The following is a 72,089-nucleotide window of genomic DNA, read 5'->3' on the forward strand; positions in this document are numbered from 1 at the left end:
AAGGACTTTCCACAACTAAACTGATGGTGTGTGCTAAACAAGGCACATGTTGCATACCTAAGTTGCCACAGTGAATAAGTTTTACGGTTGCCGTCGTTTTACTGTCAGTTGTGATGCTTACAACTTTGTTTTCAATGTTCCATTTTGAAATCACGTTATCTAACGCCTCACTAATATTTAGCGCTGTATGCTTTTCCGGGAAACGGAATGTCTCGAGAGCTAAAACTTTCAGGCACTAATTAGTGTTAATGAAATGACCAGTTACAGCAATATATGCCTCACTATTGAGTGAGGTCCAAATATCGGTCGTTACAGAAACACAAGTAGAGTCTTCCACGGCCAAGTTTACAGTCTCTTTCTTTTTATGGTAATCGTCCTCAATCATGAAGCGCAACTTTTTTCGATTTGGTATCGAGTATTGTGGGTCCAACAGTGAAACAAAACGTTGAAAACCAGTGTCCTCGACGACTGAAAGCCGTTGAAAATCGTCTGTTATCATGGTCACTAGTGCTTCATCTAGCTGTTGTTGCCGTTTACTTCCCTCTATGAAGATAAATGTAAGATTTAGATCAGTGCTCCTGCAAGGGGATACGTTATACTCGACAACTACTCCAATAAAATTACATATCGTATCGTGCAAAACCTAGGATAGTATAGGTTCGATTTTGTGGTATGTTATCGGAGGACGATTAAAAATCAATGTTTTTTTAAGCGTGGCGGACCGCTTCGGACACTATCCGAACTTTAGCATGGACTTCACCTTTTGTACCACATGTACCTGGATATTTTGTCTGCCTCGCACTATTGGAAGGATGAGCCTCTGTATCCACGGACGTCGCTGTTTTATTGCTCGATAAATTGTGCAGTTTAATATGTCTAATGATGCCCGTTGTATTTTTTGACACATTACGGAGATTTTTACGACAAATGTTGCAAGTAACGTCATCTCCAACCTCCATAAAGTATTGCCAGCACCATGATGTTGGTTTTAGAGTGTCCATATTGATTTGAATAACAACTTTCCTCGAATTAAACCTGAGACACACTAGTTACGAGCACAACGAGCCACTAGCGTGTTTGTCTAGTGGCAGCATTCAATTCATAAAACAAGAGCGACGCGGCGTACGTTGTCGCAGATACTGGCGCACAGCGGCACACGCCGCCGAGCCGTTTCTCGTGAGCTTCTTGAGAATTGATTGAGAACTAGAGGCTCGAGGAATTCTTGGTGCGCTCGAGTCGCCGCGCCTCTTCATCCCATCACTGGTTCTGGCATATGAGACATAAATGTTATTGCCATTTCTTGTTGTGTAATTGTGCACAGAGCTGTTCAGCTGATAGGCATTGGAGGTTCTTAAATATTCTTCTATGACGACTATTGTTTCAAATATATGTAGGCATGGAAGGTTCAGTATCTTTAGAGTAGGAAAAAGGGAGCGACATGAACCTTGCCTCTTCATGTTGCAGATGATTCTGATAGCTCGTTTCTGGGTTTTGAAAGCAGATTCACTACAGGGTGCATTCCCCCAAAATATTATTCCATATCGGATTGCTGACTGGAAATGTGTGTGATATGCCTGCATTACTATTTTTCTATTACAGCTTGTGCTTACAAGGGAACCTCCCCATCGCACCCCCCTCAGATTTAGTTATAAGTTGGCACAGTGGATAGGCCTTGACAAACTGAACACAGATCAATTGAGAAAACAGGAAGAAGTTGTGTGGAACTGTCAAAAAATAAGCAAAATATACAAACTGAGTATTCCATGGGCCACATAGGCAACATCATGGACAATATCAGCTCAGAAGTGCCGTGGTCCCGTGGTAGCGTGAGCAGCTGCGGAACAAGAAGTCCTTGGTTCAAGTCTTCCCTCGAGTGAATATTTTACTTTCTTTATTTTTGCATATTTATTATCTGTACGTTCGTTCATTGACGTCTCTGTTCACTGTAATAAGTTTAGTGTCTGTGTTTTGCGACCACATTGCAAAACTGTGCGATTAGTAGACGAAAGGACGTGCCTCTCCAATGGGAACCGAAAACATTTGATCGCAAGGTCATAGGTCAACCGATTCCTCCACAGGAAAATACATCTGATATATTCTATGCAACACTGGTGACGGCATGTGCGTCACATGACAGGAATATATTGTTGACCCACCTAACTTGCACACTTGGCGAATGGGTAAAAAGATTCTTCTACCTTGCCCGATTTAGGTTTTCTTGTGGATGTGATAATCACTCCCAAAAAAGTAATGAAAACATAAGAGTTTGTCACATAAACTAAAAATAAAAAATTAAACTTTTCCCTCGATGGAAGATTTGAACCAAGGACCTTTCGTTCCGCAGCTGCTCACGTTAAAACGAGACCACGGCGCTCCTCTGTTGCCACTGTCCTTGATGTTGCCTATCTTCCCATGAAGTACTCAGTTTGTATATTTTGCTTATTTTTTTCACAGTTCCACCCAATTTCTTCCTGTTTTCTCAAAATATCTGTGTTCAGTTTCTCAAGGCCTATCCACTGTGCCAACCTATAACTAAATCTGAGGGGGGTGCGATGGGGAGGTTCCCTTGTTAGTATCTGTAGCATGTAACAGATTGATGATAGCTTGGTTTTAAGAGCTTTAATGTGTGTATTCCACTTGAGATCACTCTGCAAAGGTAATCCTAAGAACTTAATATCATCAACTAATTTTTCAATTTTGTTGTTTATTTTCAGTGCGTGTTCATTTTGTTGTTTAAAGTGGGATGTATGAAAGTTCATGGCCACCATTTTCCCAGTGTTAATTATAAGTTTATTTTTTTCAAACCAGTGTGTTAGCTCCAGCAACAATGCATCTGTAGTTAACTGAAGCTTTTTTTGGTCTGACCCTGTAATCAAAATACTGGTATCATCTGCAAAGTTTTCTGTTTGGCATGGACAGTGTCATTCAGGTCATCAATATACAAAAGAAAGAGGATAGGACCTAATGTTGATCCTTGTGGCACACCATATTTTATGGTAGTTTTTTCTGCTGTGTATGTTGTTCTTCTTGAAATGTTTTCAGTTATTGTCTCTCGTTTGAGAACAACTTTTTGTTGCTGGCTAGTAAGCTATGATTCGGCACTCATCTTGGCACTGTTTGCTGCTTTGCATTGGTGATAATGTGAGGTTTGTCCAAAGATGCGGCAAACAATGAAGACATCATCGCTATGTCATTCAGCACTGTAGTATCGTTCAAGACTCGGTGGATTTTCAGTGATTTTGCACATAGGATGTTTGTGGAATTCACAAGCACTTGTTGAGAGATGTTGTCAACATTGCTTACTAAGAGTGACGTTGTATCATTGTAATGCAGCATTCTTGATGGCATGGCCAGCACGGCCAGTTTTCGATTCAACAGCAAAATTTCAGAGTGATATGGAAATTCGGGGTCACCACTTTGGTACAAGGGGTACTGGATGTATGACAGCAGAAGAATGCCACAGCATAGAGATACGATTTCCACACTGTTTGTTAGTAAGTACCTGTACATAACACATGTAATTGTTATGAGTGTACAAGGGATAGTAACACCTACTGCCTCGCTGGACAGCAATCCTCATTTACAGAGATGTTATGCCACCACAAGTCCAATCAACATTGTCAAAAACTCTCTCTCTGTAACTACTACTATAAATTCAGATTCAGATTCTTTATTGGCTACTGAGCTCATGTAGCAGAACAAGGATTTGCATTGATATACAATAGCAATCACTATATTAATTACTGTTCACAGTGCAGGTACAAATAATTTATTCTATATGAACCTGTTGTAAAGAGTTGTAATCCTAATCCTGAAATTCAATTTCTATGCTACTAGTATCCAAGAATTCTCTTAAACTTTGGAATGGATTGTTTATTAATCATTTATACAACTTACTTTTTAAATTATTGAAAAGTGTATTCGTTACAGGATGTCCCTATTTATTAGAAAAATTCAAATAGTTCACCTTGTGAGGGTTGTCTGTTTTTGTTAGGGTATGTCTAGAAATGTCAATACTAGTCTTATTTGTGGTGTCAAACTCTGCTATGTTATTTTCTTGCGTGTATCAACGATTCATAGATATAAAGATTTGTCATTGTCATTATTTTGGTCTTTGTGAATAAAGGGCGGCATTGTTTCCTTGGAGCAGCCATACACAAGATTCTTAGCATTTTTTTTAAATTAATAATACTTCACTGATGTGACATGAGTGATCCCATAACTACGCCCATAGGGTGCATGAGATTGAAAAAGTCCATGATTTCTCATGATATCAGATAATTTCTATATGAGATAAGACAGCCTTGATATCTTTCTGCAGTTCAGTTTGGAATCAACATGTATTCCAAGCAGTATTATACATTTTTCTTCTATGTCTTTACATAGTCCCAACAGCAGGTTTTGAGTTTTCTCTGGATTGCAGAGTAGTTTATTAGATGTGAACCAACTTAGTGTTAAGGAGAGTGTGTCCTGTGATTTCTGGCATACCTTAACTTATCTCGGTCTGTGGTGATCAATGTTGTATTGTCTGCATAGCAGATAATTGACTGAAACTCAACATAATGTGGCAGATCTTTAACTGCAACAATGAAGAACAACAGTCCAAGGACAGAGCCCTGAGATGTGACTTTCTTCAAGGAAGAATGCTTATTTTCAATTAACACAAATTGCTTCCTTTTATTTAGATAAAAATTAATTATTTCTAATACTGTGTTATTTATTCTATAATAGTTGTTTGACTAGCTCAAGTAGATGCTTTTCCTCCTGAACTACTAGCTCAAGAGAGACTGTATTCTTATTTTCAAATGATGTAATAGACTGATTAACAATTTCAAGGACTTTTCTGTCTAAAACCGTGCTGTTTACTACAAAGAAGGTCATGTTTCTCAAAGTAGTTATTGAACTGTACGTAGAAAATTTGTCAAATATTTTGAAAAAGATTGTAACAATAGACACTGAATTTTGAGCTGGTCAGGGAAAACTCCAAATTCATGGCTTTTATCATAATAAAAGCAAGTGGTTTGCAAATAAGGTGTATTGTCCATTTTATTGTGTGTTTACTTTATCCATGGGTGTGACAATATCCCAATAGAATTAATATCCTCTATGAAGCTGACGAGCAAGTATGTCAGTTGCTGATGTATTTGAATGATTAATTTTAGATCTCAGTTCATTTACTATAGTAGTAAAGTATTTATTGAGCTGTTCTGGCACAAGCAAAATGTCTTTAGTTTGGTCAGAAGTGGTATCTTGTGTTATAATATACCAGGCATCTTTACATTTATTTGGAGCTCCTTATATGCTATTTTCATAGGCAACTTGTTTGGGAAACTTACATTCGGATTTATAATGTTTTTTTTTAATTTCAAGTAAGCTTTATAAAAAATGTCATACAGCTCTGTACAATGTTTGCAATTATTTTTATACATCCTGTACAGTGAAATCATTTTTTTCCTTGGTAATAGCAAGTTCATCAAAGTTCTCTATAAGCTTTTTACTTTTTTGTTTGGTTTAGAACTTTTTTGCAGTGGTGAGCAAGAGTATCATAAATCAATATATGTCTTCCCAAAATTATTAAAGAGAATTTCAGCAGTTGATTTATCTACATCATATTCATAAACAAAGTTCCAAGTCCCAAGTTGTGTTCCTAAGACTCTCTGTGAATAACTTAATATATTCCTCTACCTGACCTCTAACCCATGTTCTTCTTATTTGTATTTATTTGTATTTACATAGTCATTCTTTGGCTGTGCATAGTGGTGTGTGAGGAGAAGTGGATCATGAGCTGCAAAACATGTGCCATGCTAATAGTGTATAGGTGTCTTGAGAAATTAACTATAGTATTGTCTAAACAGGCATTCCGGTGTGTTGGGCTATTGCTATCACAAGATAAATTCAATGATGTGTGTAAGTTTAAAAATGGTTTTGAGTTGGTCTCATCTGAGCCAGACAACTCTACATTGAAATCACCACATACTGCAACATTAGTTTTGAGTTTTAAAATTTTTCTCATTGGTTATTCTAATTTCTCAAAAGATAAATTAACATCACCATTTAGAGATCTGTACAAACTCACAATTGTGATATTCTGCTTGATCAGTCTTATACAACTAAGTTCTCCATTCAATTCAGAGGAGTATGAGCTTCCATCTATTTTTGAAAAGTTCATGAGTCATCTGATAAATATTGCAACCCCCCCCCCCCCATTTTTTCTCCCATTTCTGCACATTATAGCTACCAGAATGTACTCATAATGTATGAAAGATTCTGTTTATTTTCTGTAAGTCAATGTTCTGAGACAATCAATATATCACTTTTTTAGCTTACACCAATGTTTTAACTCTAACAATTTATTCCTAATACAGTGACGTTGACTGTTTCCTTTAAACCATATCTTAAGATAAGTCGTAGGATCGGTATTGCCTCATGTGCTAATACTTTTATCCAGATCCCGAAGTAAGTCAGCCAGTACTTCCAGTTTTCTGTAACTAACTTGAGTCAATATTTTGCAACCATGATTTGGCAAACCGATATTTCTGTAATATTCACAGCTTTCATGATGACGGTGAAGACAGGTACACTAAAATCGAGTTCTCCGAAAAACGCGAAAAAGAATGAGTCATTATGTACTCAGTGCAATAAAACTATCGTGGTTCGACCTAGAAAATGTTACTGTTGCGAAGTTAAAGCGAAAAACGCAAACGAAATCATTACAAGATCAAAATTTAATGAAAACACAGTGGCAAATTTAAATTCAGTGACATCCCTGTATAAACATTGCGATGACTTTCGTATCATTTTAACTACAAAAAACTGTGAAATCAGTGAACTTAAAAGGACTGTAGCCTCACTGGAGAAACAGCTGCAACATCTTGGTTGTAAAACACAACAAACAGACCATCGACTGAACCTGGAAGAAATACCGGCTACCAGTGACATAATCAAAGAAAACACGACTGTGGAATACAGCACAAAACTTGGAAATAATAAAGTAAGTGCATCAAATAGTTATAATAACAAACGTGATTCTACAAACAATGTCACTCAGAAACATATGAGTCCAGATAATAATTACAAACAAGAGCCGTGCACAGTAAATGTGATTAAAAAATCAGTCGGCTGGCCTCAAGCGTGCAAAAAAAAAAAAAAAAAAACGATAAGTCTTAATTTTTGCCGATAATCATGGACGTCAGAAAGCAGAAAAAGTAGCAGATACACAAACTAAAGCAAGTATCCAAGCCTTTGTCAAACCAGGAGCAGGCATTTCAGAAGTGACAAAAACAGTGGTAAAATCATGAGAAAATATTAACCCATAAGACTGTATCGTAAATTGGCAGGTGTAAATGATATTGCCTGAGATAAAGGTAGTGAACTAATCATTGTTCTTGAAAGTGTGCTACCCAAATTAGGCAACACAAATGATGCTGTTGTAAATCAACCACACAGATACGACCTACCTCCTTGGTCATGTGTAAATAAATTAATGGGAAGAGAGAACAAAGAGATAGATTATGTGTGGTACGCAAAAAATTTCTGTATGCAAACTTAATAAATGGAAGCATGTTAGACAGGTCCATGCATACCAGCCCTGGCCATCATTAATTCACAGTGCAAAACAATTATTGGTTGAAGAAATCTGTCATTTAGCAAATTTGAGACACAACAGGCATAAAATAGAAACACTCCAAAGTACTTTGGACAAATGGGTCATAATGAAAGATGTGATGCCTTATAAAACGGGCGAAAGACATTTTTAGGGAAGTAGACTGTATCACAAAAAAATGTGATGCAGAATTAAATTGCAAATACACACTGAAGATTGTACACCATAATGTACAGTCATTAACAAACAAAGTTGATGAAATAAATATGCTCCTCAATAGTGAATGGAAAGATGTTTCAGTTATACTGTAGAACAAGTATTAAACATGGTGGTCTATCGGTATATGTTAAAAATAGTGTGAACCTGATCTATCTAGTTATAGATGTAAGTGAACTGTGCATAGAAGCAAAATTTTAAGCTGCAGCCATAATATTGCCAAACCAGGAAATTATAATAGCTTCGGTATACTGCCCGCCAAAACACAATGAAGACATGTTTGTGGAGCTTCTGGAGAAACGAAGAGATATGTTGATCACTTGGTAAATACATTAAGATCCCTTAACTTCAGTTGTGTAAATGACAAACCCACAAGACAGGAAGCATGTGTAGGTAACATAATTTATAATATTTATCTAAATAAAACAGAATTCAGCACAATCAAGCTATGAAGTTCAGATCATGAGGGACTACGGCTCAGGCAAACTTTTAACACTAAAACAACTGAAACTTCCACAGACTGTAGAAAAATTATAAGACCAATTAACGAATCAAAGCTAAACAAGTTGATAAGTAAACTGAATTTAATAAAATGGGATAAAATAATAACCACTGTAGGTGCAAATGAAAACCAACAAATTTCTAGAACTGTTAACTGAACATTTTGAAGCATGCTGTCCTAAACACTGCAATAAAATATCAAAGCAAAATCGTTACACCAAACCACAAAAATCTAAAAGGCTGGTACACCCCACATCTAAGTAGAATAAGAATCATAATGCTACTTTATCATGATAGGTCCAAGCACAATAATGCTGACAAGGAAATGTACATGAAAGTGGAAAAAAATTACAGGTCTGGAATCAAGGCAGCCAAGTGCAAAGCAAATGATAGTTATATACTGAACTCAGTAAATAAATTCAAAGCTGCATGGGGAATTATTAAAACAGAAATTAACTGTGATGATAAAGTATACCAGACACCAATTCCACTTGATATTCTAAATGCGCATTTTGTCAGTCCTCAATCAGATAACAGCATAATGGAGAAAGTGAGCAAGGCAGAGGCACTGCTGCCTGAAATGAACAGTAAGCTGACAGACAGCTTTCGCTGGACTTGTCTAACTGAGAAGATGGTCAATGAATCAACAGCTAAGCTCAGGACTTATAGAGCAGAGGATTACTATGGTCTCTCAAATTATGTTCTTAAATACATCAGAAATCAAATTGTAATGCCACAGACTAAAATAATCAACAAAATTTTAAATGAAGGTAATAATTCAGAATGTTTAAAAATATCTGTAGTTAAACCAGCACGTAAGAAAGGAGATACAGCGTCACCAGATCATCTTATACCCATTGTATCAAAAGTAATAGAATACTGCCTGCATAAACAGATGAGTCAATATTTTGAACATAATAATATACTCAATTCCTCACAGTATGGTTTCAGATCTAGCCTTTCTACAGTCAAAGCAGTTAAGAGTATGGTAGCAAAAATATACAGTTGTTTTGAAAATAAAGATATTATCTGTACAACATTGTTGAACCTCAGGAGAGCTTTTGATATTGTCTCCCACAATATTCTCATAAAAACCCTACCACTACAGAGAGAGAGAGAGAGAGAGAGAGAGAGAATAAAACAGTTAACTAAGGTAAATAATCAAATGTCAGAATGTTTCACAGTTGTAAAGGGTGTACCTCAAGGATCTGTTCTTGGACCTTTCCTTTTCATTATTTATATAAATGATTTACCTGCAGTTGTATCATGTCATGAAATGCTATATGCTGATGACACAACACTCATCACATGTGATACCAAACTTGATGTGTGACACAGCATGGCAGTGGTAATGGAGAGGTGCACTGCTTTGTTTGAGGCAAATGTACTGCAGAAGAATGATAGTACAATTAAAGCTACTGTATTCAATCCGAATGCTCTCAGTCATGGTAACAAAACAGTAAAATTATTAGGATTTCATATAGATCAAAAGTTCAGCTGGTATAGTCACACAGTGAAGATATATGGCAAACAGGCACATGCCATATATCTGCTCTACAAGCTGAGCAGCAGTGTCAGTAAAGAACTTCTCTTGTATGTTTATTTTGCATTCTTTCATTCGCGCCTGAGTTATGGAATATTGTTATGGGGCAATTCTATAGGCTCAAAATTAGTGTTTAAATGGCAAAAGAAAGCCATAAGGGGCTATAGCAGAACTTAGCCTACATGAATCATGTTGAGATTATTTTAAGAAACTAAATATAATGATAGTGCCTGGCTTGTATATTTACAACTGCCTTGTCTTCGTTAAAGAGAATCTGAGTAAATTTGACTTAAGGAGCACAATTCACGACCATAACATAAGCAGTGGACATACAATTGATATGCCATATGCTAGACTTGCAAAGACACAACAGATACAAATATCTTCGGCATTTCTACTTCAACAAATTACCTGTGAATGCCTACACAATGCCAGTAAACAAATTTAAAATTAGTCTTTCGAGGAGGATCAAAAGTAAAGTAATTTACTCTGCTCAAGAGTTCCTTGAGTATGTGACAAATGAGCCACTTTCCTTACGAGAATGAACTATAAATTAACTGCAAACTATAGATATGCCATAATGTGCAACTATTTTATTACTATTTCATGTACTTATTGTTAATTATCTGTTTCATTATTCATTTGTCATTCACTGAACTATGTAGTTTATTTATCTTGTAATTGATATATTAAGAAACTTCTTGTTGTTATTTACATTTGCACAAATATGTATTGCATCCATCCTGGATTATTATATTGTAGTTAATAACTTTTGTAATGTCAAAGTTTACATGATTATTGTTGTTATTATTATTATAATGTAAAAACTGATGACACCAATTGCATGTAAATATCCTCAATGGTGGAATAGAACATTTGTATTTGTATTTGTATGTTTTTGTGAGCATTGGTTACAAAACGAGTATTTTCAATCCTTAAAAATATTGCTTTTTAAACTTGCAAACTGCTTTTGTAGAATGAAATCAAAACATGGGGGAACTTGTATATATGTAAAAGAAAATGTAGATTATAAGAGTATAGCCTCTGTTTGCAAACTTGGTTGTGAAAGAGCCTTTGAAATCTCAGCTGTTGATTTAATATCTGAAAAAGCTATTATTTCATGTGTGTATAGATCTCCTGTTAGCAACATCAGTTTTTTTTCTTCAAAAGACTGGACCTTGGCTTAGGAAAACTTAAACATTCACACTCTTGCAGATAATGTAACTTTAAAATAAAGTCCCACTTCAGATCTCCAGCTTCACAGTTAATAATTTTCTTTTCAAATAATGTATTATGAACTAATTTCAGCATATGGAATGGATCAAGTATTGCATGAACATTATCGTTGTTGGTAGGATACTTGAGCTAAGGAGCAAAATTTTTCAGAATCAGTGAGCATCCAAAAGTATGTTGACAACAGCACCATCGCATATCACTGACCTTGCAAGAACACCTACAGAAAACAGTTCCAGTATTCTAACTCACACAATTTCAGTCATTATGTCTTTTACCCACAAAGAAATACGCAATTGGGCACTTAAATTTTCGATGTATGACACAATCTGAAAAACTAAAACTTTGGTGGACAGTTCTTCTGCATCTATATTCACAATGTTACCCAAATCAACGAAGCCTGCATACACGTTTTTGCCGTTGTTCCACACAAGGTGCTTCCTAATTTACATACAATCAAAAATTAGTGCACACTCTTTAAGATATCGTTTGTCACTCATGTTATGTTTTAGATAGTTGAAAACCTCTTGTAGATAGCAAGGTTCACAATTTACTGATGATACCCAATCATGAAGAATACTGAGACGGCTCAAAAGAAACATAGAGCATACAAATCTTTATGCCCTAGGATAACAGAAATACAGAGTGAGGGTAAATTGTTTGATTAGTATCGCTTGGATTGCTTCTCTGCACCACTATTTTTCAACTGGGTAACAATAAAATCCAAAGGAAAGCCACTAAAATGTTCCTGAAGAACACTTTCCAGGTTGCTATTTACACAGTTTCTTTTATTCATCATTGTAATCAATTCTGCCATTGTTTCCATCTTTTTACTCGTCGCTTAAATTTCACCTGCAATCGTCTCACTTTCTTCCTAAGCGCCAAAATTCAGTGAGAGACATCAGACCGAACACTTGCATCACACTTGCATGATTGCCATTGGATTCACACAACGTATTTGTCATTTGGATCTAATTCATTTCCTACAACAAAATTAAAAGACTCCATCGGCAACAATTACGAGCTACTAGAAATTCAGAAAGAGTTAACAACAATGTATATCCCTGTTGCTAATCAAATACTTGGTTTTACCTCACCAACTGATTGTTTATTCGATTGATTTACACTTGCAAATGGCCTGGAAAACTGAATAAACATGGTATTGCGTCATCCTTCAGCAGCTGTCTATCAGCTTCTGTTTGAAACATGTAGCTGTCTTTTTAAATTAAAATGAGAGCTACAAATTGAGTTCCATATTCCCTTCGCACTGCATGCACCCATTTCTTTAAATGTTCTGGATGTGAGAGAGGAAAACTGAAAATACACTAGATATCTTTTACAGTATTTGAATTTCTCGAACACTATTTCCTTTATGGAAGTTACATGTGGAATTGAATACTATTTCCTGTTGTCCATCAACTACTGCATACATATGCAGCACAACTCTTGACCAGTCACAAGCAGGAGAACGACAATAAGGCGTGCGAGTAAAGCTATCACCACCGATTGTAACCGTTTTCAAACTGTCTCTGTTGCGCATGCACGGCTTCATGATAGTTTTGACCACCAGAACCCTTTGGGTTCACTCGGATGCATATTTTGTGTGTTTCGTTGTCTGACCGCCTGTAGCGCTAGTTGACAACTCTGTTGCTCAAATGGTTCTGATTTAAATAGTGGCACAGTACACCAGATATGTATTCTTTTTTTCGTACTTAGCTCTATGCATTTCGAGAATCTATTTTCGTTGTCAATTGAAAATATTTATGTAAGTATTTTATATGCTGTTTGAATGTGTGTTGAGCCTCTCTTGGACTGTATTGTGTCGTCTTTTTGAGTTTAACGTACAGTACTGTGCCTATCACATTACGCAGAAAACTGACACAAAACTGACACACACACTTGAAATTTCAGAAACAGTGAAGGCCTGAAGGATGATTGTATAAAGAACTTAACTGTGTTTTATAAACGTTAATCCTAGATAATATTGCCATGAAGTCATACCATACTTGACTGACGAAAATTCTCTGTTCAAAGTCAGGTTCAGCTCTATTCATCAGGTTGTAGTGTTGTGGTATCATGATTAATCACTTTTGTTTTTTGCAGATACCAATTAAAATAATTAAAAAAATTACTATAAAAATATGGTAAGTAAATATGTGACTAAACTACTCCCACCCTGCTGATGCTCGAAATGCTTTTTTACGTCGTGGAAGGTTAGGTTAAGGGAACTACTGGCTACAATGTGTACATAATAATCAACCCTGTAACAGCTCTTGGGAGATGACTCGTAATTTATGCGATTAGTTCAGAGGCATTTTATAGACACTTAGCAGCAGAATAAGGAAGGAAAATTCGAAATGTTTGCAGTGAACAAGAGCATGTTCTCTCTTGGCTTGAGTAGCAGTAACGATGCAATTCGAATTAAACGTTTAACTACCAAACATGACCTAAACTGCTTTGACAATCCCATGCACGTTGATAAATAGAACATAAACAATTTTCTCGAAATACGGTAACTTCATGTCATTAATTCATATGAGTCAGAGGCTCAGAGTATGTGTTGTTGACTATTGTACAGGAGGTCACGTGTTTGAACCCACATCAAACTTCGGAATTTTTTTTTCCGTTTGTTACTACTTTCTCCACTTTATTGATGATAAAGATAATTATAACAACATTACCATGCCACATCATTCCATACCATACTCTCTGTTTTGAAAGTACTCTGGACCACTGTTGGGCAAAATTGTGTATGCATCAACCTTATGCGAAGTGAATTACATTGTTACATTTAATTTATAGTTTTGTGGACTGGCAAGACAGCCAATCCACGAGGACGGGAGGCCGAAGGGCACATGTTTAAGCTCACACAGGCTGGCGTGAGGTCTGGAACAGGTCAAGGTCTTATAATAGCAAAAATAGAACGTAGCTTCTGGAATACTTAACTTTAATCCATAATTGGTGAACATCGGTCTGACGGTACATGCATCACAAGATAAATAGCAAAAGATAATGGCGCCTTGCTAGGTCGTAGCAAATGACGTAGCTGAAGGCTATGCTAACTATCGTCTCGGAAAATGAGAGCGTAATTTGTCAGTGAACCATCGCTAGCAAAGTCGGCTGTACAACTGGGGCGAGTGCTAGGAAGTCTCTCTAGACCTGCCGTGTGGCGGCGCTCGGTCTGCAATCACTGATAGTGGCGACACGCGGGTCCGACGTATACTACCGGACCGCGGCCGATTTAAAGGCTACCACCTAGCAAGTGTGGTGTCTGGCGGTGACACGACATATAGGTATCAGATTATTCAGATGTGCCTACTGAGGACGACGAAGACGAGATACAGCGAGCTTCCTACATGTTCTGCGAAAGGATGAACCCACTCTTAAAGTTCAATAACAAGTCATTTAAGCTCAGATTTTATTTGGAAAAAAGTACTGTGGAGCAGCTGGAACTAAGTTTTAGAGACTATCTGACAAAACCAGCGAAAAGAAACCAGCTACTGACTGCAGTGTTCATCTTGCTATTAATCTTATGATTTTACACTACAGAAACCTTTCAATTAGCGACTGGCGATCTATTTAAAGCACACACAGCAGCAGCTTGCAGAGCTATCCATAAGGTGTCAGTCTGCATTATTTTAGAGCAGTACCATTCTTACCAGCCCAGTGTAAACATTATCTCCTTCGTTTTCATTTTCATTGTCATCAACAAGAGCAATATTTTCGTTTGAAGAATGAGATTTTCACTCTGCAGTGGAGTGTGCGCTGATATGAAACTTCCTGGAAGATTAAAGCTGTGTGCCCGACCGAGACTCGAACTCAGGACCTTTGCCTTTCGCGGGCAAGTGCTCTACCATCTGAGCTACTGAAGCACGACTCATCTCCCGAGTTCGAGTCTCGGTCAGGTACACAGTTTTAATCTGCCAGGAAGTTTCATATCAGCGCACACTCCGCTGCAGAGTGAAAATCTCATTCTGGAAACCTCCCCCAGGCTGTGGCTAAGCCATGTCTCCGCAATATCCTTTCTTTCAGGAGTGCTAGCTCTGCAAGGTTCGCAGGAGAGCTTCAGTAAAGTTTGGAAGGTAGGAGACGAGGTACTGGCAGAAGTAAAGCTGTGAGTACTGGGCGTGAGTCTTGCTTCGGTAGCTCAGTTGGTAGAGCACTTGCCCACGAAAGGCAAAGGTCCCGAGTTCGAGTCTCGGTCGGGCACACAGTTTTAATCTGCCAGGAAGTTTCATTTTCGTTTGAAGTTGCAGCTGTCTGTTCGGATATTGCTGTTGTAAATGAACTGCAACCTGTGTTATCTGAATTTGTATCAATACAAGAACGTGGCGAATAACATATACTACCTTTTATGCGGCAAACTTACTTCAAAAGCATTTATGCAATCGTATCAAAATGTTCACAAACCACTGCACATATCTTCAGGATAAAAATATGCATCGTCATCATAAAGGTTCGAAATAGGAAAAAATTGTAGCTTCAAGCTGCAATAACTTCTGTCCATTTCCTGTAATAATAGTCCTTACGAAATTACCACCTCCAGTTTTATGTATTTCAATCTTGAAAAGATTTGACACTGCTTTTGTTCCAGTTTAATACCACATACATAAAAAATGAAATGTAATAATAAGAAAGTGCACATTGAAATTGTACCTTGTCATCTGCAAATGCTTTCTTGGTCCCGTTCTTAACATTTCGTAACATATTTTCAGACTCCCCCAATCACAAGCTGTCCCAATATCACGGGAAGTGAGGTCAACAGCAACTTCTCTCCAAGCCTATTTTTTATTTTTTTATTTTACTCAACTGCATTCTAATACTCGCCCAACACAATTTCCAGCAGCAAATCTGTCACGTATTATAGAAAGTTTGAGGATCACTCCTTTATCTGTTCTTTAATTATAGGATACGGTTCCCAGCTACTAACATTGTGTGTTTCTTTCAGACTTTTTCCAATGAGACAGAGTACGAAACAGAAGACACAGATTCAGTGGCAAAAGAATCGACAGTAACACCTGCCAATACAAATGCTGTAGGTAGAAACAGAACATGCTAAAAAAACAAATGGACCAGGTTGTCTCAATTTTGAAAGAATTATCACAAAGAAAAGAACAAGAGCCTGATGGAGTAGATTTATACTTCCAACTGGTGTCAAATAAAATTTGATAAATGCTAAAGAGAAGACATTGTGCATGCAATAGACCATTTCTTACACAAAAAACAAGCAGTGAGTAGGCAATGCATAACAGTGCACCAAAGTTTGGGTGACAACTACTATGTGCGGTATGTGCAATAGCCACATGGCTCTGGGCTGGGAAAGAAACTGCCCCCAAAGACATAGTAGAAATAGCATTATTATTGTGCAACACCAGTCAATGATTTTTCTTTTTCTTTTTAATTTGGTTTGTAATAAAGCGTCTTTTATCCAGTGAATAAATGTTTTTCCACATACCTACAGACTATACTTTACATTTCCCTTAAATTATGTGGTGAAATTTTATGGTGTTTGAAACACTGACCTTGGAAACTTAAGACATTATTGGTGAAATGGATATGTAGGGTTTGCAAACGTGAGATGCATTTGACACACACTATTACTGGTTGTAATTTTAGAAGTAGTCATTACACTAACAATGTTTTTCAAGGCCTCACACACTGCTTTGAAAACTTCAAGCACTATCAATGACATCACTTGGGACGATATTTTTAACAGGAAATCCAGGGGTTTGAAGCTGTCTCGTGTAGCAAGAAATCGAAGTGCCGGTGTCAAACGAACTTTAGCAGGTATAGCTTCCCTGCAAAACGTAACTTTTTTGATTATGGATTCAATCATTTGAAGAAGTAGTTCGAAATCTGTTGTTGACATACGACTAAAGTTGCCAAATTGCTCTGAGGGTTCATGCATCAAATGTCCTAATAATTGACATCTGTCATGCCTGCAAAAATAATTATAAATAAAATTAAGCTTGTAGAATTTTTATTATGGTAACTGACAACTTATGCCTCACTTCACGCTTACTGATTTCATTATGACAGGTATGTGTGAAGTGATATAGCCCACCATCTTCTTTCACGTGGTTTCCTTCATTTTTTTTTATATTGACAAAATGTACGCTCAAAACCGCAAATTCTCCGGCCGCGTTCTGGGTGTCAGACATTTTGACGTTGGCCCTATACTTACTGAACTGAATGTTGGCTTCAATGTGTAGGCCTTATCCTATAAATATTCGCCACTGTTGGCTCAGATGTGTGAACGAAGAGCTACACATACGCCGAGCGGCCAAAGAGGCTGTAAAGGCCCGTCCACACGCAACGATCTGTCTGCGCAAATGTCTGCGCACATCACATCTGCGCAGACAGATCGTTGCGTGTGAACAGAAGATTTGCACCAACCTGAGGTGTGTGCAAACCTGGAAGTTGGAGTTGGAGGTTTGAGCGAAACCTCTCAAATCTGTCGGTTCAAACCACATCTCCGCAGACAAGTTGGAGCGTGTGGACAGGAGATCGTCGCAAATCTGGCGCGAAACAGCTGTTTGCTCAGTCTAGTGTTTGTATTTGTGTGCACAGGGCATTAAAATGGCTGATACTCGTCAGTGTTCTCGAGAGTTTGTAAGTGAATTCATTGAAATATACAGAAACCACCCATGTTTGTGGAAGATTAAAAGTAAAGAATATAGTGACCGAGACAAAAAGACAGCAGCATACAATGCTCTAATTGAAAAATTGCGGGCAGTTGGCGCCTCGGCAAACAGAGAAACGGTAATAAAAAATAATTTCGTTGCGAACTGGCGAAATTATTTGCGGATGGATGTCGAAACTTATAATTATCTCTTAAAGCATGTAACCCCTCATATTATGAGAAAAATACTTGTATGAGAAGGGAAATTTCTCCTCATGAACGCCTGGCAGTAACATTAAGATTCCTAGCAACAGAAAGGAGCTACAATGATTTGGAATTTTCATCTGCAATATCGAAACAAGCATTGAGTGAAATAATACCCAACACATGTGAAGCTATTTACGCTTTCCTGAAAGATGAGTTCATGAAGGCAAGTCAAGTAAATTAGTCTGCCAGCGAACTGTTTACCGAAAAGAGTTATCCAAAGTTCAGAAATCTAGAAGATCTGGTGTAGGAGTAGATCAAGTATACCAGCCAACGTTATGGTATTTTGATCTACTTGGCTTTCTTAGTGATCAAGAAACGCCAAGACCAAGCAGGAGTACAATTGAAGATGAAATTGGAGTGCCAATGTGCGAGGAAATGGAACACGAGGTTATGTAAAACAAAACAGGTTCGCCCTGCAACTCTCGCAGTAAATTTACGTGACAAAACTGCTTTCGCTTTAGCAGCCACTGTCTGCACCATTTTGACCGCTTTCTCTGTTTCCTGCGGTTGGTCTGAATGTTTTTTGCAACACAAGTTTTGAACACAGACCACAACAGAACTTCCTCCATTTCTATTTTTCAAAATAACTGAATTAAATTTTGACGTTTTCGGGGAGCGTAGTCGCTTGCCACTGATATTTCTTTTCTACACCGACAGATGGCGGGCGAGTAGTAGATTGGGGTTTGTGTCGTGTGAACACACCACATTTGCAGCGATCTTTTGCATGTACAGACATCTGCGCCGATGTCTGCGCAGACAGATCGTTGCGTGTGGACCGGGCTTAACGGAGCGAACAAATACGTTCCATGTTAAGGAAACGGCGCTTGATTGAACATCCATGTTCTAACCTTGATTCTAAACTCTTTGAATAAAAATGCCCTTACGAGTAGTGAGTGCATCTTTGAGTTATAAAGTATAAACAAACAAAGAGGTAAACAGGAGTTACAGGACGTGTGTGTTGTTAGAAAAAAAATGAGGAGAAACAGTGTTGCTTGTTTTGTGATTATGCTGGTTTGCGTAAATGAATCATTATTGACAGATATTTTGTCGCATCATTCTTAAGCCGATGACAGTGTTAAATACATTCGTTTGGGCGACAACCATCGTGAAGTTTCAACTAAATATTACTTATATCAGTGGAAGTTAAATAGGAGTACAGGTATTTACTTCTAACTAACTTTACGCGTTAGAGCCGTAGTCCGTTTTGTGTATGTTGACACGTAGGGATTTGAGAAGATAGTGCGTGTCCCTACAGTTACCACCAGATGCTCATCGTTAATTTGCTAGTAAATGACAACCTTATGTCCAGTGTTGCTGTCATCTCTCACCATGAGTAATTGATATTTAAGTGTTCACGAGGACTCCATAGACAAGCAGTGTGATAGTTTGCAATACACCACTTTGACCGTCGCACTGTGTGTAAAATTAACACTACAATCAACATGGATGGCACAGCTAAGAAAATATCTTTCGGATTTTCAAAACTACAAAAACCGTCAGCACTGAGCAAACCGAAGTTTCAGAAATCCGAAGACAAAGTAGAGTATATTGACTGTTTAGAAAGTAAAACGATCAAAGTGAAAAGGTAATTGTCCTTTCTTCGCTAGTTTAGAAACTTACAATTACGGGTTGATCTTCTGTACATATTTTTAAAACTCAGTATGTTTTAGTGATACAGGGAAGTCAAGTGACGTCGATGATGTAGAAAACGATAAAAATGAAGTGAAAGTCATTCCACTTCGAAGAAACACCATCCGGTTATTCCCAAAACAAGAAAAAAGTGAGAAGGTGCCCGTCGATGACTCATTGGAAAGTATAGCGGCAAGGGAGATTTTAGAAGGTTTGTATCAGCAGCTTGCTTCACCCGCCTTTCTTAGCTGAAGGAATTACATACCATAGAATGCTTTTTAGTTTCAGCTCTGTACATGCCGTGGTGTGTCAAAAATCACATTTCTGTACTATTCCCAGCTAAAGTGCACTATTTGTTGTAGGCCTATTTAAAAGGAAATTTGAATAAGTGTACATGAGTCATTAGCCTCCTCTAATAAACTTCAAGGTTGCCATAACCTCATGTCTTTCTTAATGTGAATATCATACATGATCAGTTTATTTATATGACAGTAAGAACGCAAAATAATCAAATGTTGCATAGCGTCAGGCATCGATGTGTTGTCGTCATCAGTATTTGCTCAAAATGTGATATATATCAGTGTGACTTCATCTGAAACCTGCTTTGTGACTGATTCAACCATTGCTAATTTTAAATGTAACTCACCTCATTGCCATCATTGCATCTGTGCTTGATGTGCTTTTTAGAAATGTTGTACCACAAACTATAAAATTCCCTGCTAAGTATTTTCACACAAATTTTATATCTTACCAAAATATTGATTATGAAAAACACCTGGAAGGGAGGGTCATAGTAACTTTTACTGTACTTCAATGTAGTCAGTCATATACTCGCTGTATACAGGTTCCTGCCACAGTTTTCTGCCCATGACTGTGCTATCCATTTATTTCTCTTCAGTGTCTTTGTTTATGTTGTCCTTCCGTCCTACTTGGTGCGTCCTTCATCCCCTGCTATTATCCACTGCCCCCCTAAATGTGTTTAACAGTGTTCTGGCTTCATATTATGTGTAGCGGAAAAATTTCTTTTCATTGTCCTTCTAGTAACCCTACTGGATTTGCCCACGTGGGATACAGATGTATCAGTATGTGTCATGTCACGTATCTGTTGAGGGCACCTGTTATGGGAACATGGCCGATATTGTATGGTGGTCATATATGCTTTTGTAGTGGTCAAATATAAGGCCACCCTCTGAAGCTCTCTTCCTCAACTGCTGTTGTTTGACGTGGTTTCCAAAACCGTTTATCTTTATGGAGCTGTGATTATGAAATGCATGTTAATCTGCTAAAGAGTATATTCAACTAATCTGAAACCATCTCATATAATTTCTATTGTGGCTCAGATAAATATTTCACCAAGAGCTATTTCTTTTAGTTTTGCGGATTAATAGACAATTTTGTGTTGTTGTTGCAGAGTTGATCTGTGGTGAATAAACATTATTGGCCCTAGTAAGAGTTACAACAATCCTTATGTTACCTAATTTCTTGTGAGTGGTAGCAGTTGTCACGCCCAGAGTCTGTGGGTATCTAGAATATTTTGTTATTTGTATATTATTGTTCACTACTTGACGCAGTCTATAAGATTCTATCTCGTTTATTGCTAAACTGCTTGAAACCATAGACAGAAACTATAATTGATATTTATTAAAATTGTTTTTGCAGAAGTAGATCTGCTATTAGCAATATATTTGCATTCAGAACAATAAATGAAAATGTATTGGAATGTAAACAAAAATACGTTACTTGTTCATCAATTTTATGAAAGCTTATGATAACCAAAACAGTGTTTAGCAAAATGGGATAAAATCTGATCATTTTAAAAATAGAACTGGAGCAAGACAGCCGGAAGCTCTTTCCGCTTAAATTAATACCTGTTGTGATCCTCCAAAGAAATAAAGTTAATGTTTTACCATATGCACATGATATTGAGCTCATTGGAAAAATTGTAATAGAGGTTAGGCAGTGGCTTGTGGAGATTGTAGAAGAAGCATCCAAACTTGACCTAAAAGTAGACGACGACCAAAAAAGAAAATACTTGATAGTTCAAATTTGTAGATATGCATGAAACAATCAGTCACATTTAATAATTGGCAAACATAAATTTAAATATGTTGAATAGTTCAAATTTCTAGATGCTGTCATAGATTAACAAAATCAGAGACAAACAGAAAAGTAAAAATGAGACTGCAAAATGCCAATGAGCCTACTACTCGATACAAAAACTTATAGCGCCACAGCTACTGCCAAGAAAAACTTGAATGAAGCTATATAGCACAGTCATCCAGCCAGTCCTAACGTATGGTGCAGAAACATGGAGTTTAACTAAAATGGTGGAACACCAGACAGAAGTATCTGAAAAAAAAGTTTATAGGAAAACCTTTGTGGTTCATAGTATGATAATGATTCACAGAACAGGAAGAGGAGCTACAACACAGGAACCCATATTCTTCCACAACAAGCAACAGTAGTAAGCATAATAAATTGTACTGTAGCTTTTTATGAAAATAAAGTAAGAATAAGAATCTTTATTAGCCTTTCAGTATTTTCTTATACAATGGGCTGAAATGAAATGAAATGTCGTGTGACGAGGGCCTCCCGTCGGGTAGACCGTTCGCCTGGTGCAAGTCTTTCGATTTGACGCCACGGGAAACATTCTCTTTTAATTCCATTATACAGTGTGTGAACATTATAGACTACATCCTTTGGGGCTATAGTTCCTAGTTTATTATAGTATAGAACTTGTGAGGGTTTGAGTTCTCTAATTTATTGCTTAGGTCATTTGTCTGTATATTTTTGTACATTCACAGAATTTAGCACATGCATGTGACTGTATTCTTGCTGCTATTACAGTGCTGCTCATCTTTTGTGACCTGCACACAAACTTTGTTTGCATCTGAATTGTAGGCTGCAAAAACAACTAATACCAGTATTCTTTGCTGTGCTAACAGAATGAGTTTCAATTCCTTCCTTCATGTGTTGGCTTCAGGCACCTATTTTTCCTACATCTCGCATTTTCTGGATTTTTACATTGTGTTTACAAATCCTAACAGTGCTCTTCAAAAATACATTCCTCATTACCTCTCTATGTAGTTTCTAAACTCATCTGCCATCAGCTACAGAACAATGCTCCTAGTGTCCAATAATGAAATTATCAGACTGTCCCCACCACTGCGGTATTATGTGCATGAGAGACTGTGTGACACCAAAGTTGTCTTAAGTTACCTGGTAAAAATAGTGAGATCACAGATGCAAGCAGTGGGAGATGGACTCTGAACTCGTTTGATAAGGGGATAAGTTTAAATGTAAGATGTATAGCTCTTATTGATTATCTGGTATTGCTAACAAAATATATGAAATAAACTTTAAAAATACTTATTTAAAAGATATTCTTCTTGCCGTCTCAACCAGCTGTGGGCAACACTATTTCAACTCTACTATTACATTTCCTTCCATCTGGGCTTTGACTTTAGCCCAGTATTCCCACATTTGTTGCATATGGTGGTCCTTTCTCACATCAGTTCATGGTTTGAGAAACACAGTATACAGAATGCAAACATAACAAAGAAACAAACAGAGAGAGGCAAAGCTTGGTACCATTAAGAAAGCAGACCAGTTGTAAAGACTGCCTAAAATGCATTTCACACACACACACACACACACACACACACACACACACACACACACAGAGAGAGAGAGAGAGAGAGAGAGAGAGAGAGAGAGAGAGAGAGAGAGAGGGGGGGGGGGGGGGGGGCAGGGAACTGAGAGGATGGAACTGATGTCCAGTTGTCAAGAGGAGTCTTTATGGTGGTAGGTGAAGGCATTACACCACAGTTGTCAAGTTGAGATGACTCCAAAATGTCTGATACCAAACAAGAAGTCAAGAAACTAAAAGGTGAAAAAAAAAAAACTGTTACAGAAGGTGGCTAGGAACTGAAAATAGAAATAGTATTGTATGAACTAAGAGGGTAAAATGAAGATCATTATGGAATGACAGAAAAGATAACATATACAGGTCACAAGAGAAACATGTACTTTATTGTGTACAAATGAAATAGCATGGACTGGTAAAGAAATTTTTTCAAGTGCATAGTAATAGTTACAAAGTGAATTAAGGATTTAAAAATCCCCTGTCCAAAGGTTTATTGAGTGGAGTTTTGATCTAGAGTTGATGAATAAAAATGGTTACACAAACCTGAAAGATTACAAGGCTTTGAGGAACAACTGCAGAAAGACCAAGAAATTATGAGCTGGAATATTAGACAAACCACCAGGCTTTTTTGTCCATGCTCTTTGTAACCCTTGTGTAAATGTGAAATGAATGCAGAAACAGATATCTTCTGCAGTATAATATAATTGAATAGTTTCCTTATACACATTTCATTTCTGGTTGGATCTAGAAAGATCTTCTAATTTACTACAGAGTAAATTTACCCACAATTTTCAATTCTCTGCGTGTACTGTGAACAGCTCTTATGGTCTTTTTACTGTAATTTCCACAGTGACAGCAGGACAAAGCAGAATTGTAAATTTGGCTGTATTGCCTCGAGTCTTTGCAACTTATTTGATGTCTACCATGTTTTATTTACAAAAGGGGTCAGCAGAAGAAAGTGCCAACCAACAAGAGCATATTGTGGGTTATGGTGTGCTTGGTCAAATTCAAACTCACTTTAAGCTCCCCTGCCCCTCCAACCACCCCCCTCCCCCCCGAAATTGAGCCCACTTGAATTTTGGAAGACATATAACATATTATGTATGGAATTACTGGTTTTCCCACATATGCTTTTTATTTCTGGATTCCAGTAACTGTTGCTGACACACATGTACCTCAAAGTTGTCTCCTCCTCCCTTTTATTGTATTTATTTCTTAATTCCTGTCTTCATAGCCTTTTTTAAACACACCATTTCCCTAACTGGCCAATGCCAATCTGATTTACAGTTCTGCCACCTTTCTGCCATGCATCTCTTTGTTGCATTTCTTTTGGATCAAATTATTATTTTGCCAACCAACTTCCTCCATTCTCAGTACTGGGAGCTTTATCACTAGTCACTTTTCAACACACTTTGAGACAGTCTTGGTACATTATTACAGATTTTTAGCTGTTATGTACTCATGATTAAAAAAAGAATTAATTATACAAAAATGAAAACTCTAGGTAGGGATATTAACAATGTAGGAAAAGACAGATTGCTACCTACTGTAAAGACAATGCACTAAGTTGTAGACAAGCACAACTAAAAGGTATGCATCTGACTTGAAGAACTACGTAACTGTTTGTGAGATGTTTAAAGTGTGGTTATGATGTTGTACATAGAAGCTTATTACCTGCTCTTTGATGTTGTTATGTGAGTACCTACTGACAGTTTAAGGCATTATTTTTTATGGTAGATGTGGTAGCATTAATGACACATACATATGCCCATATATGTTTTTAAAAGTCACACTTACACAGGGTGATTCCATGTCAGTTGGCCTTGTTTTAAAGGTGGTCCCCACTTGACCATATCAGATTTTGTTCAAATTTGGTGTGCACATTTCCTAAGCAATCAGAGAAAGATATACAGTTTTTTAACTACCAAATTTTAATACTTTGTGAATAGGGCCTCTTTAGCAAAGCATGCACAAATGTCACAGCAACTTTTCACACATTTTGTCCACTTTCGAAGTGGATAATCAGGGTACAGCTCCAAATCTCTCAGGATAGTTGAACAGTTTGCATTATGCATATGCAGTAAGTTTTATATCATTTGGCTCAGTGCTTTTGCTCCAACTGGTACTCATTTATGTGGTACCTAATTAAGTGATTTTTTAACTCGTGTATCTCAAAAGGGTCTTAAGATACCTACTTGCATTAACTATCATATGAAAGAACATATTCTTCTCAACAAAATATCAAATTTCCACAAATGCTATTTTTCCTTAAGGGTGTATAATTAGGCCTACGCCTTAAAGCAGGGCCGGCCAGAAATTCTGCACGGGAGCGGTGCTCCTGCACATGTGCAACTTCCGGGTCACAGCGTGCACGCCGCAGCCGTCAGCGTTCATGTAGTGCATGTTTCTACGCACAGATGTCGCTTTATCCACTTGCTGGGATACTCTGTACCAGCGCATTCCAGTGGCCTTTCCACAGCTTGCAAGCCAACCATGGGAAGGTATTTCACATATTAAACATTTAAAATACTGTCACAGTCTACTCATTGAAACGTCTAGTTTTATGTCAACAGTTTTACCCAGTAAGACAAGTAATGCAGTTAAAAACCATGGGTTTTTGTTAAACCAGCTTGACTGATGGCACGTAAATACGCGTAATGTTTTTGATCTAGTATTTAAGAAAGAGAGCACTTAGTGACTTCCAGTGAACCTTATTCATGATTTCAAATAACATTAAACTAATGCAAGGTTTCCTATAACTAATTGTCAGTGCCCTCAGTTACACCCACATAAATTCTCTCTCACTGACCTCTGAGCACAATGATAACCACAGACATCTCGATGATCACCTGTTATTTCAATACCATTATTGCTATATCTTTCATCAGTTCCATCTGGAATCTGCATAACAACCGACAATTAGATGAATGTTATGTTTTATCGACTTCAGCTGAGCGTAGCCCTTCACACATTAAAAAAAAAACTAAATGTAAGTATACATAGGAACAATCGGTTTAATGATCAATTTTCCTGATAATAATTTAACATGGAGCAGATTGAGGCAATAATGCACAGTTAGTAAACAATAATTTTTAATTATGAAACAAATAAATCCAAACACGTTTATAACTGGTCATGAGAATGGATGTGGTTAATATCGGACACAAAAGCACGGCTCATTGACAAACGCAAGCAGTTGCAAAGATTTTCATCACTTATGCTTGATTGAAACCTTGATTTATTCATTTTCATCACCGAGAAAAATCTTTCACAAACATATGTCGACCCGAACATGGACATAACTCTTGCGGCTTCTCGGTGCAGGTGTGGAAATTCTTGTTGTGAAAAATTCGTGGAAATTCTTGTTTTGAAAATTTTTTGTAGAATTCTTTTGTACTTCACACTGCAAAGAACTTATCCTTCAGTCTTGTACTGCACTGTAGGTCGATCAGTTCCATCTGTAGATCATTCGGAGCATCTTCAACTGACGACGAGAACGGTCAAGCAAAGAGGCAAATGACAGGAGACAAACTCGTAACATCTGCAAATCGTGCTCGAAATTGTTCCTTAATTCTTACAATTATTGACACGTATTTTTTAAATCTAGCACTTTCATGGACCAGTCCAAGAGTCGGGAAATGTGCAGTGTTTTCTGTTAAAAGCTGGCTCTCCCAAAGCGCAAGCTTCCTTTCAAAGACATTTACTTTTTCCAACATGTCAGAAATTAAATTATTTTCACCTTGCAGACTGACATTCAGGTTTTTCATGTGAGACGTAATGTCCACGAGAAATGCAGGGTCTGATATCCAAGTGTGTTCCAACATAGGTTCACTTTTTCCCTTCTCATGTAAGAATGTTACTATGACCAAACGTAAATAAAAAAATATTTTCAGCATTTTACCTCGACTGAGCCAGCGTACTTCAGTGTAGTAAGGTTTGTCGCCGTACTCTGCTCCTAATTCCTTCAAGAACCGCCGAAACTGGCGATGCGTAAGCCCATGTGTCTTCAGATAGTTTACAGTACGCACAACAATTTGCATGGCGTTTTCTAACATTACTGATTTTGCACAAAGCGCCTCTCGATGCAGAATGCAGTGAATTCCATACAACGTCTCGTCTGTGCGCCCTAGCTTTTTGCGCATCTGTGCTATGAGTCCTCTCTGATGGCCTTGCATTGATGATGCTCCTTCTGTGGTCACCGAGATTAACCGATTCCAGTCCATACTAACACCATCAATCGCTTGCTTAACAGCTTGGAGTAAGTATGCACCTGTAGTAGTCCCTTTCAAAGGTACTAAGTCCAAAACGTCCTCTGTTACACAAAGTGCGTTATCGACACCTCGTATGTATATCACAACCTGGGCTGTATCTGTAAGATCTGTTGCTTCAACGAGCGCAACAGAGAGAGCAACAAAGTCTTTATCCTTATTTATCAGCTGCATGTGCACATCGCCGGCCATAGCACTGATACGCCTTGTCACTGTTTGTTTGGATGGACTGATTTTTTGAAACCTGCTAACGTTCGTGTGACACAGAAGTTCTGCAACATCAATCAGACACCCTTTCACAAACTCCCCTTCGGAAAGGGTTTCCCAGATTGTACAATTTTTAATGCGATTTTAAAACTTGCTTGCAGTGAAAATTTAGTGTGGTTGTCATTCTGGAAAACTGAAAACAGTTCATTGTACAGCGTACAGTATAATAGACATAAATGTAACACAAGAAACTAAGAGTTCAACACCGCGTGGGATTAGCCAAGCGGTCTAAGGCACTGCAGTCATGGACTGCGCGGCTGGTCCGGCGGAGGTTCGAGTCCTCCCTCGGGCATGGGTGTGTGTGTTTGTCCTTAGGATAATTCAGGTTAAGCAGTGTGTAAGCTTAGGGACTGATGACCTTAGCAGTTAAATCCCATAAGATTTCACACACATTTGAACATTTAAGGTTCAAGAAGTATCAGTTGCTTTGACGTACAGTAAAATCGAGTTGATGTGTCTCATCCATTTTCTTAAGGACATTTAATTTTGCTTGGTGTTCTTCACTGATGAGTACACTACACTCGTCTTTATGATATGTATTGTTGTGTCTTTCAATTGAAAACTTACGCTGGTCGCCTGTTATTCAGCGCACAGCAAACACTGTGAGTTTTCGTCAACGGCTACAAAAAAGAATTGCAGTTCCCAGTCATTTTTAAACGACTGAGAACATAGATCTCCCGGCCTTTGCTTTTTCACAGTACCTGCCATTTCTCAGTACTTTTCTGTTAAGATTACGGTCACCAGGGGTAAACGAGACTGGGTATGTTGCGCTCTTGCTTGTACCACATAAACAGGGAAGTGGAGCCGCCACCGTTCATTTAGGACTCATGTGTAATAACAGATGTCGCACACATGCACACATGTGCAGCACTTCCGCACGTCTGCACACTGTGCAGCATTTGGCCGACCCTGCCTTAAAGGATCAGAAAACAAAGGATTTTTAAAAGCAGTGGTCAATCATGGTATAATTAACAGCTTGTGTTGGTCCATGGTGATTTTTTGCCACTGTTGGTGTGTAAAACACTGGCATCAATATCACAGGGTCACACCCAGTAGCCAGGCATGTTCAGCGATGAGTGGAGGACCTTTCCCATTCTCCCAAGCCTCATGATGGTTTGCTTAAATAAAGATTTTCAAGCCTGGGAGTGTGTTTCTTAAATAGTTCCCAAGCCTTTGGACAATTTACCAGAGTTTCTCAAGCTTCATCTTTTGATATCTTTGTGGCTCTCAAGCTGACTTACTGACACATCAGAAAACAGCGTTAGTACTGTGTTGATGTTAATTTTGCTTTAATTTGAGTAACAAGTGTTTTTGGGGAACAGTATTGCTGACCCACTGTTGTTGTAGGTGCCACAGGTAGACTTGTGAGTGTTTGCTAATCAGAGATGTGATGTGTATGTTTTTCAAGCAGTGAGTGAAACAGTCTCTAAGGACAATAAGGATGTATGAAATCTATGGGCACCATTCTCCTGAGATTTCAAAGACATTGCCAACCCAACAGGTGTTGTCATACTTGTATTATGTAACATATCACCTTGCCTGGTTACGGTTTTGAAACCACAAATTCTGGGGAATCATCAGTTGGTTCTGCTATTTTGGTAATAAATAACGAGAAAACCAGTGGCAACCTTTTCACTTTGTTTTCAAATTAGTTGGAATAAACTGGCAGAATGTGTGTAAACACAAAAATGTGAGAATTTGGTATTCCTTTAGGCATTGTAGGCTAATTTGCATAGCCAGTCTCTTTCGAGTGCCCCCAATTCCATAACTTGCAGACTTTCCTGGACTTGTTGCAAAAAAGTTCCACTCAGCATTTACACTAAAGTCATTGAGGCAGTAGCACTGGTTGATGAAAGTCTTGAAAGTTTGGTGCTGCGCTGTGGACCAATTGCTGAATTGTATTATTTTCTGCACATTTGTCACTTGTAGTTCCAATAAACACACAACTGGTGATTTATCTGGTAATAAATATACAACCATTCGCTTTTTTAATTTTTTGATACATTTTATTTAAACATAAACATGTTTTCGAGGCACTGCGGATCATCAGATGGAGGTTTTACAAAATGACTATGCTATGGACCAAGTGTAGCTAGCTGCAGTGCTGACACTGCTGGTGTAAATAATGGAAATTTAGTAATCAGTGACAAACTGTTTACAAAACTGTTTGTTTCTTATATTTTAGGTGCTTGCAGTGCACTGCCTTGTTGTATCTGTATCAAAGCACTTCCTATAATGTACATTATTAAGCTATGTGCACAAATATATAGATATAACTGTTAATGTACATTAAAATTATGTTGCCAATATAAAAAAAACTCCTGCAGCTAGCAGAATTTACTGAAATATAATATCTGTACTATAATACAATGTATCTCATGCCAAAGACCACAATGTGGTAAAGTGTAATATCTGTTGTGTCCATATTCTTTGTAAAAGCATCCAGTGTTTAGTTTCTGTGAGTCAAGTAAAACCAAGTGCAGCTAAATACTGTGATATTTGTGCACATAACTGAATGTTGTACATTATAGGAAGAGTTTTGATATGGATGCCACAAGGCAGCACGTTGTAAATGCCTAAAACATAGAAACTTTTAGTTTCGTCACCGATTACTAAATTTCCGTCATTTCCACCAGCAGCATCAGCACTACATATAGCTGCACTTAGTCCACAGCATAATGTTCTTGTAAGACCCTCATCTGATGATGAGCCTACAGTGGCTTGAAAATGTCTTAATGGTTGAATAAATTATATCAAAAAATTTAAAAAAATCGAATGGTTGCATAATTATTACTAAGTAAATCACCCATTTAAACCATAGTCGCAGTTCATAATCCACAATGGATATACTGAAACACACAATTTTTGTCATAATGACATGAACTGCACTTGTGCCGTATCTTAGAGTACCACTTTTCTTCATCTTCTTTTTATTTTTTCCCCTGGCATTTATCCAATGTAGAACGCAGTCCACTTTTTCAACATTTTGCAAATTATATGTTGTTATTTAATTTTATGGCCAGATGCCATTCTTGACACCACAGTCATCCAGGTAACCTAAGGGTGAAGTAGTGTGCACTATCTGTCTGCGAATCATTTGTTCCAAGTATTATTATACAGTATGTTAACTGTTTGCATATTGTGTTCTCTGGGATGGAATTTGGGTACCAGATCAATAATTACCTAAATGAGCCTGGGAAACCACCTAAAAATCACACTCATGCTGGGTGCTGTATGAGCCTATGGCCATTAATCCATAATGCAAATGCATCTGGCCCGCACCTCTGCACACAAGCTAGCACACTGCACATTACACTATATGGGCTGTATGTCTTAGGCTGTCACTAATTATGCAAAATCTTTTGTGTTGTATTTGCTCATTTTTTATAAAATGGACAACAGTGGGATGCACAGTAGTTTGACCATATTACCACTGAAAACTTTGGACAGCATCCTGGAAATGAAAGAGTGATTCTCTGCAAAATCAAGCGTTGCAATGATTTCACCAAGCTTAAGATTTTGCTTCATAGTTTTGAGATATTATGTTTGATTTTTTGAAACAAAATGTTGAATGGTGAGGTCAGAGATTTTTGATTCCATCTCTGTGATGAAATATTCTACCATCAGTTGCTTAGTTTCAAGTGAGGCATGATCTGTTTGAATCCACAGTACGTACTCCACAGTTTCTTCAGGATCAGTGTCAGTAAGGTGTGATTCAAGTGCATTTCTTCAGGGCATCTGTCACATTGCTGCAGCATCTAAGCTTTACCTATTTGCAAACATTTCTGTGATCTTTGGAGGGTAAAAGTCAAGAATAGGGCCAGTGATGTACTTACGTGTTTTGTGCAGGAATGTTGTTAAGTGTTATGCAGTCAATGAGAGAGCACCAGGCAGACTGTGTGTTTTGAAGTAATACATTCAGAAGCAAAGGTGAAACATTGCTGTAAACAAGGATTATAAATTGCTCCTTGTTTGAGTCACAGCTATTTAATCTGTGCTAGTACCTGCAAACCAAGGGCAGCTTCGCAAGCCATGATATTTGAAAAAGCAGTGAAATATTTCTTTGCTCTGTGTTGCTGCACAGTCAGTCTGCACGAGCACACTGAGTAAGCGAATCAATGTTTTTTAATTAAATCATGGGATAAGATTGGCTCCAATTAATCCATGAAACATGCACCAACATGCGACATAGCTTTGCAGAACTAAATTGCTTAAATCAGTCCACTTTATAGCACTTGCTGCCATAATCACAAAATGTTTCTCTCAAAACTTACTAATACACCAAAAAACAGCAAACAAAACAATGGTTTCAATTTTGGTATTAGAAACACATTGCCTGTCTGTTTGCCAATCATTGGTTCTGTCAAAGAAACTTCCCATTGGCCATGAGAACTGATGCGTTGCCAACCTACAAGCAAAACATAAGCACCACTATGAATACTACTGACCCTGATCTAGACTTTAGCCTTTTTGGTGACCTCTGTAGCTCGTGGTCATCAAACAACATGCTAAAAATTCTAGTTTCTATGAGAAATTGTTAACAAAACAATAAAATAGAACTGAACAGTTAGTTTGATTTGAGACAAGACAAAGTGTGGTAAAAATTAATTTTTCATTGTACATAATTCCAAAGCAATTTTAAATTTGTGAGAAACAGCAAATCTTTTTATCTTTTGAATCTCACTGAATTTCAAAATTATTTATCACATGTAGAATGATTTGTAGTAGAATGTTACTTGTCTTAGAGTTTCTCTGTTGTTGCTGGGGTGAATACTGGTGATCTCGCTTTAACGCAATGCCATTTTATGATTGGATTTCTTATGCCTGTAAGAAGATTAAGGTAGCACTCTAATTACTGCAATGATGTAGTTACATCAATTTTAACAAAATATCACCATACTGCACAAAAACTTAGTCCAACAACTTTGCACGAAGACTGTCTCATACTAAAAACCCACTGAGTTATTGCCATGCCACACTTCATAATGCAGCAATAATGACATATGCTGAACTCCATTACTGATTTGTTTTACAATATGTTTTTCAGTTTGTGTAATAGTACAATTCTGATAGTGTTCAAATCAGATGAGATGAAATGATCTTTAAACAATGATTTTACTTCTGAATTACTTTACTAATTTTATCACTAACATTTTTTCAGTGTGTGTATATGTTATGGATTCAGTTGCATACACATCTTGTGAGGTAATTTATGTCCTGTCCCAGAACTCTTGTTGTTGTTGTGGTCTTCAGTCCAGAGACTGGTTTGATGCAGCTCTCCATGCTACTCTGTCCTGTGCAAGCTTCTTCATCTCCTAGTACCTACTGCAATCTACATCTTTCTGAATCTGCTTAGTGTGTTCATCTCTTGCTCTCCCTCCACGCTGCCCTCCAATGCTAAATTTGTGATCCCTTGATGCCGCAGAACATGTCCCACCAACCGGTCCCGTCTTCTTGTCAAGCTGCGCGAAAAACTCCTCCCCAATTCTATCCAATACCTCCTCATTAGTTATATGATCTACCCATCTGATCTTCAGCATTCTTCTGTAGCACCACATTTCGAATCCTTCTATTCTCTTCTTGTCCCAACTATTTATCGTCCACGTTTCACTTCCATACATGGCTACACTCCATACAAATACTTTCAGAAACGACTTCCTGACACTTAAATCTATACTTGATGTTAACAAATTTCTCTTCTTCAGAAATGCTTTCCTTGCCATTGCCAGTCTACATTTTATAGCCTCTCTACTTCGACCATCATCAGTTATTTTGCTCCCCAAATAGCAAAACTCCTTTACTACTTTAAGTGTCTGATTTCCTAATCTAATTCCGGCAGCATCACCTGTTTTAATATGACTACATTCCATTATCCTCATTTTGCTTTTGTTGATGTTCATCTTATGTCCTCCTTTCAAGACACTGTCCATTCCATTCAACTGCTCTTCCAAATCCTTTGCTGTCTCTGACAGAACTACAATGTTGGCAAACGTCAAAGTTCTTATTTCTTCTCCATAGATTTTAATTCCTACTCCAAATTTTTCTTTTGTTTCCTTTACTGCTTGCTCAATATACAGATTGAATAACATCGGGGATAGGCTACAACCCTGTCTCACTCCCTTCCTAACCACTGCTTCCCTTTCATGTCCCTCTACTCTTATTACTGCCATCTGGTTTCTGTACAAATTGTAAATAGCCTTTTGCTCACTGTGTTTTACTCCTGCCACCCTCAGAATTTGAAAGAGAGTATTCCAGTCAACATAGTCAAAAGCTTTCTCTAAATCTACAAATGTTAGAAACATAGGTTTGTCTTTCCGTAATCTGTTGTCTAAGATAAGTCGTAGGGTCAGTATTGCCTCACGTGTTCCAATATTTCTACAGAATCCAAACTGATCTTCCCTGAGGTCGGCTTCTACCAGTTTTTCCATTCATCTGTAAAGAATTCATGTTAGTATTTTGCAGCAGTGGCTTATTAAACTGATAGTTTGGTTATTTTCACATCTGTCAACACCTGCTTTCTTTGAGATTGGAATTATTATATTTTTCTTGAAGTCTGAGGGTATTTCGCCTGTCTCATACATCTTGCTCACTAGATGTTAGAGTTTTGTTAGGCCTGGCTCTCCCAAGGCTGTCAGTAGTTACAATGGAATGTTGTCTACTCCCGGGGCCTTGTTTCAACTTAGATCTTTCAGCGCTCTGTCAAACTCTTCACGCAGTATCATATTTCCCATTTCATCTTCATCTACATTCTCTTCCACTTCCATAATATTGTCCTCAAGAACATCGCCCTTGTATAGACCCTCTATATACTCCTTCCACCTTTCTGCTTTCCCTTCTTTGCTTAGTACTGGTTTCCATCTGAGCTCTTGTAGTTCATGCAAGTCGTTCTCTTTTCTCCAAAGGTCTCTTTAATTTTCCTGTAGGCAGTATCTATCTTACCTGTAGTGAATTAAGCCTCTACATCCTTACATTTGTCCTCTAGCCATCCCTGCTTAGCCATTTTGCACTTCCTGATTTCATTTTTGAGGCGTTTGTATTCCTTTTTGTCTGCTTCATTTACTGCATTTTTTGTATTTTCTCCTTTCATCAATTAAATTCAATATCTCTTCTGTTACCCAAGGATTTCTATTAGCTCTCATCTTTTTACCTACTTGATCCTCTGCTACCTTCACTATTTTGTCTCTCAAAGCTACCCATTCTTCTCCTACTGTATTTCTTTCCACCATTCTTGTCAGTCGTTCCCTAATGCTCTCCCTGAAGCTCTCTACAACCTCTGGTTTAGTCAGTTTATCCGGGTCCCGTCTCCTCAATTTCCCACCTTTTTGCAGTTTCTTCAGTTTTAATCTACAGTTCATAGCCAATAGATTGTGGTCAGAGTCCACATCTGCCCCTGGAAATGTCTTACAATTTAAAACCTGATTCCTGAATCTCTGTCTTACCATTATATAATCTATCTGATACCTTCCAGTATCTGCAGGCTTCTTCCATGTGTACAACCTTCAGAACTGTTAACATGACAATAATACTAGAACGTTCTGAGTAACGTAAAGCTGCATCGTAGAAGTGAACATAAAGTCCTCAACCAAGTGGAAATACAAATAGACAAAAACAGCAGTTACTCAAAATATGTGAGGACATATAGCTATGGAACTGAATATGTCCCAGTCCACCACACTGCAGTCTTAACATTTTTCTCTGGAATGGCCTAATAGGTGTTTGCATGAGAAATTTTATTAGGTAACAGTTGCCCTTTAAGTGGAGAAAAAAGTATTTGTGAAAATTTGTTATTTTATTCAGAAAAGATGTTTTTCAAATGCTGATCAATGCAAGCCTGTACCAGGTATCTCTTCTTAGATACAGGGGTTCAAAAATCACTTACTTTGGCAGCAAATTTGTTTTCGGACAACTTCAGCCGCTAAATAATAAAGAGTGTGTGGGTAGCTGCTGGCTTGCTCCTTGTAGTTGAAGCTGAGAAGGTATAGGCCGTTCCTCCTATGAACCCGCCTACCATTTTCCTCTGCTACACCTTATCCACTATTTGGGTATGTCACATCTTAATTTATTAGTAAACACAGTTACATAACTATATTACAGTATAATCCACAAACTAATCCTTGTGAATGTGTTATGAAGGAATTAGGACAATTGTGTAAAACTTACTGTTCTATAAGGCACACTACCTGGGCACAACTAGTTCCAGAATTTCAAGTAATCCTTAATAAATGCAGGTTCGAGTCCTGTCACCAAATGAAGTTTTCTTTTTCTTTTTCTTTTTTTTTTTTTTTTTTAAAAAAAGGATATGTTTTATGTAGCTGTTGGCTCACTCCTGTTGTTGAAACTGAGTCTGGTTCAGCTAATAAGTGCCTCTGAAACCCCATGTGTAGCTGAGGAAAGGCTTGACTTCTTCATGTTCTGCAGCTGTTATTGGAGCAAAAGAAGCTAACTTCTACTCATATCATGAAAAAGCACATCCTCTACTTTCCTTTTACAAACATATATTTCCTTGAATTGGTGTACAGATCATTAGTGTGACTCATGAATTTGAGTATAACACAACTTTTCATACTACTTACACCTCAACGGCTCAACATGACAATCCAGTTCCAATATATTTCTTTTGTCACATAACCATGCTGTCTTTTGTTCTCATTCTTGGAGAGTGTGGTTGCTCTTTGACGGTCAAGCCATTGCCAAGCTGTACATAGCAGGTGAAGCCATTTATTTGTTCACACATTTGTCGTTTCCTCATATTCCACACCTCACGTTTAATGTCTGCACATAGAAAAACAAATACCTGTGCACAGTATATGTTCCTTGACTTACTCCCTACGTAGTATTATTCTGTTATGATCATCTTTCCTTATATTACACAAGGAGTGTGAAATATCATTTGTCTAAATGACATGTAACACTTCACTGTCTCAAAAACTATGAACCCAAAAGTACAAAACTTACAGATTTTTATGAATAAGCTACTAGGCAATAAGGTAATAAAAATAGAGATATCTAATCCACCTACATAAAGAGATCAAATTACTTCAATTTGGGGGAAATTTTGTTGTGACAGAATTTGTTGGCAATGTCGAGTGTGACTTGGAGCCAAAGTGGTGAGGCAAATGACATAAAACTTACAGAATGTGCACAACACAAACTGTTCAAGTTTTGTAGTCTACCACAACTATCCACTGAGTTACTGCACTTCATACAGAGGTAAAATGTTTTATATGTTGCTGTGACATTTGCACATCTTTTACTTCAGAGGCCTCTACTCACGAAGTATTAACTTTTTAGAACTAGGTATTTGTAAATTTTAAATTTGATCATTGGGTAAATGTGCATACCATATTTGAAAAAACTCTGATACGGTTGAGTGGGAAACCCTAGGTCACCTGAGATGGAGTAATCTCACATTGTGTGTTATTTGTTGTGTAACTCTTCACATGTGTTTTCATTGCAAGTGAAATGTTTCAAATGTGCCATGCACATGGCCACAAATTTTTGTCTGGTTCACACAAATTATTAGCCATACAAATTGCTGTTTTACTGTAGTCACTGTTTTCTGGAATGGTTTGAAGATGACAATAAGTTACATTGCCAAATTATGTTGTAATCTGCCTGATCTTAAGTGCTCATGGACCTGAGTGATTTGTACTTTTCTTTTCTGAAGCTTAATGCTAGTGATAGCTTAGAGTGTATACAATTCTTAATTGAAAGTTCTCTTTCAGAGTCAAAGGGAAAGCAGAAGGAAGCGGCTCCTTCTACACTTGTAATCGATCAAAAGGAGCAAGAGACTGCTGACCTCCAGAAAGAGGTTTGTTGAAGGCACCATCTTTGCATTTCTAAGTTACATTCATTGAGTTTTGGAATATGCTGCATAGTTTTGAGTTGAAATCTGTGAAATTTTGAACTTAACTGATGTAAGTTTTTTTCATTACTTACAGCCTACTTTGGAAGATTATGAATCTGTACCTGTTTCCAGTTTCGGCATGGCAATGTTAAGAGGAATGGGTTGGGATCCTAATAAAGGTGTTGGAAAGAATGAAAAGTAAGAACACCATTGTTGAAATTTAATCAGTTGAACATATTACCCCCATTTTGTTATTTCTGCTACATTTAAAAGCATTTATACTGACGACAAATAAAAGTAGTCCTTACCAGCAATATTATGTAAAAGATAGATTGCTACTCACCATATAGAGATGCTGAGTTGCAAACAGGCACACCAAAAAGACTGCTAACCATGTGAGCCAAAAGAACTTCTTCTAAAGTAGACAAAACACACACACACACACACACACACACACACACACACACACACACACACACACACACACACACACACACACACAGAGGTGCACGTGTGTGTGTGTGTGTTTGGTTTAGAAGTCTTTTTTCTGTGCCTGTCTGCAACTCAACAACTCCTCTCTATGGTGAATGTGTATTGCTTAGCAGTCTTCTTAGTGTGCCTGTCTAGAACTCAACATCTCCTCTACACAGTGGGTAGCAATCTATTCTTTTCATAATTCTGGTATTATTCCAGCCTGGATTTTCCTTTGTTTGAAATATAGTCTTAGTTTTATTTATAGAAATTGCCATATATATGCTAGAATAATTTTCCAAATGTGAAAACATGTTCATCAGTAAAGATAAACACATCAGTTGGAAACTGTATTCATTACCCAAAGCATAGACAAAGATGGATTGCCTCCAAAATGGAGAGTACTCATATTACTCAATGATTTATGATACCCTAAGTTCCTGCAATGATCCAAAATGTTCAGATATTAATAACTGTTACTGGCTGGATCTTGAAATCAAACATGGCACCTGCACATCACCAGTCAGCACTGGTAACTGCTGCAGCATGCTGGATGACACAGGCTGTAGGATTGAGTCAGGCCCTTAGGAAACAGTGCCCTAATGTTTCAGAGAGAAGTTTATAGAATCTTCAAGAACATCTTCTAAAATTCAAATACTGACACTGTCATCGACAGCAAAATGCTTGGAAGATCAGTTGAACAGTATAGATAGTATTATGAAAAGGTTTTACAAAATGAATTGCTACAAAAGTAGGGAAAGAATAATGGAATGTAGTTGAATTAAATAAAGCAAATCAGAAGGATTTATATTAGGAAATGAGGGCCTAAAAGTAGTTGTTGAGTTATTCATTTGGGCAGTCCGACTGACTGATGGTGGGCAAAGAAGGTAAAATATAAATGGAGACTGTCAATAACAAGAAAAGTGTCTCTGAAAAAGATAAGTTTCCAAACATTTACTGCAAATTAAAATGTGGCATCACACTCAGCTGAGCACAATATGCTCAGTTTTAATTGCTGCTTCACAACCCATGCAGTCTGGACCCTTCCCCCAATACCAGTTTCTCTAAATTACATAGATGGCAGTTGTCCTTGCAGTACAGCCATCTGTCCTTTAATCCTCATGGCCTCAAATCTCTTCTACCCTCTGCTCCAAATCCAACTCCACTCCTGCCCCATGACCTTATCTTCATTCATCTTACATCCACAACCTCTTCACTTCTTCCTCTGTTCTATCTCCCCCTCCCAATCCACTACTGTGTGATGAGTTTTTACCTTTACTTCTTAAATTATGTATGCATTTATATTGTGGTTCAGGAAATATAAATTTAATTGATCGACTGACTGAGTGAATTTTTTTCTTGGGGTTTATGATCAGTTTCATTATTTTTATGTGTGTGAATTTTTGTTTTAGGCAGGTTAAATTATTTGAACCAACTCTTAGACCAAAAGGACTTGGACTTGGAGCAGGGAAACAGACTGGAAGCAATGGTGATGGTGAAGATAATAAGGTGGAGTTAGGTTGCCATGTTAAAATTTTGAGTAAAACAAATGCTGATGTCACTGGGGAGGTATGTGTCATTCAATTTTTCAGTTACAAAAATTATTTACTATATGATTTCCTTTTATTTTCGGTCAATTACACAAGAAATTTTTATAATACTCCTAGAATTATGATTCAGCACCACGCATGTTATAAAGTAAACTTTTGTGCTGTAGTTTAATTTCAGATAAATTTCTATTGCCTCTCTGTATACCGAAAGTACTTCAAGTATAGACCTTTGCCACTGAGCCAATGTGATACACTTTTATCAGAAAACCTGCAGCATCACTTACTACCTTAGAGTCGATGAAAATGGGAAGTTGTCTGTTGTAGTTGAAATGGGTTGTGAATAATGACAGTCCTTAAGGAAATAGCAACAAAGGATAGCAAGTCCTACTGCATACATTCCTTGAGGACTCATTCAACCTACTGGAAAGGCCACTCCAGCAGAGATTTAGAGCACTGAATGCTAAGAACATTATATTGTGCCCCGTATCAGAACAGATGCATCTTACCTTGATCTTCATTGGAGCCTGCTAATGAGTGACAAAGAATGTTCAGGTGTCCAGCCTTGTTGTATTTTGTTTTGATGTTCATGGATCTCTCTTCTGTTTTGTTCATATGTACAGCAATGTGAAGGTTATTTATGACTGAAACTGGTGGTGAATAAATAGCACTTTGTCATCACACATTTTTCCAAGTACAGTATATCATTGCTGTTAATAATTACTTGAAAAAATATCCAAATATAACATAGATTGAATCAGGTGCTTGGCTTTCTTTGACTCAGGTTAATCAAATTACTCTAACATGAGGTCTGTTCAAAAAATTCCAGAACATTTGTAATTTCATGTCAACAGTGTGTTGAGGTGCAATGTGGTTGACATCCTCATATCATGAAATCCTGATGCAGCAACTTGGAATGCATCATGTTGCCACCAAATTCGTCTCACTGCTCATGAGTCAGTTGCGACTGTTGCACCTGCCTCATCTTCTGTACTCTCCAGACCTGAACTCTGCAGACATTTTTATTTCCAGAGCTAAAAGCCCCATTGAAAGGATGAGGATTTGCAACAATAGATGAGATAAGAGAATAATGTGCAAATGGCACTTCGTGCGATTCAGAAAGGGTGTACCAAGACTGCTTCTGGAAGTGGAAATGACATTGGTAACAATGTATCAATTGTGCAGAAGAGTATTTTGAAGGAGACAATGCACAATAAGTAAAAGATGAGCATAGAAAAATTTTGTGGACAAAGCTCCAGAATTTTTTGAACAGACCTCGTGTACGTGAGCAACTAAAAGGGCCTCCAGTTTTTATCAAGTTCTTATTTTACACAAACATCAATGAGACATGTCAGTATTGTGTGCGAACACACACATGCAAATGAGTTTTTCTGTCCTTTCTTTAGGTTGTGTCATTTGATGAAGATTCTGGAAGATTAGTAGTAAAAACATCTGATGGAACATTTGTATCTGTCCATGAGATGATGGTGAAGGTTATAAAGAAGAAAAGCAGCAATGATGTAAGTGTGGCTTAGATCTGATATCAGTAAAAATAATCTTTTATGAATGGTATAAGTTTTTAAAGGAATTAATATGAAATGTGATTATATATCCAAGGTTAGTACAAATTTTAATAGGGCAAATTAATAACGAGAGCACTTTCAAAATTCTAACAGAAAAAATCCTGTTCTTTGTAATAATTGCAATAAAAGTAAGGCACAAAGATGCTTCTTTTGGTTATGGTTTTTGTGTCAACTAGTTCTTCTTCTCAAATTGAGAACAGGAGTATTTTCTACTAACTTTAGCTTTGGATCTCTGTTGTTTATAAGATTACATATTGTCTATTACAAAAGGTGAATTTATCATGGGTTGAAGTGAATTAGCACAATGGTTAACTATAATGTACCACAGATAATTAATCCCGAATTGGAAGATAACATACATTAAATTTATTTTATGGATATTGTTACCCTTTAATTTACTTGATCATGTGAGTCCGTTAGTTTCCTACAGGTGTGTTGCTTTTGCAGGCCAGTTCCGGTAAGAGGTCTTACGAGAATAATTCAGCAACCACAAAGAAGCACAAATATAGGTAGCAAGACCTGTCGTGAAGTGAAGAAAATACAGTGACTACTTGTGTCCATTAAACAAATGACTGCAAAAAATTGGAAGAACTAAATTTATTCAAGTTTCCCCAGGGTTTTATTGACAAAGACTTAAATAATTGTAATATAGGTTTTACTGTAATTTTACACAAATTTTTGTCTTATTTCAGAATAAAAATGAAACTGCTTTTATACATGAAACATTCTGTGTGAAATATATGTACAAATGGCCCTATGATTAACTATTACTCCCTCATCCAGCAACAGGGTGTACTGTTACTTATTAGTAATTTAATGACATTTCTCTCAAAACTGTTAATGCAAAAGTGCTAATAGCAATATGTGTTTCCTTAAAATTATCTGAAGTATGAACATCATAAAGGGACAGAAATTACTTGGAAATATCGAATATGATTTATCTCTCTGTTCTGAGGGCTTCGTTTTTGCAGCAGATTAAATGAGACAAACGGTTTCAGTATGAAGGTTGTTGCCATATACATATGTATACAGGTCGATTGTCACTGAAAAATTTTTGCTAGTTGTCAAAGACAGAGTTTAATCAATAATTTTAATATGACTGAAGCTATTGCAAAAAAATGTTAAGTGGAGTCAGTTCATTTTACAAGAAATGTTGATCAAATATGATCGCAAATAACTGTTATGATAACGGTGGAAATCGGGGTATTAGCCAGCTACAATGATTTGGCTGGTCTGCTGGTCTAAATTTATGGTATAGTAGGGCTGCTCTCAATACAGCTTGTGAAAAATTACTGAAGTTCCAGTGAGTAGCATTGCACTTAACAGCTTGGTTAACAGCACCTGCAGTAACATATTTTATGAGTTTCTTGTTTAAAATAAAGTGGAGTGAAATATTTGCAGAAAATCCTCCCTCCATTCCTTTCACCAAAACCCAACACAATGAAAATTTGCTTCATAGTCTTTGTGTAAAACAAGCATATAAAATAAGTACAATAGATCTAAGATTAAAATAGAAAGTTCAGGGAATTCCTGGGAACTTGAAACATTTCTAATATATTCTTGTGGTCAGATTAAGGAGAATGCATACGTCCTGGGACAACTGGGAAGTCCAGGAAAAACCCAGGAATATTTTAGAATTCTGTGAATTTTTCATTGTTTTAGTTTTTAGTTAAATTTTTATAATTTTGACTGGTAAGAACTGGTGCTCTAACAAAGAATTTTTCTTTATCCCATTGCTACGCAATGAAACATAAATGAGAGAATTACACCAAAATAGAACTTCAGTAGCAAAGAAAATGTGTCATTTACAACAAAAGACTGTACACAAGCGTCTACTGACAGCAAAATGTGTCAAAGGTTTCAGGATGAAGACTATACCAAATAAACTGCTTTTAGTGAGCATGATGTCACAACTGTTTACATTTCCAAAGGTTCCCACACAGGACTGACGAATCGCAGCAGTCCATCGCACAGGTGACTGATTGCTTCGTAGATTATACATACATCGACATATCACAGCAACTGGTCGCTGATCGTGGAGAAATCCCAGACAATCTAATGGATCATGTGCAATTTGTGCAATCAATATGGCAGCAACTCGCCCCTCCATTTATTAAGCATGGTTGTGCAGTTTAATTTGTTTCACTTTGTTCACAATGAGTAAGAAATGTATGTTAGAATTTAGAGTTATCCAGGTACTGTGAACTACTCTGGCAAGTGGATGCAATCTGGAGTTGCCATTTATATTAAGAAGTAATACAAAATACACACACTGATTTGGCAGTGATTAACATTTCTAACCTTGTGCTATAGATGTACGTATAATTGATTGGAAGTTCATAGTCTTGATACAGTTTGCTCCCACTTATGACTTTGAGTTATTTATGAAATAATTATAAACATTATTTATGTTTTTAACTTCTAAGAGTGACATATGTACCTTCTGTGAAGTGAAGAGGACATTTTAATTTAAATGTTCAGGGGAAATATATTATACTGGTATACTCAAATATCTTGTCATTTCATACAAAGTAACTCTCCGTCATACAATCTATAACAAGAGTTATGGCAGTCATTAGTGCTGTATTGACAGAATCTCTAAAGACACATTGAGTAAATTGTGTAAATACTTATAGTTAAATTGTAAGACTAAATAAAAAGGAATTGGGGACTAATAAATGTAAAACAAATTGTTTTGGCACACTGGAAAGATGTACAAAACTTGTTTGGCACCAGTGAAAAATGTAATGTATTCTGTAAAATAACTTGCAGTTCCCAGGGAAAGCTTTTGAGAACAAGTTCAATAAATTATAATTCTCATTTATTTTAAATTTATGTTTCGCAAGTATTCATGAGGATATGGAAATCAGCTGCAAGTGCTGTTAAACATAGCGGTTCGTTTTCCATAGCAGAACTTCTCGACACAGAGACATTCAGAACACTGATTGAAATTGCTTGCCAAATTGCACATGTGTGGGGTGTCAAGGCAAGCAACTGATTATAGGTGATGATTGCATGTGGTGGATCCCTACGATCTGTCACTCATTTGTGTGTCTGTTAACAGGTCGCTGGAAAATATCATGAATCATGGTTTGAGAAGTGTTACTTTCAAAGTAAATTTCTGTTTACACATGATGAGTTATGTTATGTGTGAGAATACACAATGAATTTCTTAAGTCATGGAGTATTTGACTCTCATTCAAAACTTAAAAAACTATTAACTTCTACTATTTGTGTTTTCTCACTACTTAACACTGATGTTGCTACTGGTTGTCTGCATCTTGTGTCCAGTACTCAAAATACACTCCTGGAAATGGAAAAAAGAACACATTGACACCGGTGTGTCAGACCCACCGTACTTGCTCCGGACACTGCGAGAGGGCTGTACAAGCAATGATCACACGCACGGCACAGCGGACACACCAGGAACCGCGGTGTTGGCCGTCGAATGGGGCTAGCTGCGCAGCATTTGTGCACCGCCGCCGTCAGTGTCAGCCAGTTTGCCGTGGAATACGGAGCTCCATCGCAGTCTTTAACACTGGTAGCATGCCGCGACAGCGTGGACGTGAACCGTATGTGCAGTTGACGGACTTTGAGCGAGGGCGTATAGTGGGCATGCGGGAGGCCGGGTGGACGTACCGCCGAATTGCTCAACACGTGGGACGTGAGGTCTCCACAGTACATCGATGTTGTCGCCAGTGGTCGGCAGAAGGTGCACGTGCCCGTCGACCTGGGACCGGACCGCACCGACGCACGGATGCACGCCAAGACCGTAGGATCCTACGCAGTGCCGTAGGGGACCGCACCGCCACTTCCCAGCAAATTAGGGACACTGTTGCTCCTGGGGTATCGGCGAGGACCATTCGCAACCGTCTCCATGAAGCTGGGCTACGGTTCCGCACACCGTTAGGCCGTCTTCCGCTCACGCCCCAACATCGTGCAGCCCGCCTCCAGTGGTGTCGCGACAGGCGTGAATGGAGGGACGAATGGCGACGTGTCGTCTTCAGCGATGAGAGTCGCTTCTGCCTTGGTGCCAATGATGGTCGTATGCGTGTTTGGCGCCGTGCAGGTGAGCGCCACAATCAGGACTGCATACGACCGAGGCACACAGGGCCAACACCCGGCATGATGGTGTGGGGAGCGATCTCCTACACTGGCCGTACACCACTGGTGATCGTCGAGGGGACACTGAATAGTGCACGGTACATCCAAACCGTCATCGAACCCATCGTTCTACCATTCCTAGACCGGCAAGGGAACTTGCTGTTCCAACAGGACAATGCACGTCCGCATGTATCCCGTGCCACCCAACGTGCTCTAGAAGGTGTAAGTCAACTACCCTGGCCAGCAAGATCTCCGGATCTGTCCCCCATTGAGCATGTTTGGGACTGGATGAAGCGTCGTCTCACGCGGTCTGCACGTCCAGCACGAACGCTGGTCCAACTGAGGCGCCAGGTGGAAATGGCATGGCAAGCCGTTCCACAGGACTACATCCAGCATCTCTACGATCGTCTCCATGGGAGAATAGCAGCCTGCATTGCTGCGAAAGGTGGATATACACTGTACTAGTGCCGACATTGTGCATGCTCTGTTGCTTGTGTCTATGTGCCTGTGGTTCTGTCAGTGTGATCATGTGATGTATCTGACCCCAGGAATGTGTCAATAAAGTTTCCCCTTCCTGGGACAATGAATTCACGGTGTTCTTATTTCAATTTCCAGGAGTGTATATGCTGTCACTGACTGGGGAGATCATCACATCACAAAAAAATAATTAATGTAGAGCAACAAAACTGTGGAAATACATTTATTTAGGTAACATATTTAAGTGATTAACATTGCAAGATCACAGGTTAATGTAAGCACGAGATAAGCCACTGCAAATGTGAAATGCTGATGGTACATTTATAACTGATGTAACTGCCATAATGTTGAATGCAAGTATGCAAATGGGCATACATTGGGTTGCGCAGGTGCCTGATGTCGATATGTGGGATGGAGTTCCATGATTGTGGCTCTTGGTCTGTCAATAAGGTCGGTTAACACTGGTTGTGGACGGCGCTTGAATTGTCCAATGATGTTCCATAAGTCCTCGTTTGGAGACAGATCTGGTGATCGAGCAGGCCAAGACAACATGTCGACACTCTGTAGAGCATGTTGGGTTACAACTTACAACAGCGTCATGTGGGTGAGTGTTATCCTGTTGGAAAACACTCCCTGGATAGCTGTTCATGAATCGCAGCACAGCAGGTCGAATCACCAAAGTGACATACAAATTTGCATTTAGGGTGTATGGGATAATGACAAGAGTGCTCCTCCTGACATATGAAATCACATTCCAGATCCTATCTCCATGTGTTGGTCTACTGTGTCCAGCACACAGAAAGATAGGTTGCAGGCCCTCATCTGGTGTTCTCCTTACCAACACTCACTCGTCACTGGCACCAAGGCAAAATGAGCTTTCATCAGAAAACACAACAGACCTCCAGCCTACCCTCCAATGAGCTCTTGCTTGACACTGCTGAAGTCACAGATGGCAATGGTTTAGGGTCAGTGAAAAGCCACTATAGCACTGTCCTTGAAGTAACAGATTTATTTTGTAACAGTTTGTTGTGTCACTGTGGTGCCAACGGATGTTCAAATTGCCACTGCAGATGCATTACAATGTGAAGAGCCCCACACCAAACATGATGGTTGTCCCTCTAGGTAGTGCCACATGACTGTCTGGAGCCTGGTCTTCTTGTGACCGTACATTTTTGTGACCACTGCTGCCAGCAGTTGTGTACAGTGCAGTATCGCAGAAGGAACGTCCAGCTTGTCATAGCCCTATTACATGATCTCGCTCGACCTCAGTGAGATGTTGGTAATGGTGTCTTTGAGACCTTTAAAGGCATCCTTGACTAACATCAGCCTACCACATCCAATCTGAAAGGTAACTGATGCTCACTTCAGCAGGTATTGAAAGCAAACTTGATTTGAATCCTCATAGTGGTGTTACTAGTGCACCCCTTATGCGATAGGTGTGAAATTTGGATAGACATCATGTTTCAGATGTAGGAACACATATACCTACTTTCTTTTATATCACATAACTCCTTCTTAGTGTTGCAATTTTTTTCTGTTAGAGTTGTTTGATACAAGATATTATTAGTCAAGGTGTTTTAAATAAATATTGTCTCCTGTGAGTGAATGCAGTATGTTGTATGAGTAATGTAATCTCTGAATGAAAGAGACATTGATAGATTCGTTTTGTCCACCCCCAGTCTGCTACATTTTACACTTCATGGTGTCCAGCCTACCTTCACACTTGGGGAATGATGCACTTTGCAAGACATAAGCTTTGCTCATTAACTACTTGTGTTTACAAATATACTTAAAACTTTCATATGTTCACTGCCTGTGTGGTTTTACTTAGTCGGTGTCAGTAGCATAGTCTGAACATAAGCAAAGCTTATTGTTAAATCCTGACAGAGCAACACTTAGCACACATACAGGGTGTATACGACCCGGGACAACTGGGAGATCCGGGAAAAACATGGGAATTTTTTCATGCAGGAGAAAACCGGGAAAAACCCGGGATCTTTTTTTAGAATTCTGGGAATTTTTCATTGTTTTAGCTTTCAGTTAAATTTTTGTAACATTGACCGGTAAGAACCAATACTCTAACAAAGGATATTACTGTATTTCGCTACTGCAGAATAATACTGCAGCAATAAACTTGAAAGAGAGGGGGAAAAAAAAACGAAAATAAAACAAAGTTGCCAAGGAAATGCGCCATATACAGCAACAAAACACAGTGCTCACACAAGCATCTGCCAACAGCAAAATGTGTTAACGGCTTTAGGAAGACTATGCAATGCTTCATAACAGCAAATTGCCTCCGATTAGCGTGACGTCACAATTGCTTACAGTAGATTCATTTGAGCAGTTGCTAGCGAGCTCATTCGCATGCGCAGTTGAGTCGTGTATGAGTAGTACCTTCTCTCGCTTTTTTGCCAGAACGCGACACTTGTAAGGGCCAGTTGTACAGTCCCCGGCTAGCAGCAGCTAAAGTTCTATTGTGGGAGCAGCGCGGAAAACACATTGTACGAACACGTAACAACACCTAACCAGAGAAAAAACATGGGATAAATAAAACGGTGATTGTGGCAGGTTTAGTCAAGTTAACCGGAGAATAAGTTTTAACCCTGGCAGGAATATTCACAGAATTAGTGATGACCAGATTGTTAGGACGTGGAAGGAGAAGAAATGGGGACATCACACAAATTATGGAAGAATATGACGATTCCAAACTTATATAAAAATTTCGTACCACTGCTTCAGAAGGTAGAGCGTATGAATGAAACGTGAAACTATTTCTTAACGTGAAACTTTTTGCTTGTAGTAGGCCTAATAGGCATTGATTATATTCTGTTGTGTTATAAAAATGACCATTTGTGCCAAAACAGTGTCGTTTATTCGGTGTGCGTTACAATTGCTGCAATATTAGGCAGACCTATTTCGTGAAAAAATACACGTAATCAGATCGAGAAACCATGCCAGTCTTGGGTTCTATTCGTATGAATAGCATTTTCAGTATTAGACAGCATTTGGTTTTTTCATGTAGCAAAACGTTTGATGAACTTTGTTGAGCTAATAGATTCTTAACCAAAAGGAAAGCACGCCAAGTAAAGCTGTACTAAGGTTAGTGAGAAAAACAATGCAAAGACTTAAAGATTGAAGAAATGTGTACTGTCTTGCTTGTCTATTGTCTTTACTGGTTTTACGTATCCTATATTTCATTTTGTCACACAAAACATAAAGTTATTAGCTAACAGGCAATAAAGAGTGCAAATTTTCTGAGGAGTTACTGTTCTCCTGGTTACAAATAATCCCATCCAGTATTTGTGAGTTTTTTTAAAAACAGGGGCAGGTTGTCAAACCGGCCAATTGGGAGCAGGGAAGGCACCTCAAGAAATTTTAATTTGCACTGTCCTGAATATAGTTTGATGGCACCCATTACAAATTTTACATGTTTGAGTTCCACAGAACGAAATGCAGTGACGTGCGATAGAATGCTGTGTGAAGAGGCGTTGGCACATTTAAGACCAAACAGTGTCTTACATTTCTTCAAACACATATATTTCATAGCACACATCTTCAGAAAGATGTGCTCTACAAAATGGACTTTTTGAAAAGTCGATTTTTAAAATTTTTGCTGTCCTACTTCAAACAGAAATATTGTAGATGCGGTGCAGATCTGCAGAGCAGTCTTAAGTTTAATGGGGAAGTGGGTAGTCTCACGTGACCCGTGTTTACGTTTGGTGATTTTGCTGTTTCCTTTTCGTTTATTGCTCTTGCGTCAAATGAAAACAAAACTGATTTCTGTGACCAGGAGCTATTAAGTGAATTACATAGTTACGGAAGGCTAAAATATGTTATTAGTTTCAGATTTTATTGTATTTCCCCTTTCTGACAGTCAAGCATTAATCGCATTGCAGAACAATGAAGTTTTCTGTTGATTTGCTAAAGAAATTTGGTTTTTATTAATCTTTTCCGCTGAACCAGCCAATTTATTTGAAACGGGGTGTTTAATTCCACACTATTGGCTAGTTTCAACTGTTCGCTGCATTTGAGGTGCATGTTTTCATCTTCTAGAACGTATGGCATAATGCCATTATGAAGAACCAAACATGAGATAATACAGTACTGGTACTCCAAGAATATTTACATCCGAATCTGGACATACGAATGTGTACTTTAAGCTGAATTATGCATTTTAGTATGGTTCACGAAATACCCGTGCTCTTTGAGTGTCCTATAATGTCTTGTTTCTTTTATGACATTATGTAAGACACTTGTTATCATGCGCCCTCTGGCAACTGCTGAAACGAACCCATTTTTAACAGGTCACTGGAAAATATTGCGAATGGTGGTTTGAAAAGCATTACTTTCAAAGTAAATTTCCTTTTACGCAGGATGAACTATGTACGATGAATTTCATAAATCCCAGAGCTTTTGACTCTTCATTTAAAAATCAACTCTTTGAGTACGATGATTTAGAATAATTTCGAGCCCAGAAGATGTAACATTTATGTTGTTCTTAGAAATTTTACTGGAACATTTGTGTGATGTATCTTAAGGTGTAATACACACAAAAAAGGGGCAACATTATATGCGGAAGCTTTTCTTTTCTCATAGCAACACTACGTATATTAATTTAAACCATCAACTTTCCCTATTGTGTGTTTGCGTTACCTAACAGTGATGTTGCTTTTGGCCGACTACACCACATGTCCTATGTTCTGAATATCCGCTGTCATCGGCTGGTGAGATCACGTGACGTGAGCTATGACTGACTTACAAAAGTGCATCGCAATCACGATTTCAATGCTTCGGAAAGTAACATGCAGTGTTTGGTGGAATTTGAATTTATACTTTCATAATATGAAAATGTGCAGCGTACATGTTCCTGCACGTCAGACATCTTCCCAAAACATGTTTGGTTCCCTGAGTTTCGTTTTCTAAAGTGCCGGAAAATTCTACGCCTGTGTATAAAACCATAACCATTCAAAGGACTGATAAGTTTTACAGTTCTGAGGAAGAGTATACTTTCGTTTATCACGGAAAAAGTGTATTTTCACCTGGGAGGAAATGTACTTTTAACCGGGAATTCCGGGAAAAATCCAGGTATTTTTTTTTTTCCTCGTCCACGTATACACCCTGACATACATCTTGTCGAGTCTCTAAGATGCACCTCTCCTAACAATGGCATGTCAACCTACTGCTTCCGATTCTTGGTGGCAGTGATATCATACACTAAAGTCTACCAAATATTAACTCTGCTTCTGATTACATCATTTTCTACAATTTGCTGATATGGAGATGCTCTAAACATTTGTGTAACAAATACTGTGAATTCTCTACTGTTGCCACAATAAAATGTAAGATGGACTATTTTTTCTTTGGCCTGGGTCTGCTGATGGGCCTGTCCGCAGGAACCAAAGCTAAGTGGTATCCGCCCCTGGAAACTACATTCATGCTCATAAATTATGGATAATGCTGATACATGGTGAAACAACACTCTGGTGGGCTGTTTGCGGGTTTAAATCACCTCAGGATATGACCATACAGTGCATTTGAACTGCGGTCATCGCACGGTGGTGCTGGCAGCAGTCCACATACGCAAAGGTGTGTTGGTGCATGTCAGAGTACGGTGCAGCGAATAAGTGTGCAGACGTTTTCAGACATGCTAATGGTGACTGTGTGTTGAAAATGGCTCAAAGAACACATATTGATGACATTATGAGGAGTAGATTACTAGGGCGACTGGAGGCTGGTCAAACACAGCAGTAGTAGCATGGGCCCTCCGTGTGCCACAAAGTGTGATCTCAAGTTTATGGCAATGATTCCAGCAGACAGGAAACGTGTCCAGGCGCTACAGTACGGCATGTCCACAGTGTACAACACCACAAGAAGACCGATATCTCACCATCAGTGCCCACAGACGGCCACAGAGTACTGCAGGTAGCCTTGCTCAGGACTTTACTGCAGCCACTGGAACAGCTGTCTCCAGACACACAGTCTACAGATGACTGAACAGACATGATTTATTCACCTGGAGACCTGCAAGGTGCATTCCACTCATCCCTGGTCACAGGAGAGCCCACAAAGCCTGGTGTCAAGAGTACAGTACATGGTCAGTGGAACAGTGGTCCCAGGTTATATTCACGGACGAGTCATCGGGTTTTCATCTGGCGTGAACCAGGAACCAGATACCAAACCCTTAATGTCCTTGAAAGGGACCTGTATGGAGGTCGTGCTTTGATGGTGTGGTGTGGGATTATGATTGGTGCACATACACCCCTCCATGTCTTTCACAGAGGAACTGTCACATGTCAGGTGTATCGGGATGTCATTTTGCACCGGTATGTCTGCCTTTTCAGGGGTGCCATGGGTCCCACCTTCCTCCTGATGGATGATAACACGCGACCCCACCGAGCTGCCATAATGGAGGAGTACCTTGAAACAGAAGATATCAGGTGAATGGAGTGTACTGCCTGTTCTCCAGACCTAAACTCCATCGAGCATGTCTGGTATGCTCTCGGTCGACATATCGCTGCATGTCTTCGAACCACTATGGCACTTCAGGAGCTCCAAAAGGCACTGGTGCAAGAATGGAAGGCTATACTCCAGCAGCTGCTCGACCACCTATTCCAGAGTATGCCAACCCGTTGTGTGTCCTGTGTACGTGTGCATGGTGATCATATCCCATATTGATGTTGGGGTATATGTGCAGGAAACAGTGGCGTTTTGTAGTACATGTGTTTTGGGATGATTTTCTCAACTTACCACCAATACCATAGACTTACAAATCTGTTTTTTTTGTGTTCCCGATGTGGCTATGCTGTTACCACCAATTTTGTGTAATGCCACGTTGTGTGGCACCACATTCTGCAATTATCCTTAATTTATGAGCATGAGTGTACATCTTAACTTTTGCTTCAGGTTCTTTTCCAGCATCCCTGCACCTGTGCCTCCACATTCCAGACCCTATTGGCTAAGTGTATCATGCTCACTGGCAGTATTTTGGAGCTGCCAACTGTGCCTACCCCTAAACATGCTATCAGGCCTCCTGACACTCCAGCTACTGCTGACCATGGTAGACTCACTGAATTATAATTCACATATCTCCATTATACATGATGATTCAGCTGCCCCCACCTATCAGTTTTATGCAACATGCGATATCTCCAGATACCACGAGCAAGATTTTCATATTCTGTTGTTTGCAGTTCGCAAACTATTATTCCTACAGAAAAAAAAATGAACAGGATCTTTTTGTAGGAAATTTGGTACAATTAAATTTTGTATTGACATAAATTTTCGCTGGATGCCATGGTTTACCAGTTATTTAAAAAAAAAAAAAAAAAACAGAGTATTTTCTATGTTTTTCATGAATAATTCGACAATTACGGCCTTTAGGGAACACTTATCTCAGTACTGAGTTTAACTACATTAAATTTCCCACAGAAAGGTCCTGTCATTTTTTCCTGTAGGACTAATAGTTTATGTGTGGCAAGGGAGAGAACCTGAAAATCTTGCATGTGTATTTGAAGGAGTTGTGGGTTGCGTAAGACTCATAGGTAGGGGTAGCTGAATCATACCGTAAATGCTACAATTGTTATGCTGTCTTCACAATTCTTAGTATAATAAAATATTGGGCCAATTAACATGTTGTTCAGCTAAATATTTTTCTTAATTATTATGATTAATTGTTTAATTGACATAATTATTAACTAAAGTGTGCGCAGTGTTATTACAGCATATTGTCATGTCTCAAGCGTACTTTCAAATAATGCAAATCGCACAAGCAACTCTGAGGGAGGTGGATAAACACTAAAATCTCCAGTTTTGCAATCTAGAGAGTGAGTTCAATATTATATGGAACAATGAAATTATATAGTATAGACTTTTAATATATCCCTGACGAATAATATTTCAGACTACTTATTTCTAAGGTCAAAATAAATCCGTAATTTCTACTGAACAGGATCTGTAAGCTAATTGTTAATCAGTAAATTCTATACACATTTAGTGATAACAAGTCTGGTGAATGGACAACCTGGTGAAGAAATGCCGCCGGCCGCGGTGGTCTAGCGGTTCTAGGCGCGCAGTCTGGAACCGCGCGACTGCTACGGTCGCGGGTTCGAATCCTGCCTCGGGCATGGATGTGTGTGATGTCCTTAGGTTAGTTAGGTTTAAGTAGTTCTAAGTTCTAGGGGACTGATGACCACAGATGTTAAGTCCCATAGTGCTCAGAGCCATTTGAACCATTTTTTTGAAGAAATGCCACTTGCTGTGGAATAAAAATATCTTGAAAATTATTTGCGTCATGGTAACGGATACTATCCTGTTGAGATATTGGGGCTCCCCCCTCACAACCCACCCACGCACCCCCCCCCCACCCCCCCACCCCCCCACCCCCCGCCCCACACACACACACACACACACACACACACACACACACACACACACACAGAAGTGCAATGAAGTCGTTTTTCTGTGTTGATCTGGAAGGAAGCATATCTAGCATTGATTGAGTGATGCCTTTGCCAAAATAACTTTCTCCATAGTTGCACCAAAAATTTCAGTATGAAGAGTTAGAACCCTAAGACGTTTTCACCACAGATAGCACAGTGAGAAAAAGATCACATGAGCAAAAGTGGAGTAGAGCAGCTTGCCCTGCATCTGGTATGACAAGTAAATCATTGGCTTATGTTAAACACATTAAATAAGTTCAGTGTGACTCTTTAAAATAGTACAAACAAGATATATTTGATTAAGATGTTAAACCTACTCACTCTGACGCAATTCACTGTTGTACTTTCACAGAGATGTACCATGTAGTGGGTGATCAAAAAGTCATTATAAATTTGAAAACTTAATAAACCAAAGAATAATGTAGATAGAGAGGTAAAAATTGATACACATGTTTGGAATGACATGAGGTTTTATTAGAACCAAAAAAAAAAAAAAAAAAAAGTTCACAAAATGTCCGACAGATGGCGCTGGACAGCAAAACGTCAGTGACTGCGCATGACAATCATGTATAAAAGGAGCTTAATGAGAGAGAGAATCAGATGCGCCAGCAGTCGCAGCATGTTGACGTTACCTGAAAAGGCGCTTTTAGTGAAGCTGCATTATCAGAATGGGGAATGTGCTAGTTCAGTGTTATGATACTATCGCCATAGGAAGGGAATTCGAATGGGTAAAGGTCTGTTGACAAATGCAGCTGTGGCGAGAATGATTTCGAAGTTCGAAGCCATGGGTTGTTTAGGTGATAGACCCCGTAGTGGCTGACTGAGCACAAGGTGTAATGCTGCTGAGACAGTTCAGGGAGAAACGGAGACTGTAGTGGGTTTGTCTATGCATGGGGAAGTCAGCGGTTGTGCAGTCACACATTGCACCGGCATTCCATACACTACTGTTTGGTTGGCACTTAGGCGTACCCTCCGATGCTATCCGTACAAAATCTATCGGCATCATGAACTGTTACCTGGCGATGTAGTGAAGCGGAGGGCATTTGCAGTGTGGGCGTTTCAAAAGGTGGCAATTGGTTGAGTAACGTGTTGTGGACTGACGAAGCTCATTTCACGCTCTGGGGGTCTGTCAACGCCCACAACTGCAGAATTTGGGCTACCAAAAATCCTAGAACTGTCGTGGAAACTCCATTGCATGACAAGAAAGTCACGGTATGGGTTGGATTTACCACATCTACCGTTATCAGGCCTTTTTTCTTCGAGAAAATGCATGATTCTGGTTTTGTAACTGCTACCGTGATGGGTGAGAGGTACGCTGTTATGTTACAGAATCGCATCATCTCCAGCCTGGCTGATAAACACCTGCGGGAATGTACGATGTTTATGCAGGATGGCGCTCCACCCCATATTGCTAGATCCATGAAAGATCTGTTGCACGCGTCGTTTGGTGATGATCATGTGCTCAGCTGCCACTTTCATCATGCTTGGCCTCCCAGGTCCTCAGACCTCAGTCTGTGCAATATTGGCTTTGGGGTTACCTGAAGTCACAGGTGTATTGTGATCGACCGACATCTCTAGCGATGCTGAACGACAACATCCGACGCCAATGCCTCACCATAACTCCGGACATGCTTTACAGTGCTGTTCACAAGATTATTCCTCGACTACAGCGATTGTTGAGGAATGATGGTGGACATATCGAGCATTTCTTGTAAAGAACATCATCTTTGCTTTGTCTTACTTTGTTATGCTAATTATTGCTATTCTGATCAGATGAAGCGCCATCTGTCGGACATTTTTTTAACTTTTGTGTTTTTTTGGTTCTAATAAAACTCCATGTCATTCCAAACATGTGTCAGTTGGTACCTCTCTATTTACATTATTCTGTGATTTATTCAGTTTTCAAATTTATACTGACTTTTTGATCACCCGGTACAGTTACCCCCATAAACATACGAATATGAACTAGGGCCTTATCTTTCATTGGGAGAGTCTGCTACACATTGATGAACTGTGCACTAAGTAAGTGTGCTGGGATGTTCGCTTTGGTTTCCAGATTCAGCAAAGAGCTCGTCTTGGTCAATGGCGGATACATATGAGGGGCATGCCCCTCCCCCCTCCTCACCCCAAGCGGGGCTACCCGCATTGCCACCTGCACCTCCCCCGCCAGTCAGCCCGCACGCTATTCGTTCTTGTCTTTCATTAGTTGACTTGACTATATCGAGTTATCGAGTAGTTGTACTTTCCTACATAGCATGCACGTCCGCAGCATTGTATTTTGTACATTTCTGTCTGGCGCATAGATAGCTTTACAAAATATTTGCTTGGTTACCTGCCTCTATTGCTACAGTAGAAAGAAGTTTTTCAACATTGTGGTGTACAAGGACATGGCTGAGGTTGACAACGAAGGAGGATCGAATTAATGGCTTAGCTCTGTTGAACATGCACCCTTCCTTTGAGTGTTTTAATGATGATTTAATTAACCAATTTGCCAGGTAGAATAGGTGCATAAAATTCGTCATTTAATGAAGAGAACCACAATTTTAACTTTTTTATATTATAAGATGGTGTTGTCTTGTATATGTGTATAATAAGTTCAAATAAAACTTTCTTAAACTTTGCATGTGACTTGATTGTTTTTTATTACGGTAAAAGTAAAGGTAGCTCAAGATATCTTTAGCGCCTCCTCCTTGATGTTCTTCTGTATCTGCCACTGATCTTGGTGGCTGTGGAAGGGGGATGCACTAGGGAGAACCTTGTGAATTATCTTTCGAGTGTGCAAACTAGCTGTGGCACCACTTTCTATGATTGCTGACATGCACCATTTTTAATTTGGAGTAAAAGATACAGGAGACTATAATGCTTCATGGCACACTATCGATCTGACATCAGGCTTTGACAGTAGTGTGACAAAATCTGCACCTAACACAACTGTAACAAGCTCACAAATACATTCAACTTTAGGCCCTTTTCTTGAATTCAAGAGAGACTCAAGAGAGAAGAAATCTCCCTTGTCCCTAAATCTTCTGTGTCAATGCAGGTCTGTTACTCTGACAGAGGCAGAAATGTGCCCCTCCCGCCTTTCCAGAGGCCAAAATCACACCAGTAAAATATCTTTAAGATTCTACAAACATTATGCAAAATAACTTGCTCATCTTCTAGCAGCAGTTGCTGGAGCAATGGAGGGTACCTGGCGACTGGAAAAAAGTGCAGTTCATTCCGGTTTTCAAGAAGGGTCATAGGACAGTTACACATAATTATAGGCCTATACTGGTGACATCAGTCTGTTGTAGAATCATGGAATATGTTTTAAACTTACATATTATTCAGGAGAACAGTAAATTCTTCTATGAAGATCAACCACACTGCTGTGGACATCAGTGCTCACACTGATGCCATGTTCCTTGACTTTAGGAAGGCATCTTACACTGTCCCATATTGCTGTTTAGTGAAAAAAATATGAGCTTACTGAGTAGCAGACCAGATTTTCAACTGGATTCAGGACTTCCTTGCAGACAGAATTCAACACATCAGTCTTACCAGAACAAAATCTACAAATCTGAAGGTCATTTCAGGAGTACCCCAAGGAAGTGTGATAGAACCGGTACTGTTTAAAATATACGTAAATGATGTAGTAGAAATGTCGGAAACACTATGAGGCTGTACATAGGTATGTGGTTGTTTATAAAAAGGTAACAACTCTGTTATGTCTCGTGCAATTACCACAATGAGAAAATTCAAAAATTTGAGGTATTACAGAGCTTCATTGACAAGCATTCTTCCCACTTGCCACTTGACAATGGAATAGGGACAGGGAAATCAAATAGTGGGACACGAAGTATTCCCTACCATACAGTCAGGTGGCTTGTGGTGTAGGCGTATAAGGGTGAGTCAAATGAAAATCTTAAATATTTTTTAAAATATTATTTATTGTGCAGAAGTGGTACAAAGCTTTATCAATTTTCAACATAATCTCCCCCACACTCAATGCAAGTCCTCCAGCGCTTACAAAGTGCATAAATTCCTTTAGAAAAAAATTCTTTTGGTAGTCCGCGCAACCACTCATGCACCGCGTGGCATACCTCTTCATCAGGACGGAACTTCTTTCCTCCCATTGCATCTATGAGTGGTCCAAACATATGGAAATCACTTGGGACAAGGTCTGGTGAGTATGGTGGATGAGGAAGACACTCAAAATGCAGGTCTATGATGGTTGCAACTATTGCATGGGCAGTGTGGGGCCTTGCACTGTCATGTTGCAAAAGGACACCTCAGACAGCAATCCACGTTGCTTTGATTTGATTGCAGGCAGCAGATGACTTTTAGGAGAGCTGTGTATGATGCACTGGTGACAGTGGTCCCTCTAGGCATGTAATGCTCCAAAATGACTCCTTTTTCATCCCAAAAGAGAGTCAGCATAACCTTCCCTGCTGATGGTTCTGTTCGAGACTTCTTTAGTTTTGGTGCTGAGGAATGGCACCATTCCTTGCTCTCTCACTTCATTTCCAGTTGGTGGAAGTGAACCCAGGTTTTGTCCCATGTAACGATTCTTGCAAGGAAGCCATCACCTTCTCGTTCAAAGCACCAAAGAAGTTCTTCACAAGCATCAACATGTCGTTCTCTCATTTCAGGAGCCAGCTGCCGTGGCACCCATCTTGCAGACACTTTGTGAAACCGGAGCACGTCATGCACAATGTGGTGTGCTGACCCATGACTAATCTGTAATCATGCTGCGATGTCATTCAGTGTCACTTGGTGGTTTTCCTTCACTATGGCTTCAACTGCTGCAATGTTCTGTGGAGTCACAACTCATTGTGCATGACCTGGACGAGGAGCATTTTCCACTGAAGTCACACTGTTTGCGAACTTCCTACTCCATTTGTGGCCTTGCTGCTGTGACAAACATGCATCGCCGTACTGAACCTTCATTTGTCGATGAATTTCAACAGGTTTCACACCTTCACTATGCAAAAACCAAATAGCAGGATACTGTTCTTCCCTGGTGCAAGTTGCAAGTGGGGTAGCCATCTTTATACTGATACTGCATCGGTATGTGCGCATCTGCACTATGCTGCCACCTACAGGCCATTCTGCACACTGTTTGTAGCATGCTTACCAAGTTACAGGATAATGGCGTGAAATTTTGATTTGTTATTACAAATTTAAGGTTTTCATTTGACTCACCCTTGTAGAATATATGAAATGCCTTGAAGATCCAGGCTGCTCCTAATTCATCTCCACTTGAGTAAAAGGAAACTGCTGTATGTGATGGAAGTGCAGTTGCTACTGTCATCACTCCTCTTGAGTTCCAATAACTAACTGCAAACCAGCCTGCTGTCTTTGTGGTGTTACAAGAGGCGAGGATCACAGGTCCTTGTCTTTTCACTAGAAACTGTAATGTCTACTGTAAGAACCACATGAATGCTGGCTGTTTACAGTAGTGTCTGCATACTGATGCACTTGGATATTTTTGGCGAACAAGTGCATCTAGATACTGAACAGAAATTAAGTGTTTATGTACTGATGCCTGTCATGTTAATGGTATGGAATGTCTTTCCACTACAATGGCAGATTACCAGTCAAGATGTAACAGGCTTAATGGAGCATCTGCTTACACCCTTCTATTATTGAGGACTTCAAAATCCACATTCCACTGTGGGCTTATACATACATATTCAACATTGGTCAGCTAAGTTAGTGGATGATTATTTAGTCTGATCTCTGTCCTTGTGGTACTGAGATCTAAAAACTTCAGCGACATAGACCTCACAATGTATATACTTCAGTTCTCACCATCTTCCTTCTATGAGATGTCCAATGCAGACCTCACAATGTGCACAATTCTCACTCCTTGTTCCTATGGGATGTCCAATAAAGAGCTCTGTAACAGTGCCCATGTTTCACATTATGCATCCTTTCCCAACCACCAGCCAATGGAGAGCCCACCGTGTTGTTTGCTCTGGAGCTAAAGGGTTTCAGAGTAGTGATATAACATGAGAAACAGCCTTAAATTGGTGATTTCATAAAGGTGGTCACTTGAACAATTTTATGCACTGGAGAAGAGGCAATTCTTTCCTCCTTGGGTCCTCACTGTCAGAAACTTGTGTTTTGGTAGCCTGTGAAGATTGTAGCAACTATCAGAGAACACTGATGGACACTTCAGTAGGAAGAGTGCATGGCCATCTTAGTTATGTTTTAAGACTGTTTTGTTTATATATTTGTATCAAAAGCAATATATACAAAATAGACAAAAAAGAGAAAAACAGGATAAATATATAAAATTAAAAAGGAAGTTCAGGTACAATGTGAGACACTTAGAGACATATAATAATAGTTATGTACAAACAGATTACTAACACTGAATGTAATGAGACCAAATATTGTTAACCTTGATGGCGTTCTCCCTGGCCCACAATAGGTCCTATAGCATGCAGTAAAATTGGCACTGAGGACAATTGTACAGATATATGGTGATTTATTTGGCTCCACATTCGCATAAAGTTCATGGGTCCCCAAGACAGTTCCATCTGGCCATATTATTCTTTGTCTTACCCACCCCACTTCTTAGTCTGTTGAAGGGCTTCCACATTTTCCATTGCATATTTTTATCCAGGGGAGGGCCTCTGAAAGTGGGATCCATGATGTGATATCTGCATTTCTGGTCATCCACAGGTACTTTCGTGCCATTGACAATGATGCACTGTCATTGGCAGAAGTTTTTAAAAAGCTCTTCCTGGATTTCAGCCTGTTTTGGGGACGCTGGTGTCCATGCAATGTGTGAGCAGTGTTTAGTTCCACTTTGTGTCTCTCTTTGTTCATGGCAACTTCCCAGCTTATATATGGAGGGGCTATCCTTGCCAGACTGCATGGTTTGTTGTTAGATGTTGCCCTCAAGCATAGTGATGTTATTCTACATGCCTTGTTGAGGGCAGCATCCACATGCCTGGCATGAACAGAACTGTACCAAACAGGTGTGGTGTATTCAGCAGCAGAGTAACATAATGCAAGTGCTGATGTTCTGAGTACTACCAGTTGGGCACCCCATCCATTACTTGTGAGATTTCTAATGATGTTATTGCTGGTGCATACTTTATGTTTTGTGTTTAGACAGTGCTTCCTAAATGTCACCACATGTCCAGCATGACCCACAGATAATTTGGACGATGACGTTGCCCCAGCTCCATACCATCCCATACGACTATTAATCTTCTGTTTGCGTCTTTGTTTTCTAGATGAAAAGCACATATTTGAGTTTTACCCAGATTTATTTTCAGGTAGTTATTTTGGTTGTATGTTGCAAGAGAGTGAGGTACATTTGCTAGATGCTTCTCTGCTGCTTTGTAATCTTTGGCTTGGATATTGGTGCCAGATTGTGAACATAAATGAAGCCTTTTTCGTTAAGAGGCTGTGGCTGATTGTTACTGTAGATGTTAAACAAGGTTGGTGCTAGGATACTACCTTGAGACAGACTGTTTTTTGCAGTCTCCATTTACTTTTCTTGCCATCTAGTTCAACATAGAATCTACAATTCTAAATGAGAGTTCCTATGAAGGGGTAAAGTCTTGTCTCTTGGTAAATGACATAGTTTGTGCAACATGATATTGTGCTGCATGTTACCATATACTGTGGAGAGATTCATGAATACTGCTCCTGTAACCAAACCCTGTTCCATACCATCCTTGATATTCTGTGTCAGACTGAGGATTTGAGCCATGCAATTTTTATTTGGTCTAAATCTAGCTTGTTGTGAGATTTTATAAAGATGGCACGAAAGAGATATAGGGCAAAAGTTCTTGGCATCACAAGTTGGCTTCCGAAGTTTCAGTATGGTGATGATCCTTGTCCTTCTCCAGATTTTAGGAATCTACTGTCAAATTAGGTAGTTATTATAGAATTGCAGCAGCCCTCCCATAGTCGTAGCCCAAAATGCTCTGTCTACTCCATCAATAAATCATCAAGTCATGGTGCCTCGCCGGATTGATACTTTTTCTGGAATATTTACTTCATCTTCTTTTGTGAAGGAATTATGGGAAACTGTATTTAGTATCTCCGCTTTAGTGGCACCATCATCGGTAACATTTCCTTCGCTATCGTGCAGTGACAGTATTGACTGTTTTTTGGAACAAAACTCACTTAAGAAAGTCAAGTCTTCCAGTCCAGATGGTGTACCAATCAGGTTCCTTTCAGAGTACGCAGACGCAATAGCACCTTTCTACCATATTTTGAAACATTGTCTCAAAATATGGTAGAAAACCCAACAAGATTCTGGTCGTATGTAAAGTACACCAGTGGCAAAAAACAGTCATTACCATCACTGCGTGATAGCGATGGAAATGTTACCAATGATGGTGCCACTAAAGCGGAGTTACTAAATACAGTTTTCCATAATTCCTTCATGAAAGAAGATGAAGTAAATATTCCAGAATTCGCAATCAGAACAGCTGTTAGCATGAGTGACATAAAAGTAGATATCTTAGGTGTTACAAACAACTCAAATCACTTAAGAAAATCAAGTCTTCCAGTCCAGATGGTATACCAATCAGGTTCCTTTCAGAGTACGCAGACGCAATAGCGCCTTTCTTAGCAATCATAGACAACTGCTCACTTGACGAAAGGTCTGTTCCTAAAGACTGGAAAGTAGCACAGGTCATACCAATATTCAAGAAAGGAAATAGGAGTAACCTATTGTATTAGATCCATTTCACTGACCTCAATTTGCAGTAGCATTGTGGAGCATATATTGCACTTGAACATTATGAATCACCTTGAAGAAAATGACTTATTGATACATAACCAACACAGATTCAGAAAATATCATTCTTGTGCAACACAGCTAGCTCTTTATTCCCATGAAGTAACGAGTGCTGTCGACAATCGATTGCAGATCGATACCATATACCTAGGTTTCCAGAAAGCTTTTGATACCGTTTCTTAAAGTGACTATTAATCAAATTGCGTGCATATGGAGTATCATCTTCAGTTGTGTGACTGGGTTCATGATTTCCTCTCAGAGAGGTCACAGTTCGTAGTGATAGATGGTAAATCATCAGGCAGAAAAGAAGTGATATCTGGCGTTCCGCAAGGTAGTGTCATAGGCCCTCTGCTGTTCCTGATTTACATAAATGATGTAGGTGATAATCTGAGCAGCCCCCTTAGATTGTTTGCAGATGATGCTGTAATTTACTGTCTAGTAAAATCATCAGATGATCAATTCCAGTTACAAAATTATCTAGAGAGAATTTCTGTAAAAAGTGGCGATTGGCACTAAACAAAGAAAAGTGCGAGGTCATCCACATGGGTAGTAAAAGAAATCCAATAAATTTTTGGTATACGATAAATCGCAAAAATCTAAGGGCCGTCAGTTCAACTGGATACCTGTAGTTTTTGTTGTGGCCTTCAGTCCAGAGACTGGTTTGATGCAGCTAGGAATTACAATTATGAACAACTTAAATTGGAAAGACCACATAGATAATATTGTGGGGAAGGCGAAACAAAGACTGCGCTTTGTTGGCAGAACACTTAGAAAACGCGACAAACCCACTAAAGAAAGAGCCTACATCACACTTGTCCATCCTCTGCTGGAATATTGCTGCGTGGTGTGGGATCCTTACCAGGTAGGATTGACAGAGATTGTTGAAAAACTGCAAAGGAGGGCAGCTCGTTTTGTGTTATCGCACAATATGGGTGAGAGTGTCACTGATATGATACGCGAGTTGGGTTGGCAGTCACTGGAACAAAGGCGGTTTTCTTTGTGACGAGATCTATTTATGAAATTTGTGTCACCAACTTTCTCTTCCAAATGCAAAAATATTTTGTTGACACCCACCTATGTAGGGAGCAATGATCATCATAATAAAATAAGAGAAATCAGAGCTCGAACGGAAATGTGTTCCTTTTTCCCATGTGCCGTTAGAGAGTGGAGTAGTAGAGAAGTAGTATAAAAATGCCACGCACTTAAGTGTGAATTGCAGAGTTTCCATGTAGATATAGATGTTCAATAGAGCTTCCGTTCTTCCAAAATAAACTTAACAAGCAGCACATTTGTTTCTGGATGTTTCCGGGTTATCCCTATTTTTTATTTCTTCGTTCAGTTTTCCCATTCAGCAGCACATTGTCGGGAACTTAATTTTCAGTAATGTTGGATCCTACTTCAGGTATAGTGGAGTGATTACCGAGTTCTGAGCAGTTGCCAAGCTTTTCTGTTACTCTTAGACAAGTCAATACGCTTTACTGGCTCAATCCATCAATTCTCTTAGGCTTTTGCCAATTCCTGGCACAGTGTCTGCCCTGAGTTTTCTACATCCATACAGAATGGGTCTACATCAAACAATCTAAGGTATTCTTGCACTTTTGATGTTACTTCTTCATTCATATCTCCAAGAAGAGTGCGTGTTTTGGACTTTACTTTCACTTGGGCATCCCCTCAACAGGCTGATTTTTCGAATGCAGAAGCATTGTGATGTACGATGGGCCTTTTTGTAGAGGGATGCTAGCTATTAAGGGAAATGAGTGTTGGAAACAGCTTGTGTCATCCATGAGAGCTCACATTATATCTTCACAAGTATCACATGGGCTTCATAGAATGGTGGTCATCAGTTTTCTACAATAGCAACTGGAATCTTCATTAATGGTGGTGGTATTACCTTCCAGTGCTGGACACTTTGTATTGCACTTCATTAAAGTTTGTCTGGCAGCTACCATCCTACATTCCTATCCTGAAATCTCTGAATAAAAATTGTGAAACCTAGTTTACTTCCTAATGTCCATTGTCAGCTTCAAAGGGATGATGGTATGAGATGATTTAACAGTCTCCCATTGTTGGGAACACTACTGGAAGCCCACTGGCTGTAGTGTGCCCAGAATTTCATTTTCAGTAAGGGATACAAATCACAGGTGGTTAAGTCAGGCAAGTTGCTTGGGCACCATGCAATGGTCATGTTATTCTTTGACTGAAACAGCTGTACCAGAAGTGAGCTGTATACTAGACCATTATCTAGATGAGAAATCCATCGTTGTTCTTCCAACTCCTAGGCTGTTAGTGCTGCACATTTCTGCTTGAGTCTCCACAGTAGAAGTCTTTTGTGATGGTGTGAACATTTTGAACAGGTTTCTTATGGAAAATTTTATAAATGCATCATCTGAACTTTCGTGTAATGACTATCTTCCCTAAAGTTTGTCTTCTCTACAGACTTTCAAATTTGTTTGACACACATAAACCTTCATATATTAATTATTAAACCTTTTTGACTAGAAGGATCCTTTAGCATTTGGTCATTTTTGCCTGCACTTTTTGCTGTCCTTATTTTTTAAGCCAAGTAAAGGGTTCAGTGATGGTACCCATGATTTGCTCTTTGGAGAAGGATCTTGGGAAAAAAGATTGAGTAATAATAGAAGGGATACAGGTAACAGTTTGTGCAATAACCATAATTATGCAACTATGGATGACATCAGGTACATCCCTGAGAATGTTCCTAACACTAGTGTAATTTTGTGCCACTCTTTGAGTGATATGATAAGCTATGGATGAAGCATTCTGTGGAAAATACTAATGCATCTTAATGCTTCTGGTAAGAGGCCACTGCAGAGCTAATTGCCAGGAGCATCTAGTTTGACAAAAGCAGTATCTCAGCTATCCCAGTGATTTCCAATGTTTTCACTGCGTCTTTTTTTAGGCTCAGCCCAGTTCATCTGAAAAACTGAGCTGCAGAATAAATATTGTTACAGTTGAAACATCAAAATACTGCATGTTATTAAAGAAAATGATTTCAATATCTTCCATCAAAACACCAAAAGTCTCATAAACAAAAGAAAGAAATTTATATCCATTCCAGAATATGACCCAATATATGTTATTTCAGAAGGTGTGTTGTGCATATCAGCACATCACATGGGAATCACTAAAGTTGAGGATACAAGCAATTATCATACTACTGTAGTGCCAATAAGAAGAAAAGGCTGGAGGCAGAGCACAATATATCCAAAACATGGAGGTAAGTTCCAGGTTATTCAGGTAACAGTTGTCATGCTGAACAACTTTTTGAATGCTGTCCAGGTTACACAACGGCAGAACAGTAAACACACCAGCTTGGAGTACTGACATTTTATATGTCACCAGCAGGAAGTGTCTTAAGATTCATAAATCAGCAAGAAACAGGTTGTTAAATAAAGTTATTCAAGCTTACCTGAAGGGTAATTGTTTGTGGAGATTGTAATATTGATTTTATGGCTGATGGTTGATCACCAGCATTATTTTCCACAGTAAAATTCTCAATGAGGATTGATGGTCATATTGCAGCAGCCATCGACAATTTGGTTTTAGATCCAGAACCCTGCAGTGATTTAGTTGTAAAACCAATAAATAGTCAATGGTCTGTCTGAGCATGACAGTAACATGCTAACAATAAAATTAACTGACCAGTTAGACCAGTTAGGTACAGATCATAGAAGAAAAGTATTGTATCACAGAATCAAAGATATTGACTCTAAATTATTGTGTTAGGGATAATTTTGTAAGACAGACAATGTCAATGGAAAATGTAATTCTTTCTTAAACATATACCTGCAGCACTTTGATTCTTGTTTTCCCCTAATACAGATAAGGGCAAAATTGGAAAGAAAGAAGGACAAAATTGGAAAGAAGCAAAGATAAGGTGTGGGGTAACTTCTGAGATTAAAGTATCTTGTGCTAGGAATAGAGAGCTGTACATAATTCAGAGAACAAGCAAAAGTCAAAGTTTGAAACTTTATTATCATTGGTATTGTTGAATCACCCACTCTGAGATAAAAGTGAAAAAGACTTTTGTTTTATGCTAAAAAGGGTCTGGCAGAAATGATGACACTTTTGAATATCTGAACAAATTCAATGATCACTTCCTTACTGTGGCTGCAAACACTACACCCAATAATAAACAACCAAACACACGTCCTTTGCATTTATTTGTGCAGAAACTGCATGCACCACTGCATGCATCTCCTTAGGAGATCACAAAATTCATCAGGTTACTAAAAGATAGTTATAATTCTACTGGCTATGATGGAGTTTCTAGCAGAATATTAAAATCTTTTCCTGACTTGATTGGATCACACTTAAGCTATATTCATAATCAATCAGTAACTCAGGCCATATTTTTCAGGAGGACTTAAATGTGCTGCAGTGACAACCATCTACTAAACAGGAGATGTAGATACCATCTCTAATTACAGACCTATGTCACTTCTTTCAGTCTTTTCAAATGTGTTGGAGAAAATGGCATACCTGCTGTTACATCTGTATACATACTCTACAAGTCACCATATGGTGTGTGGCAGAGGGTACCTTTTACCACTGCAAGACATTCCCTTTCTTGTTCTACTTGCAAACAGAGCAGGGGAACAACAATTTATGTACAAACTCTGTGTCCTCTTATCTGTTCTTGTGGTCCTTATGCAAGATATGTGTTGGTGGCAATAGAATTATTCTGCAGTCTGATACAAATTCCATTTCTCTAAACCTTTTCAACAGTGTTTTGCGGAAAATAACACCTTCTTCTCTCCAGGGATTTCCATTTGAGCTTAAGGAGCACTTTCATAAAACTTGTGTGTCGATCAAACCCACTAGTAACAGACCTGGCAACATGCCAAGGAACTGATTTAATCTCTTCCCTTGCTCTGACCCAATGGGAATCCCAAATGCTCCAGCACTACTCAAAAATGTGTCGCAAAGGTGGTCTGTATCTGGTGTCCTTTCTAAATGAGCTACACTTTCCTACATTTCTCTCCACTAAACTGAAGCTGATCTAGTATTTAGTCATTGTGACACTGTCAAGCAACACACAACTTATACTGTACTCAAACATTACAGGGTTGGTTTTCCTACTTATCTGCAGTAACTTACATTTTTCCACATTTAGAGCAAGCTGTCATTCAACGCGTTACACAAAAATTATGTCTAAGTTGTCATGTATCCCTCAGGTACTCAATGACGACACTTTCCCTGTACATTGCAGCATCATTAGCAACCAGCTGCAGTTTACTGCTCTTATCCAACATATTGTTTATGTATTTACAGAACAAGAGTAGACCAGTGGGACACTCCTGACAGTAATGTTGTTCCTGATGACTACTAGCTATCCAGGACAAGATACTGGGCTCTATTACTTAAAAGGTCTTCGAGTCACTCTCTTATCTGTGAACTTATTCCATATGCTTGGACCTTTGCTAACAGTCTCTGGTGTGATAATGTCTACTGGTTCTCAGAAATCTAGAAATATGGAATCTGTCTGTTGCTTTTATATGAACACTGCTCTACAAAACTTAAGGACCAGATAAATAGAGCAACTACTCAGTGGAAATGAATGAAAGTGTGGGGAAATGTTGCGTGCAGAAAGCTGAATGTCTCACAGTGTGAGATCAGCAAGACTATACTGCCAAATGGGGCTGGCCCCACACATGGAGCAGTTAAGTGAATGGGAAAAAGCAGTGTGTGTGTCAATCAGCCAGCAGTTACAGGTGGACTGTGATGGTGTTCCTCATTACGACATAGCCTGGAGACAACATTTGGATGACTTCCCACAGGAAAGAATCTTTGGGATACTGGAAGATGGACGAAGTGAGACAAATGCGGTATTCCTCACAGCATTTTTTTATGTTCATGGGGAACAGTCCAAGCCACAGGCACTGCTACCCAAACGAGAAGTGGTGGTCAACCATGGTCAACTACAGCAATGGATGACCGCTACTTTGTGCAGCTGGGAAGAAGGTACCCACTTAAAACACTGGGTAAAATTTCAGTTTAACAAACAGGACTGCAAAGCACGAATCTCACTCTCCTGAGTGGCACGGTGACTGTATCAGGGTGGTCTCTTTGCACGATAACCAGTATGTTGTGTTCCTTTGAACATTGGCAGCACTGGTTGTGATAGTGCCAAGAGCATAGTGACTGAACCAACAAGGAGTGGGGTTGTGTTCTCGTGTTTGATGAGAGCAGATTCAGTCTGAGCAGATGTCTGGATGTAGCCTCACTTGCCAAGAGGTAGGAACGCGTAATGCACTCAGGAACATCGTTGAACATGACGGTTTTGGTGGTCCAGGCGTTATGGTGTGGGAACGTGGAACGTTGCATGTTGTACGAACCTCAAAAACTTTTTAACACAGTGCACTCACTGGTCAACACTATTGTGCCATTCTACTCTTTTCTCATGTGGAATTATTCAGGGGTGCGTTCAGCCCTGACTTCATTTTTATGGATGATAATATGCGACTGCTTCGATTGGCGAATGTGAAGGAGCTCTTGAAATCAGAAGATATTCAGCAAATGGAGGGGCCTGCCTGTTACCCCTTCTGAAATCCCATCGAGCACGTGTGGGATACGTTGGGGAGACATATTGCATCACGTCCGCATGTACCAACGAGCATCCAGTAGTTCTGAACCACGCTAGTGGAAGAATAGAGACAACAACTTCTTACCAATCTTGTGGCCTCCACGGGAGCGCGTTGCAGAGCCTGTGCTACTGTCAATGGTGGTCACACACGCTATTAAGAGCCATGTCCTGCCTTTAGTAGTGACCAGGTGACCATCATAACTACTGTCTTTGAAAAACTGGTCATTTATATTTGTCGCATTGCGTATTTCTTTTAGTTACTTTTTGTAGTACATTGTATCAATTCTTTCTAAAGTTGCAACCACATTAACTGGACTGCAACGCACGCAGTCTCACTTTGCACAGTGAGTGCATGAGGGTAGTCTGTTTGCCCGACGACCAGTACATTGTGTTCCAGTGGTGTTGAGAGCGTAGGGACAAGAGCCAACGGGTAGTACGATCGCACATTCTTTTCAGATAAGAGCAGATTCAGTTTGGCAGTGGCACATCATGCGAAAATTACTTTCGTCCTTAACTTTTGCGCAGTAGTGTAGTCCGTAGGATATCATGCGAGAAAATGGCAAGCTGAGCTTCCCATACTCGTGTTCTGCATATGAGAAGCAGCATTTCCCTCGACACGCGATTGTAAACGCACGACGCGTCTACTCGCTCATGTTCAACTATGAAGTTTTTGCTGTCTGTCACTGAGCGTTGCCAATTTAGCGACTTTGTGGCTATGTTACGCGACATTTTGACATCAAAACTTTTGAAACTACCTTTCTTCAACTACTACATGCAACTTCTCTTGAGAATATATATGCTCTAACTCTTACTTCTGCTGGAATGCGCTAACCAAACCCGAGAAGAATAGCTGCTTGATTTTTCAAAAAGTTAGAGCCAGGCACTCTGAAATTGGATTTTTCTCCTGCAACTCGGGAACCGTTCGGGTAGCTTGGAATCGGTAGTTGTCTCGCGTCATTTTAGAAGTGGCGGTAGCTTGGGTGGTATTGTTAACGCTAAGGCTAGGCTCAAGTGTATTTTTGCGCATTTTCGTTTCTTTGTGTTGTGCCGATTATGGTGAAAAGGGGCTACACTCAAAAATACAAGAAAGAATGGGAGAATAAACTCGAATTTAAAGGATGACTGACACCAGTTCCAGGAAATGATACTAAAGATATATGTCGCTACTGCCAAAATGGATTTTATGCTGAACTGAGATACATGTGGTGAAACCAAGCAACATAAAATGAGACCTGACATAAAATCGGCACAGAAGACCTTGCCAGTACATAAAACGGACAATATTAGACCTTTTCGTAAAGCAGAATCATCACTTGCATTATTCATTGCTTAACATTGTTCGGTTTTGATTGCGGAACATCTAGTAGAATTGTGTGAAAATATATTTTCTGACGCTAAATCTGCCGCAACTTACAATTAAATCGAAAGAAATATTCAAACATAGCAAGTGAAGTGGTGGGTCCACATTTCAAGGAAATACTTCGAGGTGATATCAGTAACCAAAAAATTAGTCTGCTGGTGGACGAATCCACTGACATAAGTGTTTTAAATCATCTAGGAACTGCAATAAGATATTATGGTGAACCACAAAAAAATCTGTCGACATTTCTACCGCTTACTCACGTCGCAAAAGCCGACGCAAAGGGTCTGAACGAAGCAATCGTACTCACTTTAAAAAATCACAACTTGGAAACTGAAAATTTGATTGAAATAGGTACAGACAATGCGTCAGTTATGACAGGAGTGAATAATGGTCTACACAAAATTTTAAAAATTGATTGTGGACTGCCGAATCTCGTACTTGTTGCATATGCCATTCTTTACAATTGGCAGTGAGTCGAGAAAACTACAACTGATTTTATCTATCTACGCCATTCTTTACAATTGGCAGTGAGTCGAGAAAACTACAACTGATTTTATCTATCTCCAAGTCGTCAAGACGAATAGAGAAAAATATGTGAAACAATAAATTGCAGCAAAGCATCATCGAAAATATTTTAAGTATGTGCGATGCGATGGCTTTCCGTGTATCCAGCAGCCTGTCGTATTTTACAACAATGGGGTGAAATGAAATTGCATTTCTCTAAATGTAACTAGAGAAAATTGTTACACAGCGGAACCGCTCCATTCTGTGTTCTAAGATGCAAACAATTTCTGTATTAAACTTATTTACAGAGTCTTTTAGGCGAAGTACAAACAGCCTTAAAAGCATTTGAGAGTAAAAACTCCGATCCAACAAAACTGCAGGATACGCTTACTTAAACTGTTTTTGTTTTCTTTTCTTCTTTTACTTTAAAAGACACTTCTAAGTGTTATATATACGAAAAAAATTCTGAAATAATAAAAGTATATATAAATATTTTTGTGTTTCAATTCGTCTATTCCACCAAATTATCTTAACAACACCTAGCGACGTTCCACCTTCAGTGTAGCGACATTTGGTTCAGTATTGTTGACAACACTACTGG

At 38.9% G+C, this 72,089-nt stretch overlaps 1 protein-coding gene across 1 annotated transcript; it reads left to right on the forward strand.

Annotated features, from left to right (window-relative positions):
- Positions 1 to 18,795: 18,795 nt before the first annotated feature.
- Positions 18,796 to 41,966, forward strand: LOC124788806 (G-patch domain and KOW motifs-containing protein). Its single transcript, XM_047256090.1, has 7 exons — positions 18,796 to 19,570; positions 19,656 to 19,825; positions 37,521 to 37,606; positions 37,737 to 37,840; positions 39,526 to 39,682; positions 41,067 to 41,180; positions 41,691 to 41,966. The coding sequence occupies exons 1-7, from the start codon at positions 19,428 to 19,430 to the stop codon at positions 41,754 to 41,756; spliced, it is 840 nt and encodes a 279-aa protein (XP_047112046.1). The 5' UTR covers positions 18,796 to 19,427; the 3' UTR covers positions 41,757 to 41,966.
- Positions 41,967 to 72,089: the final 30,123 nt, after the last annotated feature.

This window comes from Schistocerca piceifrons, chromosome 1, assembly GCF_021461385.2.
Source record: "Schistocerca piceifrons isolate TAMUIC-IGC-003096 chromosome 1, iqSchPice1.1, whole genome shotgun sequence".
In the NCBI taxonomy this organism is placed as follows: Eukaryota; Metazoa; Arthropoda; class Insecta; order Orthoptera; family Acrididae; genus Schistocerca; species Schistocerca piceifrons.

Coding starts and splice junctions, on each gene's coding strand:
- LOC124788806 (XM_047256090.1), top strand. CDS start 19,428: ATGGATGGCACAGCTAAGAAAATATCTTTCGGATTTTCAAAACTACAA. Junction 19,826..37,520: donor GGCAAGGGAGATTTTAGAAG/GTTTGTATCAGC, acceptor GTTCTCTTTCAG/AGTCAAAGGGAAAGCAGAAG. Junction 37,607..37,736: donor CTGCTGACCTCCAGAAAGAG/GTTTGTTGAAGG, acceptor CATTACTTACAG/CCTACTTTGGAAGATTATGA.